Below are 72,089 nucleotides of genomic sequence, written 5' to 3'. Positions count from 1 at the left end.
ATAAAAATAGTTTATATTTTTATCTTTAAAATGACACAAAAACGATTAAAATCGGTTCAGGGGAACCGGAGATATGAATTTTTAAAGAATTATTACTTTTCTAGCGCTTAGAAACAAAAAGCGCCAATCGGGTCATATGGTTGCACCTCGACCGGGGCAAAGTCAAACTTTCAGGCCGACCGCGATGGAGCCCTGCTCGGCTACAGGTCGCGGGAGGCCTCGGTTAAAAAGTTACCTTCTGACTTAGTCTTTATTTTGAAGTTTTTCTTCACCGGGACGAACCTGCCAGTTGAATCCGACCTCCTGGAGCCCTTGTCCGGATACGCGATGTGGGTTTCCTCGGTGGAGACTTTTACCTTCGGACTTAGTCGTTTTTTCGAGATGAAAATCCTTTCGACCGGGGTAAACCTGGATCTTGATCCGACGTCCATGGAGCCCTTCTCGGATACGATGGCTGGGAGGTCCCGGTCAACTTTTTACGTTCGGACTTAGTCTCTTTTTTGGATGTTTTTCTTTACCGGGACGAACCACGAAGTCAGGCCGGGTCGCGGTTGAGGCAAGCCGGCTAGAATTTCCGTGGCGGGTCGGTCCCTCTCTGGAGCTTTTTTCAAAAAATTCTCAAATCTTTTCCAAACTTCTGGGGCTTCACCCAGATGTTCTTTTGGGGTCCACAGCTCACCCCAAGGGTCCAGAAGTTCTGTGATGGTCCTTGGGGGGTGCGGACTTCAACTCCCAGAATGCACCTGGCGCAAACTCCTTTTAGGCCACTGGACAGTGGTCAGCTGGTCGCTTTCTTCAGGAGTTGGTGCAGGGGACTCTGGTTTAGCAATTTTTCACCTGTAGCAAACAGGGAGCCCCTCCTTGAACCAGTTGAAGCCAGGCAAAGTCCTTCTTGTGGTGAAGCCCAAGTGTGCAGCTGGTGCAGTCCTTCTGAGTGCAGGTTCCAGGTGCAGGCCAGGGGTCCAGCAGGGCAGTCCTTCTTCTCCTTAAGTTCTTTTCTTGTTGAATTCTGGAGGGGATCTGAGGTGTGGGTGCAGGTCTGCCAGTTTTATCCTTGCTCCTGGGTGAAAAGCAGGGGGGCCCTGGTTCTCCAATCAGGGACAGGGTCGTCCCCCTGTGATGACCACTTCCTGGGAAGTGTGGCAAAAATCCATCCCAGAAGGCAACAGTCTCTAAAAATCCAACATGGATGAATCTGATTTTTGGAGGTTACATCTGGCTGAGCCCACCCACTGGTGTGGCTAAAAATCATAAACACACCCCTCTCCTGCCCTCTCCTAATCTAATCAAGGGGGCACCTAATTGTCTGGGGTTGCAGGATGTGGGGGTGTTGCTGGGTGCTGCAAATGTCCTTCTCTGCCTTTGAAGACCAGTTTGGCAGCCCTCCCCCTTCCTGCCTCACCATCTGCTGAGGGGAGATTCTCTCCCCCAAGCACATTCCTTTGTGTGAAGTCAGGCCACTTCACACCTCATCAAGGTAGCCTGGCAGAAGCTGCTGCAGGCTGGCCAATCAGAGCACAGCAGCAAAAACAATGCAGAGCTGAAATTGGCAACTTTTTAGGTAAAGTCTAAACTTTTTACCTGAACTAGTTATATTAAATCCAACAACTGGAAGTTGTGGGATTTATTATAACAATCAATTTGATACCAAATTCTTGGTATGTAACATTTAAGGAGACTTTAAAATTTAAAATAAAGTCTGCCCATTCTAGCCTATGAAGGCCATTTACTTCAATGAGGGAAAAACGAATTTGGCTGTTTTTACCTCACCAGGGCTTATAAATCTATTTTTATAAAGTCCCTGCTTATAGTTACATGGCACCCAGCCCTAGGGGCACATAGGGCACACCTTAGGGGTGACTTATATGTAAAAATAAGGTAGTTTAAGACTTTGGAAGTACCTTTAATTCCAAAGTCGAATTTGCATATAACTTTAATTTAAAAGCAGCCAGCAAGGCAGGCCTGCCTTTAAAATGACACTGGGCACCTCAGCAGTGCACCTAGGTGTGCACCACCTATGCTGTGGTCCCTAAACCTACATGCCCTACCATATACTAGGGACTTATAGGTAGGTTAACTTAGCCAATTATAATTAGCCTAATTTGCATATCCATTTTACACAGAGCACAGGCCCTGGGACTGGTTAGCAGTACCCAGGGCACCATCAAAGTCAGGAAAACACCAGCAAAAAGAGGAAAATGGGGGCAAAAAGATATGGGGCCGCTGCAATCAGCCCTGTTTTCTCACACTGTATGGCTGCACGAGTCAGGCATGCAGGCAAGTAAGTGTACTATCTCAGTGGACGTATCCCGATATTGAAATTTCTGCATAACCTGGAGGTCACATCTATCAGTCATGTTTGGGCCCGCAGTGCCTTTTAGCCCTTTAAAATAAATGGGGTAACCCTGACCAAGTAATAATAATACTCTTTATTAAAGCTTCATAGAGTCACCAGTTTGTAGAGGGTGCTGTGTTAAGACTTCACTTCTCAATGTCTTACTTTACTGCCCCCTTCAAAAACTCTGTACTTACCTGTAAAATGAATTACTTGCAGTATTAACATTCCTAGTTACAGGTCTTCTTGCACAAGTCGGGCGTCACCCTGCGACAAGCAATGCACTTGGTCCCGTAAGAAGAAAACGTTCCCCAAAAATATATACATGTTTTTATACATTAACTCAGTGCTTAATTCGTAAATAAAAACGTGCTGGTGCTCAAAGCCCTCCTCTTTAAACACGCCGCTGCTGCTGTTAAACGTGCGAACACGGAATACTGTGAGGCAGCGTAATCCCGAAGCTATCTCGGGCCTCTAAAATCCACTTAAAGCCACTCCCTGCCCCTTCAGCTCACTCTTGCAGCTTTCTACTTTCTTGCTTTGTGACGCTTTTTCGTTTTTCTCTTCCTCCGTCTTTCCCATGTGTGTCTTTTGCTCGCAGTAGATGTTTGAGGCTGAAAAAATAAGCGCCGGCCCTCAAAAATAAGTGCCGGTGCTCCATACCGAAACAACAAGCACAAATTAAGCACTGAATTAACTCATTCCTTTTCTGTTCCCCTGAGACATCACAGGACTCATCAGAGTAGCTTGGCAAGATAATACAACACATTACGTGAAGGCTGGGTGTCTATAACTCGAAGTAATGAAGATGACCAGTAAGTGATTGGGGCAATAGTACCACGTCTGTCTTCCTTGGTATAGTCCTTAATTCTTGAGGATGTACCAAATAGCTCTGGACACCATATCCAAAAACAAAGTGAAACCTGAAGAGGCCACTGCCAAGGATGCAGCAGACAGGAGCATGAGTGCTCACCAGCCACACGCCTATTGGATCAAGGAGACCACCACACAGACCAGTACACTACAGACGCCGAAGGAAGGGGGTGCACCAGAACATGAATTTGAGGATCGGCCTCTATGTAAGGCAAAATAAGAGGCAACTCTCAAGTATAACTCTGGAACGCTGGGACTCCAGCTAGTGCCAATGAAGTTAAAAACCTAGAAATCAAATTACTGGTGGCCCCAGAAACCAGACATTGAAGGACAGAAAGCTATCCCAATGGATCCCCCAGGGACCATCCTCGTAAGAAGGTGAAGGGGATAGAAGACCCGTAATACAGGCTAGATATGACTTACTGGCCTTAGGGGAAGACCCCGACATGGAATGTGGACCTAATATCGGAGTATCCTGAAATAAACAGTAGGTTCAACAGCTCTTGTGCCATGCACAGTGCCCACAGTCAAAGCTTTATCTATAGAGTGGGGTTTTGAAAAAGTGATTTCACAAAGAGTAGGTGGGACCTACGACTCCTGCGTTCACCCTAATTTCAGTTTGCACATTCATTTACAGTATGGTGTTGAAGAGTTGCTGCCATGTTTAGGCAAATAAATACACATAGCTCACATATGGATTTATAGTAGAGAGGTTGACATTTTAACATTTGTGTTTCTTGGTTATGTCTTCCTTCACAGTGAAAGCAACATCAGCGTAAGCAGCCGGACAGCCAACACGTGTTTTGTCCCCTCATGGTGGATAGGCCTGGGTCTTTTCAAGGCTCAAAAGATCGGTAGAGGATGTTATTCCTGGCACCTTTAAGAAGCACCCAGCGCACCACCCATGGATAACATCATCTATGAATGTTTGTGTAGTTGTCTAACAATACTCTTGTGATCTATGTGTTCATGAATGCGGAGTGTTAGGTAAAGATACACAGCATTCTGAGCCGACTATGTCTCCTCCCTTGGCAGCGAGGACAAAGTCAGAGACCATTCTATTTCTGGGTGTTTAGCTGATCAGTTGTGATCAGACCAGAAGAAATGGCCGTGGCATTGACAATTTTCTGTAGTATTTTAGCACGTCGTATTGTTTTACTGATAGCCTGTTATTCGCCATTATTGGGAAACAAAATCGAATCTGTTCATCCCAACACTTCACAGAGTTTCCACAGCCAATGAAGTTGATGCTCAGCAGAGCGTCTGATGGTTGAGACCACATATTCTTCACATATCCTTCACACAAACTTCATTCCCATCTCGGGATAACCAAGGGTAAGTAAACTTTCCACAAATGAAATGAGCGTATAGCTCTCAGAAGCAGTGCTTGTGAAAACATTGCTAGTAGAAAAGCAGGTTCAAAGGAAGTAATGTAGTCACTTACGGTTACCAGGACAGTGTCACACCCACTCTGACAACTTAAGATGCCACAGTTACTTGGCACCACAGAACTGCACCTGCTTTGAATACGTAAGATAAATATTATATGACAGTAAATCGTCTTTATGGTCATAGAAATCTTCCATATCGTGTATATTTTACAAGGTTTTCTTCACACTCAGGTACACCGTATCCATGGTGTAACATGTCAAAGCAAAGCTCGTTTGTGCTGAAGGGCACTCGGATCAAAGGCACACATCCCCAGACGTCAGGGGGCAACTGAGTGCAAAACTGTCAGGAAGAAAGATTTATGGTTTAATGTATTTTTCCAGCAACAGTATATAGTAGTTGTCTTGGTGCACAGATCAACAGCACCATTCAGGGACAGGTGTGGTGCTGTGTGTCCTTCCACCAGTGCTGTCTGGGGTTCTGGCAAGGGCTGGTGGTAGGATAGACAAAGCAGAGAGAATATTAGTAACAGAGCTGCCCAAGATCACACAGGGAGTCATATGATAACAGGGATCCAATGAGGAATCTGTGAAAAAGGGAACAGGAGAATCATGGCAGAGAAGGAGCAGGTACTCAAGAGGCAATTAAGCATTACCTTCCATCCCTCCCTCACCTTCCTTCTTAACCAACGAGGCCCCTTGCCTCCCTTAGACTCCACCCTTCTTAAATAAAACACCTCCGCCCCCTCCGGTTCTTTTTTGTCTCCCAGGAGACCTACCTTCCTTCCTCCTCCACGGCAGGGCCTTGGGGTCTTCTTGGCTGGATCCCTGCTGGGCACGTGGCTCCAAGCGGCGGTCTCTTGGCTTGGCGGCCTTCTCTGTCAGCAGCACGTTTGGTGTTAGGACGGGGCCAGCAGACACCACAATGGAGTCGCCGGTCCTGCTTTAGCTGGAGCGGAGCTTCTGGGTCGGCACATCTGCTTGGCAGGATGTGTTTTCGGCGGCATTGTTCTGTGGTATCAGGGTAGGAATGGGTTTGTGCCCGTTTTTCTTTTCACTTTGGGGGGAAAATGGGGTACTTTGATTGGTTCCTGCTGCAGGTCTGCTGGCATTTCCCCATTGGTTCCACAGGGCTTGGTCGCCCCACTCACTGCTGCCGCTCCTGCCTGCCTTTGCCGCCTCCTGCCTGCAGATTCCTTCGCTCGCTGCTCCTGGGAATCTCCCGCTGCCCGCTGCTTCCTGGTATTTCCCGCCGCTGCCTCCCTGCGGCCCCGCCCCCCTGTGATTCCATTCGCCGCCCCGCTCCCGCCACCCAGCTGCTCCTCCCTCCCGGCTCCTTACTTATGACGCCCCCAGAGCGACCGCGCGCAGCGGGAGCACCGACTGAGCGCCGAAGGTGCGCCAAAGGTAAGCCCGTCTGCGTCCGTCCGCGCCTGGACCGCGCCCAGCACCAGACCCCCTGGTCCTCGCCCTCGCCAGCACACCCTGCACATCTATGATGCCAAAACCCTCCACGCACTCAACGCCGGCCGAAACACCGCCTGCTACCGAGCCACCCTGAGACGCACCCACGGACCCTTCACCTGCCTGACCTGCCGCTTCACCAGCCTCCGACCCAACACTGCACCTACTAAACCGAGCCCCAGCAACAAACACCTGATGTGCATCCTGCTCAACACCCGCTCCGTTCACAGGCATGCCGTCGAACTCTGGAACCTCCTTGACTCGACAGCACCAGACATCGCCTTCCTGACGGAAACCTGGATGAACGCCTCCTCAGCGCCCGACGTCGCCATCGCCGTCCCAGAAGGCTACAAAATCACCAGGAGGGACCGCGTCAACCAGACAGGAGGAGGCATCGCCATCATCCACAAGTACACCATCCGCATCACGACCAACTCCGATGACACCTTCACCTCCGCCGAACACCTCCACTTCCAGATACACACCGACCCCAAGACCACGCTCAGAGGCACCCTCATCTACAGACCACCGGGACCACGCACACAGTTCAGCGAAGACATCACAGACTTCGTCAGCCCCCACGCCATCAATTCCACCGACTACATCCTCCTGGGGGACCTCAACTTCCACCTGGAGGACGACAAGGACCGCAACACCACTGCTCTACTGGACAACCTGGCCAACCTCGGACTCAAGCAACTGGTAACCACCCCCACCCACCACGCCGGCCACACGCTTGACCCAGTCTTCTCATCCAGCAAATACGTCACCTTCAGCCACTCCACCAATCTCCAGTGGACTGACCACAGCTGCGTCCACTTCAGCTTCAGTAAAACGATGACCCACCACCACCCTCAACAAGCCCCCCGCAGGAGCTGGAACAAGATCACCGGCGACCAGCTCACCACCTTCCTCAGCCAGAACCCCCCCACCAGCTCAACGGACCCCAACGAAGCCGCCAACAACCTCACACAGTGGATCACCAACTGCGCAGACGCCCTCGCACCACTGAAGAAGAACCCCCCCAGCAGATGCAGCAGCAAGAAAGCCTCCTGGTTCACCAACGAGCTCATCACCTCCAAGAAGAACTGCCGCTCCCTGGAGAACACCCGGCGCACCAACCAGACCACAGACAACATGACGGCCCTCAAACACGCCACCCGCAAACCCCACCAACTGATCCACGCCACAAAGAAGACAGCCTTCAAGGAACGACTGGACAACAACACCCACAACAGCAAGGAACTCTTCAGCATCGTCAAAGAGCTCTCCAACCCCGACGCCGGAAACAATGACATCACTCCCTCGCAAGACCTCTGCGACTCCCTCGCAGCCTTCTTCCACGACAAGATCGCCAACATTCACAACAGCTTCGGCCCACCAACCACGAACCCCACCACTGAACCGATGCCCCCCACCGCCACCCTCCGCACCTGGACCCCAGTCAGCACCGAAGACACAACACGCACAATGAACACCATCCACTCCGGATCCCCTACGGACCCCTGCCACACCACATCTTCAACACGGCCGACCACATCATCGCACCCCACCTCCGCGACATCGTCAACGCCTCCTTCAACACCGCCACCTTCCCGGAGTGCTGGAAACACGCCGAGATCAGTGCCCTGCTGAAGAAACCAACTGCAGACCCCTCCGACCTCAAGAACTACCGCCCCATCTCGCTCCTCCTGTTTCCTGCCAAAGTCATCGAGAAGACCGTCAACAGACAGCTAGCCGCCTTCCTCGAGACCAACGGATCCCTCGACCACTCGCAATCCGGCTTCCGAGCCAACCACAGCACGGAGACCGCCCTCATCGCAGCCACAGACGACATCAGATCCCTAATGGACAATGGGGAAACTGCGGCCCTCATCCTCCTGGACCTCTCCGCAGCGTTCGACACTGTCTGCCACCGCACCCTGGTACAGCGCCTGAACAACACCGGCATCCAGGAGAAGGCCCTGGAGTGGATCACCTCATTCCTCGCCGGAAGAACCCAGAGAGTCCGCCTCCCCCCGTTCCGGTCAGCGGCCACCGAAGTCATCTGCGGCGTTCCACAAGGGTCATCGCTCAGCCCTACCCTCTTCAACGTCTTCATGAGCTCCCTCGCAACCATCGCACGTCAACACAACCTCAAGATCATCACCTACGCCGACGACACCCAGCTGATCCTCTCCCTCACCAGCGACCCGGACGCCGCCAGAGCCAGCCTACACGAAGGGATGAAAGACGTCGCCGAATGGATGAAGAACAGCCGCCTGAAACTGAACTCAGACAAGACGGAGGTCCTCATCCTGGGATCATCACCCTCCGCCTGGGACAACTCCTGGTGGCCCCCCCCCGCCCTGGGAGCCACCCCAAGCCAATGGACCACGCTCGCAACCTAGGCTTCATCCTGGACTCCTCCCTCTCGATGACCAGACAAGTCAACGCCGTCTCATCTTCATGCTTCAACACCCTGCGCATGCTTCGAAAGATCTTCCGGTGGATCCCCACCGAGACCAGGAAGACGGTCACCCAGGCCCTCGTCACCAGTCGGCTGGACTACGGGAACGCCCTCTACGCCGGCACCGCCGCCAAACTCCAGAAGAAACTCCAACGGATCCAGAACGCCTCAGCACGACTCATCCTGGACATCCCCCGACACAGCCACATCTCCGGACACCTGAGAGACCTGCACTGGCTCCCCGTCAACAAAAGAATCACGTTCCGACTCCTCACCCACGCACACAAGGCCCTCCACGACCTGGGCCCCAAGTTCCTCAACAGCCGCCTGACCTTCCACAAGCCCACCCGCCAGCTCTGCTCCGCCAGCCTCGCTCTCGCCACCGTCCCCCGCATCCGCAGAGCCACCGCCGGAGGAAGATCCTTCTCCTACCTGGCAGCCAAGACATGGAACTCCCTCCCCATCCACCTCCGGACAACGCAAGACTATCTCGCCTTCAGGAAGCAACTCAAGACCTGGCTGTTCGAGCAGTAGCGTTCCCCCCCCCCCCCCCCCCCAGCGCCTTGAGACCCTCCGGGTGAGCAGTGCGCTATACAAATGCCTTTGATTGATTGATTGATTGATTGGTTTGGAGTGGAGATTGTTTGCCTAATTTAAGGTGCCCTGCTGGGTTTGGGGCATTTGTATTTGAACATGAAAGGGAAGAGGGCTAGCAAGCAAAAACATGTGCTGCCAACTACTTCTTCCTCGTAGGAGGTTCCTATCCTTCAGAAGAGGACTCTGGATGCTCAAAGTCCAGGAGGGGGGAGGATGCACCTCTCATGTCTAGGGAAGAGATGCATCTGAGGTGGCTGTGACAAGGGTTCTTCAGGCTTGTCCAGCAAAGCCCAGGAGGACATCCAAGCCTAAGACTTTGGTGGCAGATGATGGTTCTTCTGCCTCTGATTTGGAGGGCTCCTGACAATCACTGTCCCAGTGGGGCATTACCGGTTGGAGGCAGGCAAGGCCGTTTTCTGTCCGTTTGGCAGCAGGGTGTGTTGGACTAATGGGTGCTGAACATTGTGGCAAATGACTTTACAATAGAGTTTAATCATGCTCCTCCAAATACTGTCAGCTCCGGCTCTTGTTGCAGCGAAAAAGGGGTCGGCCCTGCTAGATAGGGTCCAAGAGTTGTTGGAAAAAGGGGCCATCTGCAGGGTTCCTGTGGCAGAGCACGGGAAGGGGGCCTATTCCATCTTGTTTCTGGTTCAGAAAGTGTCTGGGGCTTTTCACCCTGTCCTGGATCTCCAGTGGGTCAATTCTTGGATCAAAGCTGTTCATTTCCAAATGTTGACTTTTCAAGCGATTATTCCTCTGATTTGTCCAGGAGATTTTTTTGGCATCCATGGATCTGGAAGATGCCTACCTCAACATCCCTGTTGCAGTGCCCTCTCAAAAATGTATCCTATATGCAATAGGGGATGAACATTTCCAGTTCTGTATTCTTCCCTTTGGGCTCAAGTCCTCACACTGGGTGTTTAAAAAAGTTCTGGCACCTCTGATGGCTATTCTTCATGCAGAGGGGTGTTTGTGCATCCTTATTTGGACAATATCTTGGTTCAGGCCCCAAGCAATTCCCAATTGGGGGTTCATGCGACAAGAGTATTGCAGGTCTTCCAAGAGCACAGATTTTTGATAAACTGGGTAAAAACAGCTTTGGTTCCATCCCAGACATGATGTTCATTGGGGCACGTTTTCTGACTCTCAGATGGTTGGTGACATTGTCGGAGAGAAGGTTGGCCAGCCTGCAGGATCAGGTTCTGTATTTATTGGCTCAGGCTGGTCCAAGGACTCTATAGTGGTTGTGGGTGCAGGGCCACTTGGTGTTAGCTGTGTTCCTGGTCCCTTGGACCAGATTTCACCTGCACAGCCTGGTCAACTGGATTCTCTCCCATTGGTCTCCTGGGGCTCTCAGTCTCAAGGAGCGTATCCCAATGGTAGCTTCTGTCCCCAGGGAACTGTTGTGGTCGCTGGAGCAGAAGCATATGGTCAAGGGGATTCCCCATGACTCCACTGATTGTTACAACAGACGGCAGTCTCTCCGCGTGGGGGGCTTGGCTGGGGTCGGAGCAGGTTCAGGGGGTTTGGTCTCTTCAGGAGTCTCAGAGGTCCTGGAATTGGAAGGAGTTGAAAAATATTCTTCTGCATCTGGTGTGTTTTCAGGGGCTCCTGAGGGAGAATGCGGTGCTGCTACAAATGGGCAATCTGTTGACAAAGGGTTACATCAACAAGCAGGGGGGTACCAGGTTCAGGACTCTGAATTTGATTGCTCAGGACATTTCCTTGTGGGCACAGGTTTCTGTTCTGTGCTTCCATGCCCTGTACATTCAGGGGTGGACAATGTCCAGGCAGATCTGTTGAGCGGAGAAATTTCATCCTCCAAGGATTTCTCCCTACACCTATTTCTGTTCGATCTACTGGTGCTGAGGTGGGGTCTTCCAGTGATAGATTTGTTTGCTTCACCAGGGGATGCGAAGGTGGGGAAGTCAGTATCCTCTGGCTTGGGCAGTGGACAGGTTGACTTGTCTTTAGCCTCAGGGACTGCTATATGCCTTTCTGCCCTTTCAGTTGGTCAGGGTCCGGAGAGAGGGGGCACAGGTGATTTTGGTGGCTCCACGTTGGCCTCAAGCAAACTGGCTCCCATTTCTGCAGTTGTTGAAGAGCGTGCCACAGTGGATTCTTCTGGTGCAACCGTCTCCACTTGTCTTTTCGAGCCTCCCTCTGAGGTTCTTGAGGAAATTGCATTTTATGGCATGGGGGAGAACGAAGGGGCTTAACTGATCTGGGGGTTCCTGAGCAGCTGGCTGTGACTTCACGGAGATCGTCCACTCTGCATTCTTATGCCAGGCATTGAAAGGTCTTTTCTTCATGGTGTTTGAGGAAACAGGTGGATCCTACTGAGGCCTCTCTATTTTTGATTATGTCCTTTTTACAGGATGGTTCTGGCCTGGGTTTGTCAGTTGCCACATTGAGGTTCAATGGTTGGCAATTCAGGCGTGTTGTGGTCCTTGGCAGAATCTTAAGAATGGTGAGGGGCTGATGCCTCGGTTTTATTGCAGTCTTTTGAACTTGTTTCCTAGGCCGGTTCGTTCTTTCCCTAGTTGGAATCTACAGTTGGTTTTGAATGTCTTGACTGGGCCTCCATTTGAGCCCCTTGAGGGTGTTGATGTGAAGCTTTTGACATTTAAGAGTGCTTTTTGGTGGTAATTACGTCTGCCAGACGAGTGCGGGAGATGGAAGCTGTGACCTGTAAGTTTCCTTTCTGTAAAGGTGTTTCAGGACAGGATTGTTCTTGTTCCAGTTTCCCTCCTTCATCCCTAAGGTCAATTCTGCTTTCCATGTGAGCCAAGATGTGATCCTTTTAGAAAGGAGATTGACTCTCAATGTTGTTACGGCTTTTTGTCCAGTAAAAGGATGTGGAAATAGAGCAGAGGTGTCAGTACCTTGGAAAGGGATTGAAGGAACATGATATTGATGAAATAAGGCAGTGAATGGGCATTTATATGAGAGAAGATTGATGGATTCATTTACAGTGCTGGGTGAAGAAGGATATTGTGATTAGTGTGATTTAAAGGGGCTCTCCTATCTATCGGTCCTGATGAAGACCTGTATGGAGCTGATATTTGGCCCAGGAGCATGAAAGGGTCGAAACGTCGACGATATCGCCTAAGCCCCGATTGGTGTGATCTTTTTTGAGAGAATTGGGAATTGGAGAATATATTTCTACTTTAAAGGAATAATAAGATGATTTAATGTGGTTGAAGGCTTAACCAACAGGCTTTGTTTTTTTTAAAAGATGTATATATTTTTTTATGAATGATTCTTTGGAATGGTTTGAGGAGATATCTATTACTTCTCATTCTTTACTATAAACACGAGCAATTGATATATTTTTTTTTCACTGGTTTCTTTCTTTCTTTTTTATGATATGATGGGGGAGTTATAAACTGTTTATAAAGAAAGACATATGTTTGATAAATGTAATAAATTATGTTTGAAATTAATGAAGGGTAACGTGTGTATATGGAAAGTAGTTTGTATGGGGGGACTTAGTTATGCCTAAGGGTTGTTGTTGTTTCTGGTATTTATACCCAAACCCCGGTGGGGCTTTGTAGAGTTACCCTCTGTGGTTGGTAAATATAGCTATTTGTCCTGAGCCGCCCTCCGATGAGGAGTGCAGACTACACTGTTTGGATGTGAGATGGTCTTTGTTGTGGTACCTGGATGCCGTAAAGTCGTTCTGTAAAGGGGACCCTTTATTTCTGAATTTTGGTTCTGCTACGAAAGGGGAGAAGCCTTCTACTGCCACCTTGAGTAGGTGGTCTCTGGGCCTGTTGTCATATGAATTGAACGGTGTAATTCCTCCTCCGGGGGCTTATGGGGTATGGCGGCAACTGTAGCTGAATTGCAGGGGGTTTCCATGGTGAAATTTTGTAGGGTGGGTCCACTCCCTCATTTTTTGTTCGCCACTGTCGGATTGCTGAGGTGAAATGTTTGGATAATGTCTTGGGTCACAGGGTTTTGTCCTCTATGAGAGAACAGGGGTGTTTCTGTGTATTTTCTGGACATTTCATTAAAGACTGGGAGTTGCAACTCAGTTGTCCATTTCTGTTTTTACTTACTATGTCTCATTGGTTAAGACGGAAGGTGAGGGAGGGACGGGAGGTAAAGCGTCCATTACATACAAATAATTACAGTACTCCTAGTTCTTCTCCCTTGCCTTCCTTCAAGTTCCCTCCAACTGAGTTTCTGGTTGGCTTGTTTATGTACAGGATGGGGAGGGCGCCGGGGCATTTTATTTAGGAAGGGAGGTGTTTAGGGGAGGCAAGGGGCCTCATTGGTTAAGAAGGAAGGTGAAGGAGTAGGACTAGGAGTAATACCATTATCCATAGGTAGTGGACGCATTCAGAGTAACTAACACCCATTTGAGAACCCCTTTCAGAGTGCCATAGGGCACACAGGAGTACTGGGCCCAATCGTAGTGGTTAAGGCCTTATACTCCTGATGTTCTGGGGCCCGACCTATTATGAATCCTGAGCAACTGGGTCAAGTACTCCTTCTGCACTTGGCTCTCAATCGTAGTTGTGGACGAGCAATGTCATTAATGTCAGTAAATCAATGGCCAGTCAAATACTTGTTTTTATATTAAAAAGAGCAATTTCATTTCAAACTATGCATTCACAGAAGTCTTATGACATTTGCAAACAATAACACACTCCCCTTGAGGTTGGGGCTCTAATGTTTATCTGGCAAGCCCCTGTCCCACCCTCTGCTCTTTAATGTGTTAGGGGTTGTTCCCCATTCACTGGTGGCCTCATCCAGGGAATGTTCATTAGTAGGCCTTACTAAGGAGTCCACTCTGACTCTTTAGGAAATAGTCAAAAGTGTTTATGTTGCCGCAGCATCTTTAGCAGCACGTACCCTGGGGCCTGACAGGTCTGTGTCAAGTCTTACCCTTTCCTGCAGCACGAAGCATTCAGCCTTTCAGCGAGTGCCCCAACCACAGACACTTGCAATTCTCCAGTCCTGTTCTGTTGAGATGTTCTGCACCAAGGATACGTTGCAGCACCCAGCACGTGCAGGCTGTCTCATGAGCGGCACGGCCAGCCTCAACAGCAATCCGAGATGCTCCAGGCTTCCGTTGGCGCAGTATGTTCAGCTTTTCCCCACACTGGGGAGGAAGTTGATCTTTGTTTTCACAACTGGGTCCCAGCAACGGAGCAAAGTCCTCTTGACGTCCTCTGGAGTCCAAAGGGCAGGTCAGGGGGCAGGTCTCAAGCTCACTTTTGACCCCAAGGTCACTGCATCAGTTTTTCCCAGGCAATGACACAAATCTTGCAATATTCTGTACCTGCAGCCCTTCCTCGCATACAGAATTTTCCATTTTACCCACTGGCAAGGCATCGACCTCTGAGGTGCAGCCATCTATAACAAAGTGGTTTCCCTGAGTGATGTCTCCTCACCCAGCAGGGAGATTAACAGGCCTTAACCTCCAGCGCTGGTCGCAGGCAGAGGTCTTGCAGCGCTCCCCCTGCTCACACAGCCAGTTTGGCTGCTTGGCAGCTGACAAATTATGGGGTCTCAACCTCCTGCTCTTATAGTCCATTTCCAGACACCAAATGTGATTTCAGATCTGAGTCTTTGACGTTTTATGTTGGGGTTCTTTTGAAGTGTAGACTTTTCTCTCTCTTCTTCCTCTTGATAGGCTGTCTGTCACAGCAGGAGAGAATTTAAAGTTGATAGTTCCACAGCTCAGGTCATGGGCGTGACCAGGGTTCACACCTGGATGTCAGCCACAGTGATATGTGCATCAAAAGATTAATCTCAGGTTCTACTCATTATTATTCCTTTAGCCTCATATCCTTCCTGAGATGTGTCTTTGCCTCTTCCTTATGATCTATCACTGATTCACAGAGCACCCTTTTGAAGTGTGCAGGGGGAGTCTCTGTCTCCCCTCCTCCGGTGTGTCCCACCCAGCTCACAGGAATGCAACAATACACAAATCTGTCTGGGGGATTCCTCTACTCCTCAAGTCTTCACGAATAAGACCTGGGATTCTCAAAATGGAACCTAGGGTCCTCCATGTAATATACCATTACAGGCACATGTACATTCAGACCACACATTAATTCTGTGTGCACTGCTCAGTACTGTAGCTTTTTTTTATTGTGCCATGGTGTGCTATTGCAAACACACACTGCCAGCACACACATTCGCCATACGTGCCCTCACCACAATTCACCCTTCATGTATTATACTTCTCGCAAACATGCATACCCATAGCACATGCTTCTACTGTACATGCCCTGCACCGCATTAAGGTATGCTTCCAACACTGAGTTCATGCTGTTTAACTCTTGGGGAAGACGGTAGCCTTCTACCACTATAAGGATGGTGCTTTGGTTACCCCTCCCAGTCCAACAAGACTGCAATCCGTGAGACAGGCCTTTGTCGTGGCGTGCACGCATGATCAATGTTTCCCTATGACAACACAATCAGCATTAGTGATCCACACAGCAGTACAGTTGGGCACTCAGGGCAGGAGTACACGTCAATTTTCATTCAGAGCACTTTTCCATCCCAACACCCAGCATGTGCAAGACACACAGATAACAAAATTAACAATAGGGGGCATGTGTAGTAAAGCACTCCGGACTTCCACAAGGAAGACACTGAAGCTCCAAAAGTTTCTCACCCACTATTGCAGTTACAGACATGGACTGAAACTATCCAAATATAGGATATGAATGCAAAGTCAGGGTCTGTGGAGCTGAAACGTTTGGATATATATGTAAAAGTAACATAAAGACAACACTTACAATGTGCAAGAAACTCCACATAGGTTGTCAGCTGTGCCCATGAATCATGCAGATCACACCTGAACTCGCATGGCATAACACCAAGGGTGGATAACTAATCACCCAGACACAATAAACAAGGATCAACAGAGAACTAGTGCATGAAGGAAAGAAGGGGAAACAAAGGAAACATGAAACAGAAAATAAGAAAACAAACCACACTAAGAAACTGAAAGCTAAGGCTGTAGGGATATGAAGGTAGTGCACTGGAAAGTGGAGCTAAGGAAGAGGGAAGAATAGGGACTGGGAAAGAGGTGTTAACTACAGAAACTGTGAATGTTCAAGAAAGAAGGCTTCTCTGAATAGTGTTAGCTCAGAAACTAAGAAAACAAAGAAACACTGAAGGGCAGTGCTAGTTCAAGGAAGACAGTCTGGAATCTTCTGGAAACAAGGATTATTAATAGCCCAAGAATCAGAAACTTTGGGAAAAGGGTTAGCAAGCTCAGGAAATGGGAACTTTCCAAAACAGGGGGTCAGTGAAACAGGAACACTGCTACAAAGATCAAAACGGGACTAAAGAAAACTAAAGCCATTTCACTTGTGTCTCAAAAGAGCTTTCTTGTTCTTAAGGGTGCTATTATTGTATTCAGTTTTTCCTGATGTCTTTAGGTTATAGGCACAGTGAAGGTGTTTATTTATCCCTAACGATTCACAAATCTCACTGTGAGGATTTGGTTGTACTATATGATATGACTGGGAGACCTTAACCTGCAGTACACTTGCTAATACCATTTTGTGTCCAGTCAGGTACTTTTACTTAACCTTAGGCTCACCCTGGGCAGCTGTGGCTGTGAGCAGAAAGGCTTAGCAAAGGAACAATGTGTAAAGCATTTAACAGCACCAAACAAATGAATAAGAAAGTCACACAACACAAGAAACAAGACACCAACTTATAAACATAGATTATATTTTTATAGAAACAATAAGCATCAAAATCCACTGGAGGCTTCTATAGATACTGATTAAACAGATAGAAGCAATAAACAACTATTATATCAACTGCAAACAAGTATTGGCCATCAATAAGTTTGGAAACTTTGGAAACGTTTGTAAAGTTAGTTTAGCATTTCCAGCAGGAGTTGGGTGACCAAGTCTGGCAGGACAGTGGTCTGGGGGTTAGAAAGTTACCTGGCCACCAGAGCGTTTTTAAGGCAAGATCCAAACATTACAGGACGACCGCCATAGACGTCAGTGGAGTGGTCCTGGTGCTGAGGGATGCAGGCAAAAAGATGCTTAAGGGATGCTCCTGTTGTGGTGCAGTTGATGGGGGTGCCTTTGTGGTGGTTCCTCAGTCCACCGTTGAAGTTGGTTGAACTTGGTCACAGAGGTCAGGGTCTCGCAAAGTCCTCTACGTTACAGTAGCCGGCCAGTCTATGCTGGGCTATTGGTCAGTCTGCAAAGCGGTTGAGGGAAAATCCATTGGTGGGGGCTAGTGTCCCTTGGGTATGCCAAATACAGTTGTGGATAGCACGCCTGGGGTCAGCAGACATGGGCCCAGGTTTTGGCTATCTCAGATTTGTTCTCTTGAGTGCTCGCAACTGGTAGCAGCAAAACATCTGTGGTGGATACCAACTTTGTGACTTAGGCAACGTCAGCTCTTGTATCCCTGGAGCTGGTTCCAGGAGATAAGCCGACTGATCCTTGGAGTCACTGCTGTTGGATGTCAGGAATCAACTTTCCCTGAGCCAGGAGCTGTAGGCATAGTCCAAGCTTTGCAGCCCAAAGTGCAGCAGGTGCAGTCTTTTTGATTATGCAGCCTCTCCTTGGGTGGGTTTGAGGGGAGCTGGGCAGTTCTTCTTCAGTCCTATCTCTGATTCCAGTATGATCTGAGGGTCAGAGTGCTAAGCGTGCCATATTTATTCCTTGAAAGTGCCACGAGGGGACCATGTGGTCACTAGCCAATGTGCTACTGGGACTCCACCCCTGTCGTCAGTGTGAAGTTCCTGTGATGTGTAGTATCTGGCTATTCCAGAATACCACATTATTGCCCCTTTCAAGATGGCATGACCCTTCCTCGGTCGTGAGGAATTTTGTAGCCCACCATAGACGTGCAGCTACCTGAAGGCTACAAGTCCATGGTAAAACCAGTTAGGGAGCAAGTTTCCCCTTTCTGGCCCTGTCTCCATGCTGTCTATAGGAACAAAAGGCATCCTGCTCACGGGTGTTGGGCTGGGTAGCCCATCAAACAGGGCTTCCCCTTTGAAACTCGCCACTGGGCTAACCCCCAGAGTGGCCACCTTGGTGGAGGAGGTGACATCTCACTGCTGTGGCACTGCCTTTGCTCCTGAGGCTGGGAGTCATTCACACATATCCCCAGGTTGTCAGAAAGCTGTCTGTGTGTGTGTGCCTTTGTGAAGTTACTGGATGAGTAGAGCACAGAGTATCAACTTTCTAAAATTTGCCTACTTTTAATAGTGACATCAATTTCGACCTGGCCATCAGGTCACATTTAATGCCACACTTAATTAGATACCTTTCATGACCCACTTTGATAGTCCCAGTCAAACGTTAGCCTGGTTGGGATGCCAACCAGTAACTCTGTGTTAGCCAATGGGGCTACTAACCTTACCCACAGCAAAACAACAATTTAGAAGTGTTGCTGTTAAGACATATAAAAAAACATATGTCTTACTTAACAAAATACAGCTTCTTGCCATAGGACTCCATAGGCCTTCCTTAGGGACGACAGATATAATTCTAATGGATAGAGTGGTTTTGCCATTGGTTTAAATGGCAAAGTTGAACTGGCAGTGAAAACACTGTCCTTCCAGTCTGCAGTGGCAGGCTGGGAGCCATTTTTTACCATGTCACATGAAGAGTGAAAAAAACAGTGCTGCATCCCGGAGTGGACACTCTGGGGGTCATTCTGACCCTGGCGGGCGGTGATAAAGCGGCAGCCAACCCGCCAACAGGCAGGCGGTCCAAAAAAAGGAATTCTGACCCTGGCGGGAACCGCCAACACAGCCCGCTACTTTAACACTCCGACCGCCACGGCGGGACAGACAAACAGCGCGGCGGTCACCGCCAACAGGCAGGCGGCAGACAATGTACCGCCCACCCTATCACAACTCACCAATCCGCCACCTTTTCCGGGGCGGGAGCCCCGCCGATAAAAACACGGCGAAAACAGACTACGAACGGGAAAACGCTCACCTATGCACACTCCACGAGGAAGGAGGACAGCATGGAACCCGAATTAAACATCCTACCAGCTATTGTCTACCTGCTCATCTACCAGGAGTACGAACGCCGGCGCAGACGACAACGGTGAGTACTGCACCTACGACACAGGGGAGGGGGGAGGAGGAAAGCTTACGGGCACACACATGCGCCATACACCCACCCCCCCACCACAAATACCTACTCCCCAATGCCGAGCAACAAGTCAGAGTGACACCCCCCAAACCCACCGGAATAATGCAAAGACACAATTAAAATGATCTATAAAATATATGTATAAATAGCTCCATTAAAGGTATGGGAAATATGCTATATAAAAGATACAAAAATAAGGAATGAACATAGTCAACAATATATACATAGGCAATAAGTCCTGCACATTCCGTCAAAGTTCCATAGTCCGTGGGCCAATGTGCACAAACACATGGGCAAAGCCCACACAGGAGACCAGATACCATTGGAGAGAACACTGCTGGGGCATCAGATGATAAAACTACAGGCACCTCAGGGGGAAGGGAAGGGGGGGCACCTCAGCCACATGAGTCCTTGACGCCAGATCCACGAGGGGCCTCCATGCCCACTGTCCCATCCTGGGGAGTGCAAAGCCACAGTCTCACAAGTCTCTACAGTGGGTGGGTTGCCCACTGTACCATCCTGGGAAGTGCAAAGCCACAGTCTCTCAAGTCCCTACAGTGGGTGGCTTGCCCACTGTCCCATCCTGGGGAGTGCAAAGCCACAGTCTCTCAAGTCCCTACAGTGGGTGGCTTGCCCACTGTCCCATCCTGGGGAGTGCAAAGCCACAGTCTCACAAGTCTCTACAGTGGGTGGCTTGCCCACTGTTCCATCCTGGGGAGTGCAAAGCCACAGTCTCTCAAGTCTCTACAGTGGGTGGGTTGCCCACTGTTCCATCCTGGGAAGTGCCAAGCCACAGTCCATCAGATGGATTACCGACTCCACTGTTAATGGAGGAGGCATGGTGCCCAGAGTGCTTCCTGAAGCCCTGCTCGACACAGAACCGGCACTGTCAATGGGCCAGCGGTGCTTGAGATGAAGGCCCCAGCGGAGCGGTGCTTGAGATGAAGGGCCCAGCGGAGCGGTGCAGAGACGGCGGGGCCCAGCGGAGCGGTGCTTGAGATGAAGGGCCCAGCGGAGCGGTGCAGGAGATGAAGGGCCCAGTGGAGCGGTGCAGAGACGGCGGGGCCCAGCGGAGCGGTGCTTGAGATGAAGGGCCCAGCGGAGCGGTGCAGAGACGGCGGGGCCCAGCGGAGCGGTGCTTGACAGGAAGGTCCCATCGGAGCGGTGCTTGAGACGGCGGGGCCCAGCGGAGCGGTGCTTGACAGGAATGGCCCAGCGGAGCGGTGCTTGAGATGAAGGGCCCAGCGGAGCGGTTCTTGTCCCGGCGGGCCCCTGTTCAGCGGTTCTTGTCCCGGCGGGCCCCTGTTCAGCGGTTCTTGTCCCGGCGGGCCCCTGTTCAGCGGTTCTTGTCCCGGCGGGCCCCTGTTCAGCGGTGCTCCTCCCGGCGGGCCCCTGTTCAGCGGTGCTCCTCCCGGCGGGCCCCTGTTCAGCGGTGCTCCTCCCGGCGGGCCCCTGTTCAGCGGTGCTCCTCCCGGCGGGCCCCTGTTCAGAGGTGCTCCTCCCGGCAGGCCCCTGTTCAGCGGTTTTTGTCCCGGCGGGGCCCTGTTCAGCGGTGCTTGTCCCGGCGGGCCCCTGTTCAGCGGTGCTCCTCCCGGCGGGCCCTGTTCAGCGGTGCTTGTCCCGGCGGGCCCCTGTTCAGCGGTTCTTGTCCCGGTGGGCCCCTGTTCAGCGGTGCTTGTCCCGGCGGGCCCCTGTTCAGCGGTGCTTGTCCCGGCGGGCCCCTGTTCAGCGGTTCTTGTCCCGGCGGGCCCCTGTTCAGCGGTTCTTGTCCCGGCGGGCCCCTGTTCAGCAGTGCTCCTCCCGGCGGGGCCCTGTTCAGCGGTGCTTGTCCTGTGTGTCTAGGGAGCCAGACCTGGGCAAGACTTCCCGCTCATTCGCCATCCGACCTTGCGGTCGCGGGGCCCTCCTGTGATGGAGTCCTGGGCCTGTGGGTGTCGTCCGTCACAACCGGAATGGGGCTGGTGGGGCCCTCCTGGGCAGCTCGCCTGCTGCCTGACTTCTCCGCCCTGCTGCCCTTGCCCTCCTTCGCTGAAGCTCTGTGGCCCTTGCCTCCCTTGGATGATGTGGCAGGTGACGGGGCAAGGCTACTGTCCTTGGTGGCAGCCGTCTCAGTCTTGTCGCGCCGGGCCTTTTTTTTTTTGTCCTCTTCCCAGGGGGTGGGCTGGCTGTCCCCTTGCTGCTGGCCGATGTTCCTGCCCTAGGAGCTGGTGGACTCCAATAGCCCTGCACTATGGTCACAGAAGATGCAGGGCTGGTGGTGGCTGAGGTGCTTTTTTTACTCTTACCAGATGGAGGGGGTGGGTCAGTGATTGGAACGAGCTCAAGGTTGGAAAGGAAAACGACTTGGGAAGGACAGGGACGGGTAGGTGTAGTGGGTATGGGAGTGGAGGAAGAGGATGTGGTTGTAGGAGAGTCAAGTGTGCTGTCTTTGGGTGCAGGTGCTTGTGACGGAGGCTGTCGTGAGGTGGATGGCTGTTGGGTGGGTGGCTGCCTGCGTTTGTGTGCTTTGGAAGAGGGGGTGACAGACACACTGGGAGAGGACACAGGGGACGTGTAAATGGCAGTGGGGGTGGTGACTGCACGTGTGCGGACTGTAATGGAGGGTGTGCTGGTGATGGAAGTACTGGCTGATGGTGGTGTGCATGCAGGTGTGAGTGGAGACGTCACAGGGAGGGAGGAGGGAGATGAGGAGGTGGGGGACACAGAGGTGGTAGTGACTGTTGGCATGTCTGCATCTGGATGTTGCTTGGGTGAATGCTTGTGGGATCTGTGGTGCTTATGTCTGGATGAGCTGCCCTTGGGTGTAGAGGTGTGTGCAGGCTGGTCTGATGGTGTGGATGGGATAGGCAGAGGAACAGGAGACTGGGACTGGGTGGAGGGAGTCAGAAGAGGGAGGCTGGAGACAGGGACAATGGCTGCCGTCAGTGCTGAGGCCAGAGCGTTGAACGATCGCTGATGGGCAGCCTGACCCGAATCAATGCCCTCCAGGTATGCATTGCTCCGATGCACCTCCCTTTCTACACCCTGGATGGCATTCAAAAGGGTAGACTGCCCAACAATGAGTGTCCTGAGGAGGTCAATGACCTCCTCACTGAGGGCAGCAGGGGTAACTGGGGCAGGGCCTGAGGTGCCTGGGGCGAAGGAGATGCCCGCCTTCCTGGGCGAGCGGGCACGGAGCGAAGGCTGAGGGGCTGCTGGGAGGGCGGGGCTGGTGCGCTGGGTGGCGGCTGTACCTGTTGTGGCAGTGGGCACGGATGTTGCCGCCACCGCTAGGGAGCTCCCTTCCGAGGACGTGTCGGTGTCGCTGACGTCTCCACGGGTCACCGTTGTGGAGCTCCACTCGCCCTCCGTCTCACTGGTGTACTCGGAGTCTGTTGTATGGCCCTCCGGGGCCATGTGAGATGCAGCTCCCTCATGCGCCGATGCCACTTCTCCTCCGCCTGATGATGCTAATGCACACATGAACAGGAAGACAAAGAAAATGGGGGGGGGGGAGAAATGAAGACAGGTTGAGTGCATGCATTGGCAACACCATTGTCGGAGAGGACAGACACAGAAGCCCCCTGAACTAGGCCGCGCAATCGGGGTACACTACTCAGTTATTGTGACTAGGCCTACAGGTCTATGGACGACAAATGCACACATTGGTGAGGCCGGACCATGGATAGCTGTACTTGGCACCCTACAGAGGTGGGTGGCGGTGGCACAGGGCCGTGTCTAACGGAGGGGCCTAGCCTACAGAATGCGCCCTGGCCTGGAGATAGCCACAGACCTCCTCCCCCACCCAGACACCTTCACTGCGCGCAAAGATAGCAGAATGTGCTGATACTCACCCCCTTGTGTCTGCTGTGATGTCCTCACGCGCCCATCCAAATCGGGGTAGGCCACCGCCAGGATCCGGGACATCAGGGGGGTCAATTGGCGGCTGGCACCCCTCCCACGTTGGGAGGCCATCCCCAGCAGAGACTCGGCGGTCTTTCTGGTCCTGCGGCGGATGTCCTCCCAACTCTTTCGGCAGTGGGTGCCCCGTCTGTTGTGGACCCCCAGGGCCCGGACGTCCTTGGCGATGGCACGCCAAATGTCGATCTTCTGATGGGCGCTGACCTATGTGACATGTACAGGGTGGTAAAGGAAATCGCATCAGTTTTCTGCCTGGTCAATGTGAGTGGCCCCCCCCTCCCCAACCTTGCCATGTGGCACATGCTCTCATCTTTCGTGCGTTGCACTCCTCATTCGCTCCCCTCCCCACCATCTGACATACACCCCACTCAACACAGGCATAGCCCATTCATCGTGCACCCTGTGTACTAACCTGTTGGTCTGGAGGACCGTAGAGTAGCGCATACTGGGGGAGGACCCCATCAACAAGTCTCTCCAATTCTTCGGAAGTGAAGGCAGGGGCCCTTTCCCCAGTCGCAGCAGCCATTGTATCTCCCAGACCGAGGTCACAGCAGCACTTGCAGTATAGGTCCTCTCCTGTGGATGATCAGGTCTCGAGTGATTAATCAGATAGAAAATGGCGGTCACGCCAGCGGCGGTGCATACCGCGGCGTGCATACCGCGACCGCCGGCGCACATCGTCATTGGCTCCTGAGACCCATAGGGTTCAATGTTAACCAATGCTGCTTTGCGCCGCAGTCTTCGACCGCATACCGCCACGGTGTGCCACGCCAGCGCAGTGACCTCACATCCCACTGTCACACTTCACAGGTCAGGCAGACGCCATTTCAAGGGCCCACATGGCATGATTTCTACTGCGTCACACAGGCCTAGGCCTTGCATTGCCACTCATACAAGCCTTTCAATGCATAGCGATTCGTGTACTGTGCAAGCTGTGTGAACGAACCTGTGGGTTGCTTGACTCTGTGCTCCATGTTGTCCTTCCTAGGCACCGTCTGCTGGGACTTGCGAGGAGAAGGATGAATCCTCCCGTGTACCGACCGCTGGTGGACCCTTCGACAATGGAAGAACGACATATCATACTTACATACAGGCTTGACAGAGCAACTATACATGAACTATGTGGCCAGCTGGAGCCAGACCTGATGTTCCCCATCCGCCAACCCACAGGGATTCCCCCTCTGGTGCAGGTTCTGTCAGTACTCCATTTTTTGGCAAGTGGGTCTTTTCAGACAACAGTGGCCATATCATCTGGGATGTCTCAGCCTATGTTTTCTAAGGTTTTGTCCAGAGTGTTGTCTGCCCTGATTAAATACATGCGGAGCTACATTATTTTCCCTGAGGTGGGCGAATTGGCTACAGTGAAGGGTGATTTCTATGCCCTTGGACATATGCCATTGATGGGACCCATGTGGCTTTGGTTCCCCCCCAAAGAAAGTGAGCAGGTGTACAGAAACAGAAAAAGTTATCATTCGATGAATGTCCAGGTGGTCTGTTTGGCTGACCAGTACATCTCCCATGTAAATGCCAAGTTCCCTGGGTCAGTGCATGACGCGTATGTCATGCGAAATAGCAGCATCCCTTATGTGATGGAACAGCTACAGAGACACCGTGTGTGGCTAATTGGTGATTCTGGTTACCCCAACCTGTCGTGGCTACTGACCCCAGTGAGGAATCCCCGGACCAGGGCAGAGGAACGGTACAATGAGGCCCATGGGCGAACTAGGAGGATAATAGAAAGGACCTTCGGGGTCCTGAAGGCCAGGTTTAGGTGCCTGCATATGACAGGGGGATCCCTAATGTACTCACCAAAGAAGGTGTGCCAGATCATCGTGGCCTGCTGTATGCTTCACAATCTTGCTTTGCGACACCAGGTGCCTTTTCTGCAGGAGGATGGTCCAGATGGTGGTGTTGTGGCAGCTGTGGAGCCTGTGGAGAGTGAAGAGGAGGAAGACGACGGGGACGACACGGACAACAGGGATACAGTCATACAACAATATTTTCAGTAGCACACAGGTAAGAATCAGCCACGCCATTTTACATTTACTTAAGGCCTCATGCGTCTCCACTGTCTGTGTTTCCCCCCAGTTCCTGTTAACTGATTTGTGACTTTCCCTTCCCTTTTCAGAGCTGTATGACCCACTGCCTGACTTCAGCTTTGTTTGCCCATGGACTAAAGCTTATTGAAATTGGTATGTTGTCATCACAAAGTAACTGGACATTATTGCACCGTTATGTGTAATACATTTGTTAAGAATACAAGAAGACTCCTGTTATTTTAAGTGCAATAAGTGATTTATTTTAAGTGCTACATATAGGTACATGATTGGGAAACGTGATGGGTGGGGGTGGAGTAATGTCCATGGCAGAGTCCAGTTCTCAGTCGCACAGGTGCATTGTCTATATTCCTGGGGAAGGATGGAGCAGGGGCAGTTCAAGGTTGGACAGGGTGACAATGTGGGACAGTGGGATGACATCAGGGGGTATCTTAGGCTGGCGGGGGTCTTGCAATCCTACTCTGTCTTCTTGTGAGATCTCAGGTTCCGCTTGCGGGGTGGTTCTTCTTCTGCAGGAGGTGGGGTTCTGGTGGCCTGTCGTTGTGTGGGGGCCTCCTGTCCACTAGCGCTGGCAGAGGTGGTAGGCTGTTCCTGGCCTGGGCTAGTGACAGGGGCCCTTTGGGGTGCCACATGGTCCCGCAATGTGGTGACGATCTGGGTAAGGGCCACGACGATGGTCCCCATTGCGGAACCGATGTTCCTCAGTTCCTCCCTGAACCCCATGTACCGTTCCTCCTGCAGTTCCTGGATCTCCTGGAACCGGGCCAGTACCGTCGCCATTGTCTCCTGGGAGCGGTGGTATGCTCCCATGATGGAGGAGAGGGCCTCTTGGAGAGTCGGTTCCCCGGGCCTGTCCCCCCCCTGTCGCACAGCAGCCCTCCCAGTTCCCCTGTGTTCCTGGGCCTCTGTCCCCTGGACGGTGTGCCCACTACCACTGCCCCCAGGTCCCTGTTGTTGTTGGGGTGGTGGGTCAACCTGGGTGCCCTGTAGTGGTGGACACACCGCTGATTTACGTGTCCTGGAGACAGAGGCATGGGCCCGCTGGGTGGGAGCTGTGCTGGTGTTCCCAGAGGGGGTTGGGTCTGGTGTAGCCTGTGGCTGTCTGTGGGGAACCGACTGTCCAGAGGTCCCGGATGGGCCGGGCTGGTCATCTGGCTCCAGGGAGACGGAGCTGCTGTCATCGCTGGGGGCCTCTTCTGGGGGTGGGATGGACATCTCTGGACCCTCCGTGGCGGTGTGGTGGTGTTCGGGTCCTGCAGGGGTATAAAGGTATGGTTATTGCTTCTGTGTGTGGCATTTCGTGTGATGGGTGGGTGTCCGTGTACCCAAGTGCAGGCATTTCCTTGTGGGGGCTTTTGTGAGGGTGGCTTGTGGGGGTGATGTGTGTGTGCAGTGGGCATGCTTTGGTGATGGGTGTCCATGCTTTGTGGTCGCATGCAGGGCTTGGTGTTGGGATGGGTGGGTTGTGATGGTGAGCCTTTTGCTAGGTGTTGGTGTGATGGGGGTGAGGGTGGGGGTGGGGGTATGATTTGGCATGCAGGTGGGGTGGGGGTGGGAAGTAGTAGTGAAGATTTGACTTACCAGAGTCCATTCCTCCGCCTACTCCTGCGAGGCCCTCAGGATGCAGGATGTGCAAGACTTCCTCCTCCCATGCGGTAAATTCGGGGGGAGTAGGTGGGGGTCCGCCGCCAGTCTTCTTCACCGCAATGTTGTGCCTTGATACCATGGAACGCACCTTCCCCCGTAGGTCGTTCCATCTCTTCCTGATGTCCTCCCGATTGCGTGGATGCTGTCCCACCGCGTTAACCCTGTCCACTATCCTTTGCCATAGCTCCATCTTCCTGGCAATTGTGGTGTGCTGCACCTGTGCCCCGAAGAGCTGGGGCTCTACACGGACTATTTCCTCCACCATGACCCTGAGTTCGCGTCACTGAACCTGGGGTGTCTTTGGGGTGCCATGGGGTGGTGTGGTTGAGGTGTGGGGTGGCGTTTGTGGTGATGAGTGTGGTGGTGTTTGGTGCGTGGATTCTGTGTGGGTGATGGTGTTGTGTGCCTCTGTGTTGTGGGATTGTCTATTCTGTGCTCTCTCTCTAGCCTTCGTCAATAATTTCGGGCCGTAGGGGCTTGTGGGTGTGTGTTTTATATTGTGTTGGGTGTGTGGGAGTGGTGTTAGTATGTGTATCAGGTGTGTGTATTTCAAACTGACCAATGTGGCTGAGTTTTCTATGTGTGTGTGTATTTTGACCGCGGCGGTGTGTACCGTCAATGGAATACCGCGTTTGAAAGACCGCCGCGTGGATTTGTGGGTCGGAATGGTATGGGCGTATTTCTGTTGGCGTGACGGTGGAGGTTTGTTCATCGCCGTTTTTGCGCTGACCTTTGGTGTGGCGGACTTTTGTGGATGTCGGGTTTTTGGCGGTTTGCCAGTTGCGGGTCAGAATGACCGTGGCGATTTACCGCAGCCGCGGCGGTGTTATGGCGGTCTTCTGACCGGCGGTAAGCGCCTTTTACCGCCGAGGTCAGAATGACCCCCTCTGTCTTAAATGCCCTGGGTACCCAGGGTACCATATACTAGGGACTTATAAGTAAGTTAGGCCTTACAATTGGGTGTATACAATTTGACATGTAATTTTGTATGGGGTTAAAACACTTGTACTGAGTTCTGGTTAGTAGGCCTCAGAGTTGAAAAACCAGCAGCATCAGTCCAAAAAATGTGGTGATGAACATGCAAAAAGAGGCATTTCCTTACACTCTCAAACTACTGCTGAAAATGAAGTGTGGTCCTAGATCACTCAAAGACGGTGTGGAATACCAAATTGTGTGATAAACTTCTTGAGAAGGTGCTTCACCATAGTTATGGCATCTTCTCTTGTACATAGATATGCTTCAATCAACCCTGAAAAATGCAGACACCACAATTGCATAATAATAGGACCTGCATCTTGGCATTTGATTGAAGTTCATCAGCAGATGGACAAAGGGGCCCCATGGGGACAGATAGGTAGCAGGCGTTGACCTGATACCCTTGCCAATATTGTATGACTGGCAGATGACACAAGAATGACACTATTTCTGAGTGATGTAAGGAATAAGGGAGCATACGAGTGGGTTGCTGTGGCACATATCATATTGTTTCTTCCAATTCAGGAAACTTCATGTTATAACAGTGCATGGTTTGGGAGCAATAATCTTGGTGCAACCACACACACTGAGCTGTCTTTCACCCATATTCTAGGCCCCCATTACAATTCTGCTTTGTCCAGTATTGTTTTTCGACTTCCGAGATTTGTTCATATAACAAAGACAAATCCTTTAAAGAGGGAACAGGAAACAAGTCATTTTTACAACATATATAGGGCCGTCATTGTTTAGAGATATAGCAGGCTTCTGTAGAAGTTGACTCAGCAGGGAAACTTCTCTGAGGAACTTTATCATGAAAATTTTGGTCGACAGCACATTTACATAAAGACCATTTTTGATCATGAACCGGGAGAAGATAGAAAACCCTTGTGCATCCAAAGAAGACCAAAGTCATGTGCAACTTCAAATGCGTACTTTGAGTCTGTCAGTAAAGTTTCAGACTTTTCTTAACAAGAAAACAAGCTTACCTTCATTGCTTAGAGGTTTAAATCCATATACAAAATACACCAACTCACAATTTGGAGTAGGAACATCTGCAAGATCAATGCAGGACTTCAACACATTTTCGGTTACTATAAGGCAATCATGGGGTTGTCCCTCCTCTTTGGTGGACATTAGAGATGACTGGTTCAGAGGAGGGGAGTAGACTAGAGCCATATGGGCAGCAGACAACAGCAGTATTATACATCAGTACGCTCATGCAGTAGAAAAGTATTGGGCAGTCACGGTGGAGACATCAGTGATGAGCAGAAGAGCAACAACAAATTGAGGAACGGCCAGAATTGAAGAAGAACTCATTAAAATGTTTTCAGAGGCATCGGCAAGAAATGCAGCAGCAGCTAAAAAACAGAGGCATGGAGTGAGCCCTACAACAAGGAAATCTAAAGAAGTGGAATATTAAGCTATGAGCTTTTTTAATCACCATGATCTTCCACCAAAACCCTGAGGGCCAATCCTCCCTATCTATGACAGTACAGCATAAATGGTTTAATGTAATCAGGGAGTTCCAAGGCACACACAGGCAAGGGCTTGTTTTATTTGTAGAAAGGCATGTTATGCTTTTTTAGACTATTGCAAAGCTTCAGAGGTACCCTTTCACTGTAGTTTTGTGGAGGCCTCACCATAGTGGCATATCCAAGGATCCACTGCCTACATAACCAGTACCTGGAAAACGGTTACTGGATGAGAGGTACCTTATAGATGGTTTCATTCCATTCTGCTGGTAAATGGTACTTTCCTGCAGGGAGCTCATGGCCTAAATATTGTACATGGGGGGACAAGATTGCAGTTTTTCTTTTGAAGCCTTGTGCAGTTTAATAGCCAGTTTAGTGATGAGAGATATGGTGTCTTCTCTACCAGAGAGGACTGGTGCCTAGAGGGAGCTAGGTTTTTGACCCACTATTACCAGCACACACGGATGGAGAGAAGCTGCTCTTTGCTGCACCAGCCTCCAGAAATGTAAAAAGAGAAACTAACAGATTTCATTTATGTGGCCTGTGCTGACGACAACAGAACCTCGCAGGGCAGCAGCACAGGGTAGAGGGCGCATCGGGCGCCATGGATTCAGCATGTGTGAAAGCGCTTATCAGACATGTGCAATCATAGACATGCTGCACATACTCTGTGCAGTGCAGCGTTTCTGAGAATAGGTGCCTTGCACGAGCTGAGAGGCAAAGTCGCCTAAGCCCCATCAGGAGGCAGGATGGAGTGGGGTGAAAAAGGGAAAACCCTCAGATCTATTTTGACTTCTGATAAGGCTGTTGGCAGCAGGTTATTCGGGCTGCAAGAAGAGCCTTCATGGAGCCATCTCTAAAAGTCAGCAGGGAGCAAATCAGCAAATTAACAGGGAGGCCGAGTCATGAGGCAACAAAGATTATGATAGAATGCAAATGTTAGTTTTTAAAAATGAACTTAAAAACATTCCTGCTCCCCTCATGATGACAATGTTAATAGAAAGAATAGGGGGTCATGTCTACCCCATATGTGGGCTACATTATACATGTACCAAAATTATAAACTGTTGAACAAAAGAGAGGATTCTGTACAGCACTCATCCTGAACTCAGTCAGTATTTGAAGGTGCTCTCATAAGTTGGACAAAATGGCGCCTTGGTGAAATATAGTATTTGTCTATTTAATTTGGTCAACAATGAAGCCAGAATTGATCCCACATTTTCAAGTTTCACCTTGGCAATTAAATTACTAGATCAGTACCTCTTTTTGGCATCAAATATTAATTATTTTTTCTGAATTTGAGATTAGAGCATAGGGGACAACAGGGCTGGCCTTCGCTACGGTAGCACCAGGAACGGCTCGCAGGGTTTTGTCGGGGTGGCGCGGAGGTGAGGGACGAGCGCAGAGGGGTGGTCGAATGGAAGCATGAGAAAATTAATAAAAAATGTTTTTAAAAATCACTTACCTGCTTTGCTCCCGTGCCGCTCCCCTCCCGTCAGTGCTGCAGGCACAGGCTCCCAGCCTGCCCTGCGGCCAGTCTTGACGCTGCTCAGAGCAGCGTCAGGATTGGCTGGGAGCACCCAGCCTGGGCGCTCCCAGGGAGACTGGCAGCCTGTGCAGGCTTTCTCTAGCCCAGTAAATGTGTTGCTGGGCTGGAGAGAGCCCTGTGCGCATGTGTGTTTGGCCGGCCCGAGACCAGCGGCCAAACATGCATGCGCTCTGAGGGGAGTGCACAGTGCACTCCCCTCTGCTCGTCACCCTCAATGGCCCGCCCCTTTCACATGGAAAGGATAGTAAACAGTTTATTATCCTTTCCATGCAAAAGGATTTGCAGCGGTTGCTGCTAGCGGGGGAGGGGGTGACGCTCCTCCGCCCACACGGAGGAGCCGTGCCTGGGTAGCACTCCAGGCAAAATCCATTCTGACACCTCCTTTCTCCACCTGACTTTCATTAAAATATATTTGTCCTACCTTCTGCATATTTTGATGGTGATGCAGTCATCCAACTTCCTTACTCCTATATCAGTGGTCTTTAAACTATTTAATGCTGCACCCCCTTGAGAAAAAAAAAATCATCAGGCCCCCCTCAACCTTTTCCACAATTATTTTATTAAACTGGCAATGTTTAAATAGGTCTAGACTTATTTAAACAGTGCAGTTAAGTTATGTTACCAATTTAAAATTTCAATCAAATACATGATTGCCAAACATATTATTCTAGTCATGTAGACTTTACTAACATGTAAAAGTATTGACAGTGTGATTATTAGAAATGGGGATGAGGGGTTTGAACAATATTTGAGGTCCCTTCCCTTTGGACACCTTCTCCCAGTCAGGATATAAATGAGAAAAGATGTTAGTGATGGCCCAGTACAGAGCGGCTTACTGCTGTTCACTGAAGCAAAAGCACGCTGTCAGTATAATGCTTCTTTTGGCCAGAGCCTGGCGCCCCCCTGGGATCACTTGAGGTCCCCCACAGGGGGACCAGCCCCCCGGTTTGAAAACCCCTGTCCTAGAAGCTTTAGTAGAGAGCTGCTAAATGAACATGTTTTGGCAGAAAGGATGCACATTTTCCTTTTGTCTGGTTTACATTGCGCAGTACGTGCCCAATGACATAAGAGCACTTCAAAACAGTCAGAGATTTCTTCTAAACATTCTGTTTTTGACACCTGGAGATTTGCGGGGAGCCACAGGATGCTGAGTTGTGACCATGATTCAAACCTGGTTCCACATGTTACATTTTTGAGCTACAAGTTTCAGAAGGACCTCGAGTAGTTATTAAACAAAAGCTTTTTCCATTCTGGTTTGGTGCAGCCAAAAATGCCTCAGTTAGGAAAGTGCAAAATCGTCACAGAACCATAACCAGAAAGGACCACGCTGCAAGTGGCAGAATTAAAAGCTAGTTAGTTAAGCAGCATAGAGAGGTGGGTTGTATAGGGAAAGAATTACAAGGAGACAAAAGCAGCGAACAGAGAAGACAAAGATTCTTCAGAGTAGAAAGATAGGAGAGAGAGGCAGTAGATAGGAAGGGTGTGGAAAGCAGAGCAGCACTGAGTTACATACTGTAATGGAATGCTAGCACAGGATAGACGGCGAAGAGCAATGATAACATAGAAGAGACTGAGGCACTGCAGAGGGAAGAAAATAGCGAAGGAGGCATTAAATAGAGACAATATTCTTCAGACAAAAAGAGAAGAGGGATAAAAGAGTAAGTCCTTGAGATAGGCGGGAAGGAGCTTTGCTGATGAGCGACGTGGAGACAGACTGCTGAAAGGAAGGATTAAAAATTAGAGACAGACTGCAGAATGAGAGTATAGCAGAGGAGAGATGGAGCAAAACTGCAGTGAAGCTTAATGGCAGAGGAGACGTCGATGAAGTCAAACTGCAGAAAGGAGTGATGTCAGGGAGACAAAGCAGGAACATGCCAAGCTTATATTGTGAGTTACATATGGAAATAATAATTATATTGTTCCTAAACCTCTACACTCATATGAAACTTCATAGGCGTGTTCATCTCCATCCTCTCTGAAGGCTGCATCATGTGACAAGGGTGTAAATTTGAACATTACATTATTAAACAACAGAATAAACATGGCATGAAATGGTTTCCTTCAGTGGCGGCTGGTGGCCTTTAAAAGTGGTGGGTCTTAATCCTTGGCTCGAATTCCAATGAGCTTCTTCTTGAAGGGTTCTCTCACACTTTCTTGCACTAAGGGCTTCATTTACAAAGATTTGGCGTGGGGCAGCTCCCCAAGTCTTTTTGCAGCACTGCCCTATGCCAAATTGAAAGGGCAGGAATGCACTGTATCTAGGAGATATAGTGCATTCCTGCCCTTTCAGCCAGCACTGGTGCATAATTTGGTGCCTAGCGCCAACGAAGGCACCCTTGTATCATGGTGTAAGGGAGTCTGCGTTGTTAGCAGGATTGTTTTGTGCAGGAAAGGGCACCTTCCTTCACAAAACAATCCATTGAGGCGTTTTCCTCATTCTATGTGTGCTGCAGAATGCAGCACACATAGAACGAGGAAAAATCGAGGAGAAATGAAAACATTTCTTCTCATTATGCCTGTTGTGGGAGGCATAAGGTTTTAGTGCTGCCCCAGGTTTACGTGACTGTGTAAACTTGGAGCAGCGTCAAAATCCATGGGTGTTACATGTGAGCACCAACCACAACACCAATGGAATGCTTCCTTGATGCAGAGTAAGGCAACTCATCGCTTTGTGCTGCCTTACTTCATATCTATGAGGCCATGCAAAGCCATGCAGGGTGGCTTTGAGTCATCTCATAGATATGATTGAGAGACCTCTGCCACTGGAGCATCTAAAAATGTGATGCTTCGGTGGTGAAAGCCTCTTGTATATAACCCCCTAAGTTTACTGTCTCACTCAGTCTCATTCTGTCTCAGTAATTCACACAGTCTCACTCATTCTACTTTGACCCACTCTGTCCCACTCAGTCCCACACATTCTCACTCATTCTGAATTACTCAGTCCTACTGTGTCTCACACACAGAAACACTCAATTACACTGACTGTCATTTTCCCTCACTCACTCACATCCATTTTCACGTATACTCGTCCTTACTGTCACTCATTTTCACTCACTCTGACTCACGCCTTCACTGACTCTCTCTCACTTTAACCCACACACAGTCACACAGACATGCTCACAGTGCTGGGATGTCACCAGCTCTTAACAGTAGCTCTGATAGCTGGTGCAGGCACCTTCATGCACCTGTGTCAGCAATCGGACAATGTCACTAGCTGCCTCCGTTTGTTTCTGGACCGGAAGCACCAAAAGTGCTGGTGCAGGCACCTTCATGCACCTGTGTCAGCAATCAGACAATGGCACTAGCTGCCTCAGTTTGTTTCTGGACCGGAAGCACCAAAAGTGAATAATTATTCACTCTTGATAAAATAAAAATGGACCACAAAACAAGGATGGTGTAGTGTAGATGTGGATGATGAAAAGGAGAGACACTAATTCTCTCCATCTATCCATTCATTCACTTCATCCATCCTTCATCCTCCCTTTGGCTCATGAATCTATCCACCCTTTCGCTCAACCATCCATTCCTACACCCATCCACCCACCATCCTTCCTCATCCATCTATCCATCCATCCACTCATACATCCCTCGTTTTTACCCTTTTACTCAGCCACCCATCCTTGCACTCACTCATTCATCTATTCATCAATCCATCCATCAATTCACCTTTTCACAACTCCATCCATCCTTTCATCCAAACATCATCTACTCTGCCTTTCACTCATCCATCCATTGTTTTACTCATCCATCTTTAAATACATCCTTTTACTTATCCATCCTTTTGCTCATCCATATTTTCACTCCATTCATTCATCCACTCATCCATCACTTTACACTTCCACTCATCCATCTAGCCTTTTACTCATTCTTCCATCCATTCTTTCATCATCCATCAATATATCTTTTCACTCTTCCATCCATTCACCCTTTCACTTATCCATCCATCCATCCACCCTCCCTTTCACTCTTACACCCTCTCTCTGTTTCACTCTTCCATTCTTACATCCACCTTTTCACTCATTCATCCATGCATCTATCCACCCACAATTTCATCCATCCATCCACCCACCCATCCTTCCTTTCACTCACTCATCTTTCCAAGTTATTTATGAGCCTTTGTCTGCCGATCTGCAGACAGAAGAGGCCCATCAAGAACCCCACCCTGCCTGTAGCTGCTAAAGCAAGGAGGGAGGTAGGATGGAGTTGGGGTGGGTGGGTGGGTAGTTGTGACGATGTCCCTGATGCAGAAGCTTAACTGCACACTTACCCCTTAGTCCACTAGTGCAATTGTTCCCCGCAGCTGGTTCCTTCCTTCTCTTGGGCCTGTATGAGTTGAGATAAGGAGCACTCTGTCATGCTCAGCTCCATGATAGTGAAACCAAATGCAGTACTAAACACTAAACAAGTTTTACTGCCAGGAGGGTAGCCTCCTGCACCCCTCCTACAGCCTGCCCCTCTGTGATGATCAACAAATTGTTGACACCCACCCCCTCCTTGCCCTCATCGACCAGCCCCACCCGCAGTCATTAAAGTAAGTTTTGCTACCTCCTCCTAAGGCCTCTGTTTACGCACCCCAAAAGCAACTGGCTCACTTGCTTTCTAATTCAGCAGTCCCTCTCCGATGTTGTTACCGCTGTAGCTTGTGCCTACAATTCAAAGAATGCCTCGCCCAGCTGGCATTTGCACAGTAGGACATCTGCAAAGTTCACTAGAGTTCACCCAGGAGATTCAGCACACTGTCTCGAAGCAGTGGTTTCTTTTCAGCTGCTCTGTGTTTCTTTCCTGTTCTTGCAACTCCCCAGAGGGTCACAGGACAACGCCCCTTGTGCCCATGAACACCAGTCACCACTGGCTTCATCTATGTTCACTGGTGGCAGAAACAATTCACAGTGTCATTAAACAGTTTGCAATTTCTTAATTAAAAATGCATTGACCAACAGGTACGTTTTAGGGTTCTATGTTTGGTTCTGCTAGTGAGGATAAAATGAAGTAACCAAATAGATACACCAAGGCAGATCACTTTTAACCTGGGTGTTACCTGCACTGTGAAACCTGTCAGCCTTAGGATGGTCTTCACCCAAACCTTTTGCCTCCACCCCTCTTAATTTTGACGATCTTGTTATTGTTGACCATAGGACTCTGCGCACTCTACCACTCTACCACTGCTACCCAATGCTAAAGTGCTTGTATTATCTCTCCCAAACATGGAATAATTGTCTTATACCCAATTGGCACCTTTAATTTACTTGTAAGTCCCTAGTAAAGTTGTACCCATGTACCGAGGGCATGTAAATTAAATGCTACTAGTGCGCCTGCAGCACTTATTGTGCCACCCACTTAAGTAGGCCTGTTAATATGTCTCAGGTCTGCCACTGCAGCCTGTATGTCCTGTTTTTAAACTGCCATTTCAACCTAGGACATACATTTTTTGCCAGGTGCAAAGCTTCCTTTTTAACCCCTTCGCTGCCAGGCCGTTTCCCCTCCTGTGCTGAGCCTTTTTTTGGCTATTTGGGGCAGTTTGCGCTTAGGACCTCATACCTTTTTGTCCACATAAGCTACCCAAGCCAAATTTGCGTCCTTTTTTTCCAACATCCTAGGGATTCTAGAGGTACCCAGAGTTTGTGAGTTCCCCTGGAGGAGACTAAGAAATTAGCCAAAATACAGCAAAGATTTAGTTTTTTTTTTTTTAAATGGAAACAAAGGGCTGCAGAAGAAGGCTTGTGGTTTTTCCCTGAAAATTGCAGTGCTAAAATCACCATCTTCCCAGCTTTCAGGAACAGGCAGACGTGAATCAGAAAACCACTTTTTTCAACACAACTTTGGCATTTTACTGGGACATACCCCATTTATACTATTTTTTGTGCTTTGAGCCTCCTTCCAGTTAGTTACAGAAATGGGTGTGAAACCAATGCTGGATCCCAGAAAGCTCAACATTTCAGAAAATTAGACAAAATTGTGAATTCAGCAAGGGGTGATTTGTGTAGAAAATAAGAGCTAAAATAAAAAAATATTAAAATTGAGGTGAAAAAAACAGCCATTTTTCCCCACGTTTTACTCTGTAACTTTTTCCTGCAATATCATATTTTCAAAAGCAATATACCATTATGTCTGCTAGACTCTTCTGATTGTGGGGATATATAGGGCTTGTAGGTTCATCAAGAACTCTAGGTACCCAGAGCCAATAAATGAGATGCACCTTGCAACGAGGTTTCATTGTACACCGGGCATACAGCAATTAATTTGGTGAAATATAAAAAGTGAGAAATAGGTATCAAGAAAACCTTTGTATTTCCGAAATGGGCACAAGATAAGGTGTTGAGAAGCAGTGGTTATTTGCACATCTCTGAATTCTGGGGTGCCCATACTAGCATGTGAATTTCAAGGCACTTCTCAAATAGATGTCTTTTTTACTCACTGTCTTACATTTGGAAGGAAAAAATATAGAGAAAGACAAGTGGCAATAACACTTGTTCTGCTTTTCTGTGTTACCCTAAGTCTCCTGGTAAAAATGGTACATCACTTGTGTGGATAGTCCTAATGCTCGCGACAGGAAACACAACATGGACATATCACATTTTTAAATTGAAATCTGACATGTTTTTTGCAAAGTGCCTAGCTGTAGATTTTGGACTCTAGCTCAGCCAGCACACAGGAAAACCTAGCAAGCCTTCGCATTTTTGAAAACTAGACAGCTAAGGGAATCCAAGATGGGGTGACTTGTTGGACTCTCACCAGGTTCTGCTACCCAGAATCCTTTGCAAACCTCAAACTTTGGCTAAAAAAAACACTTTTTCCTCACATTTCGGTCACAGAAAGTTCTGGAATCTGAGAGGAGCCACAAATTTCCTTCCGCCCAGCGTTCCCCCAAGTCTCCCGATAAAAATGGTACCTCACTTTTGTGGGTAGGCCTACTGCCCGCAAAAGGAAATGCCCCAAAACACTATCTGGACACATCAAAATTATCAAATACAAAACTACCTGTTTTTGCGGGGGGTACCTGCGTTTTTGGTCTTGGGCTCCGCAGCCATCTAGGGAAACCTACCAAACCGAGACATTTCTGAAAACTAGACACCCGAGGGAGTCCAGGGAAGTGTAACTTGCGTGGATCCCCCAATGTTTTCTTACCCAGAATCCTCAGCAAACTTCAAATTTAGCTAAAAATTAAATTTTTCCCACATTTCTCCGTGGGATCACCACACCGAGGAAAATTTCATACCACTCAACATTCCCTTCAGTCTCTCGGTAAAAATGATACCTCACTTGTGTAGGTGGGCCAAGTGCTTGTGACAGGGAAGAGCCAAAAACATGTTGAAATTGAGGGGGAACCAAAGTGGGTCCAAAAGGGAAGTTTGACATTTTTAGGCTCACAAGTGCAGCAGAATTGTTATCGGTATAGACGAGACAATGCTGGGTGGCATGAATTTTGTGGATTCCTGCAGATTCCGGAAGGTTCCATCACAAAAATGTGGGAAAAATGTGTGATTTCCATCAAAGTTGGAGGTTTACAGGGCATTGTGGGTAAGAAAATGGTGCGGGGTGCATGTGAAACACACCACCCTGGAATCACCCAGATGTTTAGTTTTCAGATGGGTCTAGGTCTTGTGGATTTTTCTTCATGGCAGCGTCCAAAGTCCATAAAGTGCAGCCCTCACCATTCCAAGTGGGACGATTTTGAGAGTTAGCCAAGCTCTCATGGCCCAAATGTAAAACTAAAACCCAAAATAATCAAATGTCCACTTGCTTGAAGTGGGATAAGATGTTTTAGTGTGTGGGGGAGAGCTGAAAGACTGTTAACCCCTTTAGTTGGGGTGGGAGCAGAACCAGGCCCATACTGGTTGGTAGCTACCACCCCACTATTTTTTTTAATTCCTTTGCATCTAGTAGACTTTCTGCCCCCCCGGGGTGTGGATCAGGGGTAATTGTCCCATCTGCCCACTGGTGGGAAGAACAACTTTGGCCCCATTTATTTGGGGTGGGGGTATGGCCATACCCCCACCCTCTTATATTGAAAGAAAAAACCTTCCCTGGTCTTTGGTCTTTCTGCCCCCCTTGGGGGCAGATTGGCCTTCCAAAAATAAGCCAATTTGCCCCCAAGAGTGGCAGATATGGCCAACAGTAATGTGCCCCCATGGGGACCGACCCTTACCCAAGGGGCAGTCCCCCCCAAAGAAAACACACATACACACACACCAATCCCTGGTGCCTAAGTGGTTTCTGCCCCCCCTGGGAGCAGATCGGCCTAATAGAAATGGGCCGATCAGCCCCCAAGGGGAGCAGAAATGGGCTAAAATAAATTTGCCCCCCCCAGGGAGCGACACTTGCCTAAGGGGTCGCTCTCTTTGCGTGAAATTGGCACCAAAAAAAATAATCCCTGGTGTCTAGTGGTTTCGGCCTAATAAAAATAGGCCGATCTAAATGGCCTAAATACAATTTGCCCCCCAGGGGAGCTCCCCACCTCCAAAAAACAAAACAAAAAAAAAGATCCCTGGCGCCTAGAGGTTTCTACCCACCCCCCGGGGCAGATCGGCCTAATAACAATAGGCCAATCTGCCCAGAAAAGGCCTTTAAAAAAATTGCCCCCCTGGGGAGCGACTCTTGCCCAAGGGGTCGCTCCCCTGATGGCAATTTCCTTTTTGGAAAAAAACCCTGTTGTCTAGTGGGCATTTCAGCAGCCAGATCGCTTCACGATCTGGCTGCTAAAATACACAAACCTGAAAATGTGTTGGTATGACTGAGGGATGAGGAATGAGGAGTAGGGATGGTGGATGAGGAGTAGGGATGATGGCTGAGGCATGAGAAGTAGGAATAATGGATGAGAAGTAGGCATGAGAAGCAGGGATGATGGATGAGAAGCAGGGATGATGGATGAGAAGTAGGGATGATGTATGATGGATGAGAAGCAGGGATGATGGATGAGAAGTGGGGATGATGGAAGAGAAGTAGGGATGATGTATTATGGATGAGACGCAGGGATGGATGATGGATGAGAAGAAGGGATGATGGAAGAGAAGCAGGGATGATGGATAAGAAGTAGGGATGATGGATGAGAAGTAGGGATGATATATTATGTATGAGAAGCAGGGATAATGGAAGAGAAGCAGGGATGATGGATGAGAAGTACGGATGATGTATGATGGATGAGACGCAGGGATGATGGATGAGAAGAAGGGATGATGGAAGAGAAGCAGGGATGATGGATAAGACGTAGGGATGATGGATGAGAAGTAGGGATGATGTATGATGGATGAGAAGTAGGGATGATGGAAGAGAAGCAGGGATGATGGAAGTGAAGCAGGTATGATGGATGAGAAGTAGGGCTGATGTATGATGGATGAGAAGCAGGAATGATGGAGGAAAAGTAGGGATGATGTATGATGGATGAGAAGTAGGGATGATGGATGAGACGCAGGGATGAGATGTAGGGATGATGGATGAGATGCAAGGATGAGAAGTAGGGATGATGGAAGAGAAGTAGGGATGATGGATGAGAAGTAGGGATGATGGATGAGAAGTAGGGGTGATGAATGAGAATTAGGGATGATATATGATGAATAAGAAGTAGGGATGATGGATGAGAAGAGGGATGATAGAAGAGAAGCAGGGACGATGGATGAGAAGTAGGGATGATGTTTGATGGATGATAAGTAGGGATGAGAAGTAGGAATGAGGAGTGAGGAATGAGGATGTCCTAAAATGGATGCTGTACATAACTGACTCCATCTTGTTTCAGATCATGTGCTCATAATAGCTGCAGTAGGGGAGCACAAAGTACAGAAGTGTAGATCTATTCATTCCTTTCTTATAAGAATGTTAGGGAGTATAGGCTATGTTGCTTGTTTCCAGTCACACGTCTGTGTTTTAAGATTGAGCTCATGGTGAGAAGATTTATTTACTTGTTAGCCTTGTCAACTGAATGAGGTTGAACTATCACGTTATTAATGAATGTCTTGTTGTTTCTCTGTATTTACTATCTGGAAAATTCCATTACTTGACGAAAGGTATACCTGCCAGTGAACAACTGGACATGCAGAGGCCTGGCTTAAATTATGGTATATTATTAGCTTAAATGATTGCTTCGCTCTCAAAGACTATCGTGCTACAGAGTATTTATTTGGGTTGAGCTTTGAGAGTTTGACTCTTGCTTGAGTCAATGATGGAGCACGTGTTGCTGGTATTGATGGATCATCATATACCACACCTTTCTCAATTGATAACTACATTTGAGTGTAGTATGCTTGATGTAATCTTATCAGTCAAATCAATTTACTCACATTGAAAATTACTATTGGTGGTAATTCTAATGGGATATCCAAGCAAATTGTTTCAAAATAGTTTGTGCATGAAAAAGAAGGTCTCACTCAGGAAGCTTGAAACTTGCAAAATGAAAATTGTCCAATTTACTCTTATCTCTTTCAGTAATTCTCCTCCGAGAACACTGTTGTTCTGTCAGCTAACGGACATTTCCATTCACTTTGGTATTCATGCTGACTATTTCTTCACTAGAAGAAAAATGAGAATTGTATAACCAACTATCAACAGAGTAGTTGAAAATCCCTCGGACCTGAAAAAGTAAAATGAAAAATGAAGAAATAAGTTCATATTGTTATAAAACCAGTTAATAGGCCAGTCCAATGCTTTTAAAAACTTGAGTTATATCTGTTGTGTTTGACGAATGAAAGATGATGTCAAATGGCTTGGACATTGATTTGCATTAGTCATTGAATTTCAGATGCAAGCCAGGCTGTTTGCAAGGCAAAGATTTCTGCTGAAGAGGTTAAAGACACCTCTTTCTGTGTTAATATCACAACAAGCGTATTTAGCTTGTCAAGATGCATATTTACCACATCTTTTTTTGCCATTGAACACTTTCAAGCAATTCCCTTGAAATAGATACCGAGTAACACGATAATTTACTTTTTTTGAACAGTTAACTATAAGGTGAAACTGGGAGTAGTTCCACAGCAGCTCTATGTTGTTGTCATTCGATAATAACCATTCCCTAGGAGTGCGTGATATGAAGGAATTAGTGAAGGTGGTGCAACAAGTAATTTACAAGCAAGGCTGGATTTAAAGGGTTACATGGCCCTGTTCATTGTGACAGAGTTGCAGAGGTGGGAGTGAATTTCCTAGCTGATTAGTGCATGCAAATGTGCATATGTGTGCTGGATTGTCCTTCGTCAAGCAATGAAATTCAAATGGAAATTTTCACTCTTTGAAATGGAAGACATTATGCATTTTTTTGTACAAACTCAGGGAGATACTTTTCGGACAATCACATCATAAAAATGAAAGGCATTGATTGGCAAGGAAGTGTTACTTCATCTCTGAGCCACATAATATGTGGGTGTTTTGCCACAGAAAATGGAGTGCTGTCTATCTCCTCTATAAAGAAGAGAGTGTACAAAGCTTCTTTTTAGTCATCGTTATATGCATTGAGCTCAAATTGTAAGGGGCAAACACAGCACTTTTATTTATCAGCTGTCAGGGCACCTTATTAGCTTTATGAGTTTGTAATGCCCAATTTATCTGTGTTGTAACTCTCATCTGTGCCTGTCCTTCATTTAAAAAACTTAAATCTTCTTTCAGAAGTTTAAGGGCTGAGAAATAGTGGTCAAAATTAGGTATACTCATTTTGAGAGTGTCTGAAAGCCGTAGCCTATGATCACTATTTAATTGTTGCTCTAATTCTTTCTGCAACTTCCCTCTCTGAGTATGCATGCTCTTCTTTTATAAAGGCATATATCACGGTGAATAAGCACAGTTTATTTTTTACATGAAGTAGACCCAGGAGGGAATCCTTAAAAACTATGCCCTCACAAGACAGGTGTCTTTTCGCAGCACTCAAACTGGAATGAGTTAGCCAAAGTCGACACAACTTACTAACTCTATATTTGGTGACTGTAATGAGGGTATATTTGATGTTTTGGATGGGGATCTGGTCTGTTTGCTAACGAACCAGCATCTTCTGAAAGAAATTTGTTCATTCATACATCAGTATCTATTGGCCATAATGCAATTCCTTCTGAATAAATGCAGTGATAAGATATGTCTCATTTTGCACCATATTGTTGAGCTCAGCATCAATAATATTTTCATTCCATTGCCAAACTGGGAATTGCATTGAATCATCTTTTGCAATGGTTGCTGTTTTTAGCTCTGCAATATACCCAACCCTAGGCATGTCATTTTCTGAATTGTTTTGTTCAAAAATATATTTCTCTGTAAATCATGCACACTCTAAATAGAGTTTCTGTACCTTTACCCGTGACCTGCAAGGGAATCCATAAACTGTGCAGAATAATTTAATCTGTGATTGGTGATCAGAATCTTTCTAAGTCTTTCTGGTTTTGGGGAATAATAAAAGATGGGTCTGGCCTGTCATTAGTATTAAAATAAGGGAACCTTTTCTAGAAGCCTCTGAGACAATTTATGGATAGGCCCTACAATGTACCCAGAGAATATATACTTCTCGAGAACAATTTGTTCTATAACTGTAGTGGTGTCTATAATGATGAAACAAAACAGTTCTTTGTGTTTTTTCAATATTTAAATAGAAATCTTAATTTTTGAAACTGGCATCAGATAGTAAACCATACATCAGTTGTTTAACAGTACAAATGTTCCATGAACTTACAGAGGGGCCAGGAACTATAATAGGGGGTCATTCCAACCCTGGCGGTCGGTGACAAAGCGGCGGCCAACCCGCCAACAGGCAGGCGGTCAAAAAAATGGAATTCTGACCCTGGCGGGAACCGCCAGCACAGCCCGCCACTTTAACACTCCGACCGCCACGGCGGGACAGACAAACAGCGCAGCGGTCACCGCCAACAGGCAGGCGGCAGACAATGTACCGCCCACCCTATCACAACTCACCAATCCGCCACCTTTTCCGGGGCGGGAGCCCCGCCGATAAAAACACGGCGGAAATAGACTACGAACGGGAAAACGCTCACCTCTACACACTCCACGAGGAAGGAGGACAGCATGGAACCCGAATTAAACATCCTACCAGCTATTGTCTACCTGCTCATCTACCACGAGTACGAACGCCGGCGCAGACGACAACGGTGAGTACTGCACCTACGACACAGGGGAGGGGGGAGGAGGAAAGCTTACGGGCACACACATACGCCATACACCCACCCCCCCACCCCAAATACCTACACCCCAATGCAGAGCAACAAGTCAGAGTGACACCCCCCAAACCCACCGGAATAATGCAAAGACACAATTAAAATGATCTATAAAATATATGTATAAATAGCTCCATTGAAGTCATGGGAAATATGCAATATGAAAGATACAAAATAAGGAATGAACATAGTTGAAAATATATACATAGGCAATAAGTCCTGCCCATTCTGTCAAAGTTCCATAGTCCGTGGGCCAATGTGCACAAACACATGGGCAAAGCCCACACAGGAGACCAGATATCATTGGAGAGAACACTGCTGGGGCATCAGATGATAAAACTACAGGCACCTCAGGGGGAAGGGAAAGGGGGGCACCTCAGCCACATGAGTCCACGACGCCAGATCCACGAGGGGCCTCCATGCCCACTGTCCCATCCTGGGGAGTGCAAAGCCACAGTCTCACAAGTCTCTACAGTGGGTGGCTTGCCCACTGTGCCATCCTGGGGAGTGCAAAGCCACAGTCTCTCCAGTGTCTACAGTGGGTGGCTTGCCCACTGTTACATCCTGGGAAGTGCCAAGCCACAGTCCATCAGATGGATTACCGACTCCACTGTTAATGGAGAAGGCATGGTGCCCAGAGTGCTTTGTGAAGCCTTGCTCGACACAGAACCGGCACTGTCAATGGGCCAGCGGTGCTTGAGACGGCGGTGCCCAGCGGAGCGGTGCTTGAGATGAAGGGCCCAGCGGAGCGGTGCTTGACAGGAAGGGCCCAGCGGAGCGGTGCTTGAGACGGCGGTGCCCAGCGGAGCGGTGCTTGACAGGAAGGGCCCAGCGGAGCGGTGCTTGAGATGGCAGTGCCCAGCGGAGCGGTGCTTGACAGGAAGGGCCCAGCGGAGCGGTGCTTGAGACGGCGGTGCCCAGCGGAGCGGTGCTTGAGATGAAGGGCCCAGCAGAGCGGTGCTTGAGATGAAGGGCCCAGCGGAGCGGTGCTTGAGATGAAGGGCCCAGCAGAGCGGTGCTTGAGATGAAGGGCCCAGCGGAGCGGTGCTTGACAGGAAGGGCCCAGCGGAGCGGTGCTTGAGACGGCGGTGCCCAGCGGAGCGGTTCTTGTCATGGCGGGCCCCTGTTCAGCGGTTCTTCTCACGGCGGGCCCCTGTTCAGCGGTTCTTCTCACGACGGGCCCCTGTTCAGCGGTTCTTCTCACGGCGGGCCCCTGTTCAGCGGTTCTTCTCACGGCGGGCCCCCGTTCAGTGGTTCTTGTCACGGCGGGCCCCTGTTCAGCGGTGCTTCTCACGGCGGGCCCCTGTTCAGCGGTGCTTCTCACGGCGGGCCCCTGTTCAGCGGTGCTTCTCACGGCGGGGTCCTGTTCAGCGGTTCTTCTCACGGCGGGGTCCTGTTCAGCGGTTCTTCTCACGGCGGGCCCCTGTTCAGCGGTTCTTCTGATGGCGGGCCCCTGTTCAGCGGTTCTTCTCACGGCGGGCCCCTGTTCAGCGGTGCTTCTCACGGCGGGCCCCTGTTCAGCGGTGCTTCTCACGGCGGGCCCCTGTTCAGCGGTTCTTCTCACGGCGGGGTCCTGTTCAGCGGTTCTTCTCACGGCGGGGTCCTGTTCAGCGGTTCTTCTCACGGCGGGGTCCTGTTCAGCGGTTCTTCTCACGGCGGGGTCCTGTTCAGCGGTTCTTCTGACGGCGGGCCCCTGTTCAGCGGTTCTTCTGACGGCGGGCCCCTGTTCAGCGGTTCTTCTGACGGCGGGCCCCTGTTCAGCGGTTCTTCTCACGGCGGGGTCCTGTTCAGCGGTTCTTCTCACGGCGGGGTCCTGTTCAGCGGTTCTTCTCTCAGTGGGCCCCTGTTCAGCGGTTCTTCTCACGGCGGGGTCCTGTTCAGCGGTTCTTCTCACGGCGGCCCCTGTTCAGCGGTTCTTCTCACGGCGTGCCCCTTTTCAGCGGTTCTTCTCACGGCGGGGCCCTGTTCAGCGGTTCTTCTCACGGCGGGGCCCTGTTCAGCGGTGCTTGTCCTGTGTTTCTAGGGAGCCAGACCTGACCAAGACTTCCCGCTCAGTCGCCATCCGACCTTGCGGTCGCGGGCCTTCCTGTGATGGAGTCCTGGGCCCGTGGGTGTCGTCCATCACAACCGGAATGGGGCTGGTGGGGCCCTCCTGGGCAGCTCGCCTGCTGCCTGACTTCTCTGCCCTGTTGCCCTTGCCCTCCTTCGCTGAAGCTCTGTGGCCCTTGCCTCCTTTTGATGATGTGGCAGGTGACGGGGCAAGGCTACTGTCCTTGGTGGCAGCCGTCTCAGGCTTGTCGCGCCGGCCCTTTTTTTTTTTTGTCCTCTTCCCAGGGGGTGGGCTGGCTGTCCCCTTGCTGCTGGCCGATGTTCCTGCCCTAGGAGCTGGTGGACTCCAATAGCCCTGCACTATGGTCACAGTAGATGCAGGGCTGGTGGTGGCTGAGGTGCTTTTTTTACTCTTACCAGATGGAGGGGGTGGGTCAGTGATTGGATCGAGCTCAAGGTTGGAAAGGAAAAGCACTTGGGAAGGACAGGGACGGGTAGGTGTAGTGGGTATGGGATTGGAGGAAGAGGATGTGGTTGTAGGAGAGTCAAGTGTGCTGTCTTTGGGTGCAGGTGTTTGTGACGGAGGCTGTCGTGAGGTGGATGGCTGTTGTGTGGGTGGCTGCCTGCGTTTGTGTGGTTTGGAAGAGGGGGTGACAGACACACTGGGAGAGGACACAGGGGACGTGTAAATGGGAGTGGGGGTGGTGACTGCACGTGTGCGGACTGTAATGGAGGGTGTGCTGGTGATGGAAGTACTGGCTGATGGTGGTGTGCATGCAGGTGTGAGTGGAGACGTCACAGGGAGGGAGGAGGGAGATGAGGAGGTGGGGGACACAGAGGTGGTGGTGACTGTTGGCATGTCTGCATCTGGATGTTGCTTGGGTGACTGCTTGTGGGATCTGTGGTGCTTATGTCTGGATGAGCTGCCCTTGGGTGTAGAGGTGTGTGCAGGCTGGTCTGATGGTGTGGATGGGATAGGCAGAGGAACAGGAGACTGGGACTGGGTGGAGGGAGTCAGAAGAGGGAGGCTGGAGACAGGGACAATGGCTGCCGTCAGTGCTGAGGCCAGAGCGTTGAACGATCGCTGATGGGCAGCCTGACCCGAATGAATGCCCTCCAGGTATGCATTGCTCCGATGCACCTCCCTTTCTACACCCTAGATGGCATTCAAAAGGGTAGACTGCCCAACAATGAGCGTCCGCAGGAGGTCAATGACCTCCTCACTGAGGGCAGCAGGGGTAACTGGGGCAGGGCCTGAGGTGCCTGGGGCGAAGGAGATGCCCGGCTTCCTGGCCGAGCGGGCACGGGGCGAAGGCTGAGGGGCTGCTGGGAGGGCGGGGCTGGTGCGCTGGGTGGCGGCTGTACCTGTTGTGGCGGTGGGCACGGATGTTGCCGCCACCGCAAGGGAGCTCCCTTCCGAGGACGTGTCGGTGTCGCTGATGTCTCCACGGGTCCCCGTTGTGGAGCTCCACTCGCCCTCCGTCTCACTGGTGTACTCGGAGTCTGTTGCATGGCCCTCCGGGGCCATGTGAGATGCAGCTCCCTCGTGCGCCGATGCCACTTCTCCTCCGCCTGATGATGCTATTGCACACATGAACAGGAAGACAAAGAAAAAGGGTGGGGGGGAGAAATTAAGACAGGTTGAGTGCATGCATTGGCAACACCGTTGTCGGAGAGGACAGACACAGAAGCCCCCTGCACTAGGCCGCGCAATCGGGGTACACTACTCAGTTATTGTGACTAGGCCTACAGGTCTATGGACGACAAATGCACACATGGGTGACCCAGGGCCATGGATAGCTGTACTTGGCACCCTACAGAGGTGTGTGGCAGGGGCACAGGCCATGCCTAACGGAGGGGCCTAGCTTACAGAATGCGCCCTGGCCTAGAGATAGCCACAGCCCTCCTCCCAGACACCTTTACTGCGCGCAAAGATAGCAGAATGTGCTGATACTCACCCCCTTGTGTCTGCTGTGATGTCCTCACGCGCCCATCCAAATCGGGGTAGGCCACCGCCAGGATCCGGGACATCAGGGGGGTCAATTGGCGGCTGGCACCCCTCCTACGTTGGGAGGCCATCCCCAGCAGAGACTCGGCGGTCTTTCTGGTCCCGCGGCGGATGTCCTCCCACCTCTTTCGGCAGTGGGTGCCCCGTCTGTTGTGGACCCCCAGGGCCCGGACGTCCTTGGCGATGGCACGCCAAATGTCGATCTTCTGATGGGCGCTGACCTTTGTGACATGTACAGGGTGGTAAGTGGAAATCTCATTACTTTTCTGCCTGGTCAATGTGAGTGGCCCCCCCCTCCCCGACATTGCTCTCATCTTTCGTGCGTTGCACTCCTCATTCGCTCCCCTCCCCACCATCTTACATACACCCCACTCAACACAGGCATAGCCCATTCAACGTGCACCCTGTGTACTAACCTGTTGGTCTGGAGGACCGTAGAGTAGCGCATACTGGGGGAGGACCCCATCAACAAGTTTCTCCAATTCGTCAGAAGTGAAGGCAGGGGCCCTTTCCCCAGTCGCAGCAGCCATTGTATCTCCCAGACCGAGGTCTCAGCAGCACTTGCAGTATCGGTCCTCTCCTGTGGATGATCAGGTCTCGAGTGATTAATCAGATAGAAAATGGCGGTCACGCCCGCGGCGGTGCGTACCGCGGCGGTGCGTACCGCCGCGGTGCGTACCGCGACCGCAGGCGCACATCCTCATTGGCTACTGAAGCCCATAGGGTGCAATGTTAACCAATGCGGCTTAGCACCGCGGTCTTCGACCGCCTACCGCCACGGTGTGCCACGCCAGCGCATTGACCTCACATCCCACTGTCACACTTCACAGGTCAGGCAGACGCCATTTCAAGGGCCCACATGGCTGAATTTCTCCTGCGTCACACAGGCCTAGGCCTTGCATTGCCACTCATACAAGCCTTTCAATGCATAGCGATTCGTGTACTGTGCAAGCTGTGTGAATGAACCTGTGGGTTGCTTGACTCTGTGCTCCATGTTGTCCTTCCTAGGCACCGTCCGCTGGGACTTGCGAGGAGAAGGGTGAATCCTCCCGTGTACCGACCGCTGGTGGACCTGTCGACAATGGAAGAACGACATATCATACTTACATACAGGCTTGACAGAGCAACTATACATGAACTATGTGCCCAGCTGGAGCCAGACCTGATGTCCCCCATCCGCCAACCCACAGGGATTCCCCCTCTGGTGCAGGTTCTGTCAGTACTCCATTTTTTGGCAAGTGGGTCTTTTCAGACAACAGTGGCCATATCATCTGGGATGTCTCAGCATATGTTTTCTAAGGTTTTGTCCAGAGTGTTGTCTGCCCTGATGAAATACATGCGGAGCTACATTATTTTCCCTGAGGTGGGCGATTTGGCTACAGTGAAGGGTGATTTCTATGCCCTTGGACATATCCCCAACATCATTGGTGCCATTGATGGGACCCATGTGGCTTTGGTTCCCCACAAAGAAAGTGAGCAGGTGTACAGAAACAGAAAAAGTTATCATTCGATGAATGTCCAGGTGGTCTGCTTGGCTGACCAGTACATCTCCCATGTAAATGCCAAGTTCCCTGGGTCAGTGCATGACGCGTATGTCATGCGAAATAGCAGCATCCCTTATGTGATGGAACAGCTACAGAGACACCGTGTGTGGCTAATTGGTGACTCTGGTTACCCCAACCTGTCGTGGCTTCTGACCCCAGTGAGGAATCCCCGGACAAGGGCTGAGGAACGGTACAATGAGGCCCATAGGCAAACTAGGAGGATCATAGAAAGGACCTTCGGGGTCCTGAAGGCCAGGTTTAGGTGCCTGCATATGACAGTGGGATCCCTAATGTACTCACCAAAGAAGGTGTGCCATATCATCGTGGCCAGCTGTATGCTTCACAATCTTGCTTTGCGACGCCAGGTGCCTTTTCTGCAGGAGGATGGTCCAGATGGTGGTGGTGTAGCAGCTGTGGAGCCTGTGGAGAGTGAAGAGGAGGAAGACGACGGGGACGACACGGACAACAGGGATACAGTCATACAACAATATTTTCAGTAGCACACAGGTAAGAATCAGCCACGCCATTTTACATTTACTTAAGGCCTCATGCGTCTCCACTGTCTGTGTTTCCCCCCAGTTCCTGTTAACTGATTTGTGACTTTCCCTTCCCTTTTCAGAGCTGTATGACCCATTGCGTGACTTCTGCTTTGTTTGCCCATGGACTAAAGCTTATTGAAATTGGTATGTTGTCATCACAAAGTAACTGGACATTATTGCACCGTTATGTGTAATACATTTGTTAAGAATACAAGCAGACTCCTGTTATTTTAAGTGCAATAAGTGATTTATTTTAAGTGCTGCACATAGGTACATGATTGTAAAACGGTGATGGGTGGGGGTGGAGTAATGTCCATGGCAGAGTCCAGTTCTCAGTCGCACAGGTGCATTGTCCATATGCCTGTGGAAGGATGGAGCAGGGGCAGTTGAAGGTTGGACAGGGTGACAATGTGGGACAGTGGGATGACATTAGGGGGTATCTTAGGCTAGCGGGGGTCTTGCAATCCTACTCTGTCTTCTTGTGAGATCTCAGGTTCCGCTTGCGGGGTGGTTCTTCTTCTGCAGGAGGTGGGGTTCTGGTGGCCTGTTGTTGTGTGGGGGCCTCCTGTCCACTAGCGCCGGCGGAGGTGGTAGGCTGTTCCTGGCCTGGGCTAGTGACAGGGGCCCTTTGGGGTGCCACATGGTCCCGCAATGTGGTGACTATCTGGTTAAGGGCCACGACGATGGTCCCCATTGCGGAACCGATGTTCCTCAGTTCCTCTCTGAACCCCATGTACTGTTCCTCCTGCAGTGCCTGGATCTCCTGGAACCTGGCCAGTACCGTCGCCATCGTCTCCTGGGAGTGGTGGTAAGCTCCCATGATGGAGGAGAGGGCCTCTTGGAGAGTTGGTTCCCTGGGCCAGTCCCCCCCCTGTCGCACAGCAGCCCTCCCAGTTCCCCTGTGTTCCTGGGCCTCTGTCCCCTGGACGGTGTGCCCACTACCACTGCCCCCAGGTCCCTGTTGTTGTTGGGGTGGTGGGTCAACCTGGGTGCCCTGTAGTGGTGGACACACCGCTGATCGACGTGTCCTGGAGACAGAGGCATGGGCCCGCTGGGTGGGAGCTGTGCTGGTGTTCCCAGAGGGGGTTGGGTCTGGTGTAGCCTGTGGCTGTCTGTGGGGAACCGACTGTCCAGAGGTTCCCGATGGGCCGGGCTGGTCATCTGGGCCCAGGGAGACAGAGCTGCTGTCATCGCTGGGGGCCTCTTCTGGGGGTGGGATGGACATCTCTGTACCCTCTGTGGCGGTGTGGTGGCGTTCGGGTCCTGCAGGGGTATAAAGGTATGGTTATTGCTTCTGTGTGTGCCATTTCGTGTGATGGGTGGGTGTCCGTGTACCCAAGTGCAGGCATTCCCTTGTGGGGGCTTTTGTGAGGGTGGCTTGTGGGGGTGATGTGTGTGTGCAGTGGGCATGCTTTGGTGATGGGTGTCCATGCTTTGTGGTCGCATGCAGGGCTTGGTGTTGGGATGGGTGGGTTGTGATGGTGAGCCATTTGCAAGGAGTTGGTGTGATGAGGGTGGGGGTATGATTTGGCATGCAGGTGGGGTGGGGGTGGGAAGCAGTAGTGAAGATTTGACTTACCAGAGTCCATTCCTCCGCCTACTCCTGCAAGGCCCTCAGGATGCAGGATGTGCAAGACTTCCTCCTCCCATGCTATAAATTCTGAGGGAGTAGGTGGGGGTCCGCCGCCAGTCTTCTGCACCTCAATGTTGTGCCTTGATACCATGGAACGCACCTTCCCCCGTAGGTCGTTCCAGCGCTTCCTTATGTCATCCCGATTGCGTGGATGCTGTCCCACTGCGTTGACCCTGTCCACTATCCTTTGCCATAGCTCCATCTTCCTGGCAATTGTGGTGTGCTGCACCTGTGCCCCGAAGAGCTGGGGCTCTACACTGACTATTTCCTCCACCATGACCCTGAGTTCTGCGTCAGTGAACCTGGGGTGTCTTTGGGGTGCCATGGGGTGGTGTGGATGAGGTGTGGGGTGGCGTTTATGGTGATGAGTGTGGTGCGTGTGGTGGTGTGTGGTGTTTGGTGCGTGGATTCTGTGTGGGTGATGGTGTTGTGTGCCTCTGTGTTGTGGGATTGTCTATTCTGTGCTCTCTCTCTAGCCTTCGTCAATAATTTCGGGTCGTAGGGGTTTGTGGGTGATGTGGGTGTGTGTTTTATATTGTGTTGGGTGTGTGGGAGTGGTGTTAGTATGTGTATCAGGTGTGTGTGTTTCAAACTGACCAATGTGGCTGAGTTTTCTATGTGTGTGTGTATTTTTGCCACGGCGGTGTGTACCGCCAATGGAATACCGCGTTTGAAAGACCGCTGCGGGGATTCGTGGGTCGGAATGGAATGGGCGTATTTCTGTTGGCGTGACGGTGGAGGTTTGGTCATCGCCATTTTTTCGCTGACCTTTGGTGTGGCGGACTTTTGTGGATTTCGGGTTTTTGGTGGTTTGTAAGTTGCGGGTCAGAATGACCGTGGCGGTTTACCGCGGCCACAGCGGTGTTCTGGTGGTCTTCTGACCGGCGGTAAGCGCCTTTTACCACCGAGGTCAGAATGACCCCCATAGTGTCTAGGTATGGACATAAGGAATTTGAATCGGTCTGACCCATTATTGGCCCTTTTCCCAAATAACACTATCCAGCACAGGTTATTCAGTGATGTTCACAGCATGATGACCCCAATGTGCTTTGTGAGAAGAAGAATGCATCTGCAATTCCCAAACCAAAGGAAAGGGCAGTGCCTTATCACAAATACAATATTCCTGTAAAAGAAACAAATTATAATGAATATTTTAATGCACATTAAAAGAGGAAAACTCCAGTAGCAATCCAGATGTACGACCATGCTGGAGAAAGATATTTATAACTAAACCATAACCAAGCAAGAAGAGATCGGTAGCATTGAGTATCTAGAGAAAGCTCAATTATTTCTCTTCTTTCAAAATCTGCAGCAAAATCATTTGCACACACTACTGTTTCTTGGAACCAAATCATATCCTTTGATGTTGACTCTGTTGGTGGCTCAGAATAAACTAAAAACAATTCATTTCAAAGATCAGAATCATTGAAATCACAGCAGCAGGCCACTCAGTGAAACTGGTACTTGGTGTAAAGCTGGAGCCACATCAGGCTTCTCATTGTCCGAAATGGGCCTCAGGACTTCTGTGTGGCTGTGCTCTTGGGATAGCTTTAGGTAGTAGGGAGGGGATGGTTTGATCTACTCCATTGGTGTCAGGAGGGGTCTTCTTAATAGAATCAGCCACTTAGTGCTCCTTGATGTGATCGATTCACATGCCCGGTTTCTCTTTGAACAAAGCAATGGCTGCAAGATAAATGTTCAAGTGCTCAGAAACTAAAGTATATAGTATGCCTAAATAACGTACATTGTTGAGTACATGGCACCTGCCCAATTAGAAAATAGGGAAAAGTGTGTAGGAGACTACAAGGCACCTGCTCAACCAGTAAATAGTGAAAAATGCATAGCAAATAACATGGTACCTTCCCAACTAGAAAACAGTGAAAACTGCATAGCAGAGTAAATGGCACTTGTCCAATTCTAAAACAGTGACAGCAAACAACACAGGCAGACAGAAGTATGGCATTTGGGAGGGGGGGCATAGGCAATCAACATGAAGATTGAAGTGAAGGGGAGTGAAAGGGGTAGCAGCACACAGGAAATCAGCAAAAAACACAGGCATTCCTGTGACCTGCTTAAAGTAAAATACAAATGTAGTTCAGTGACTGCAAGCACCGTCAGCAGTAGAAGGATACAAACCAACGAATTAGAACAATTTGAGACCAAAATGCTACTGGCAGGAAGGCCATATGACTATGGAGGAAAGGTATTGAATCAGGAAAAGGGAAGTGAGACAAATATTTAAGCCATCCACACATGAGCATGGGGCTTACCAAAGCCCACCTCAGGCCCTCATTACAAGTTGTAAATACTATTACCCCAGAGTGAAGTATTTGGCACATGTAGTAAATACCTCTTATTCCAACTGCTTAACTTGCAAAGGAGACATAGCATTCAGAATCGATATTTAAGACACCATGTTTGCCTTTTTTAAGGTTCTTTTCCCTCTAATAAATTTTAGCATGTTTGATATGCCAGGATTCATCAAGGAAAAACTGTAAGAGTGTGCCACGTGTATGCAAAGGGTTCGGAATGTAGCCCAAGACTTGTAATCAGGGCCTATCCAAGTTGTTAAAAAAGGTCTGGCCAACACACGGCTAAAGCTTTTCTGTCACTGAGACTTAAACAGGATAAAGAAAGGAAAGAAAAAAATACTGGCAAAGTATCGCCAACCACCCTTGGCACTGAGCATGCATCCTTTTAGGCAGATGTGCGTACGTGATCAGGAATAAAAGTGTATTAACTCAGTGAATGAAAGCCAGTGGATGTCAGAAGCGGGCAGATCCAGTGCCCCATGCTCTATATGGTGGTGGACGGAAGGAAAATATGAATGCCACTTTAACAGACCAAGGGATGGAGAGGTCTGAACCGAAATCCCCTCCCTGCCTGTACATGCCTGTGCATTTTGATAGACGTGCAATTACGCAATACTTACTTTAAAACCGGCACCACAGAGCGTCCAAACACAAACATTAGGAATTAAGATTGTGACAAATTGTAAACAGTGTGTGTGCTTGGATTGAATCTATCGCTATGCAAATTCATGCGCGCATTAAGCCAATTACGTTTAAACGAATTCTGCACATAAATCATCATTATTGAACCGGAATGGAATTTAAATGATTGCACTGAGCTTGCATTTGGTGATCAAGGTTTGTGTGTGTCTGGGAGGGGGGTGTGTGTGTTTTGGAGTAAGCGAGGTGAGAGCACCTGACAGTCACCAATTACCCAGAATTGCCAGGTTTGGATACAACAATCCGTGTGCTGATTGCACCTATTATTTCAGGCACGGCTTTGAATCCAGAGCAGGAAACGGGATCCGCCCGCCGACTTGAGCTGCTATGAATGAACAGTGTATTCTAAAAACAAAATTACAGTCGCTAATAATACACATTCAGCCAGCAGCGAAACACAAAAGCGGCAGCATCAACAAACAAGCGAGGGCGAAATACGCATACTGGGGATGGATACTCGGGTGCCATTTTTGTCCAAGTACAATAGGTAAATAGTACCTATACTTGACGCATGTGCTCCTGTACAATACTTGCATCAGCCCTTCTTAAGAAATACAAATGTGATGTAGCTTTAAATACTATCGTGTTATGTAAAATATTCCCCTGAGATTTGTGGGGCTCAGAGACGAGCTGGACTAAGATTGAACAAATTAAGAACTACTAAAAGGGTGACATGCTGCTGTCCAAGGCGAAATAATGGGAGCAGGTGTCTCCTTCACCAACCACATTGTCCCTTTTTTACCCTGAAATGTGTACTAGTGAAAGTTGTTCGGAAAGAAAATTCTATAATATCAGGAGGATGCCTTGTTAGGTAAACTAGCAAGGGCAAGCAAATATAGGGGTGAGGACATCAGGGTAACACAAAGCAAGCTAATTCACTCTTGAGCTGTCAGGGCAGCAACCTACCAAGCGCCTTCTTGCTCACCCTCATGTGTGCAGTGTGCCCCGCTACCTGGGGCCTGAGCTGTGACCCACAGCTTGCCCAACTGGTGCTCCTCTGCCTTGGAGAGCCTGAAGGAGGACTTGGTGCATGGACCCCTTGCTTAAAGTTTTGGCTTTCTTCAGCCTAGGAGGAGTAGGTGGAATCCGGGCCTTTTAACGTGTGTGCGGTTTCTGCTCAGGTTGCCAGCCTTGGATGCTCTTCCATATCCTCCTTACATGGGTGATATTTGTCTGCAGTAGAAAGTGTCCTTGCTTGTAAAAATATATAAATAAAATGATGCATGACTATTGCTTTGGTCACTAATTCCCCTTTTGCACTTTTGGTATCCTTTTGCAGCCTTTCTGCCTCGCACATGTGGCTGTATGCGTTACTGGGCCTTCTCAAGTTGTGCCCCTTTTTATAAGCACACAGCACCCCGCTGCCCCGTGACTAAGCTGGCTAGTCCTTAATATATTTATCATTTGCTTTTGCAACTCACATATACCCTCACTCATCACACCACAAGGCGCTGCTTCCCATAACATGCTAGCCACACCCAGGTGGTCATTGAGCATAACATGAAAATACTCCTCATGTACGGTCAAAAGAAAATCAACAGCTTCCATCCACACACCTCACTCAGTGTAGCTTATTCTCCATGTGGGTAAGAGCTTCAGCACCCCACGCAGGCGAAGTAGGCACCATACAAATACTGAAGTACAATATAATGTATCAATCCCTGCAGAATGAAGACGTCCAAGTCGGACCATGCTATGCTCTGGTGCTTTAACCCACTGAGCTATCTTTAATTAATCAGTAGACAGAAAACACAAGCGGTGTAAATAGGCAGTGACTGAAGTACTGACTGTGGATCTGTGACGTACTATTCCCTCTTCATGCACCTTTTCGGGAGTGCGCCATAATCTGTGTCAGAATGTATTTTTTATTACATCACTCCTCCTCGCCACGGGTTTGATATTTTTTCTGTAAAAAATAGTGGGTTATAAAAACAGAAGGGAAACATGATCTCTAATGCACTTGACCTAATGTACAAAATTTAATCTCAGACTTACGTGTGATATCTACTATGGTAGCATGCAGAAACTACCTTCTGATTATTAGTTTCATAAAAATAACGTGTAGAAAATGATCATTTTATGGCCTTTGATTCTGATCTGTCATCTGATTTCGCATGCTGCATTAGACATGCCTTCCATACAGAGTTTCCTGCTTTACCCATGCTTTCTCTCCACCCTCCCCGTGGCCCTCCTAGACTCCTACGCCACTTCATGTGTTTGCTTGGATCAGTGGCTACGCATTCAGGCCAGTGCTTTAAATGGAAAAATAGAAGTGCAGGTACTCTCTATCAGAGTACCTGCTTGTTTCTGAGAAGTGCCGGTACTCTCCAATTAAAAGTATTACGTTTTTCTTGATATGCCGGTACTCTGCCTCTCAAAATAAAAAAGTGCCGGTACTCAGTACCGGAGAGTACCGGCCCATTTAAAGCACTGAACAGGCTAACCGCACCAGCAGACTATATAGGACCTCATTCCAATGCTCTCAGTCAGTCTTGAATAGTTAATATTGTTATTTCACTAGTATGTTATTCCAATTCATTTACTATATTTTTGTGCAAATATTATTTTTGATGTTACTCCTGCGATTCCCCCTTTAGTCTTATGCCAGGTCCTTCATTTCTAGGCATATTCTTCCAGGCATCGATAACTGTTTAATTCATTAGTAGTTTCTGTCGCGGCTCGCAATAATTAGAAGGGGTGGGGCGGCGTGCACGGGGGGGGGGGGAAGAAGCATTAAATAAAATAAAAAATAACTTTAAAAAAAACTCCTCCATTCCTGCGCCATGCCGCTCCTCTGCCTCCTCTGTCTCGCTGCAGGCAGGCACAGGCTCCCAGCCTGCCCTACGCTAATCCTAGTGCTGCTTAGAGCAGCATTAATATTGGCTGGGAGCGCCCAGCCAGGGAGCTCCCAGGCAGACTGGGAGCCTGTGCAGGCTCTCTCCAGCCCAGCAACTTTGCTGGGCTGGAGAGAGCGCTGTGCGCATGTGTGTTTGGCCGGCCCTAGACGGCCGGGCAAACACACATCAGCTCTGAGGGAGAGTGCTGTGCACTCCCTCTCTTTGCTCGTCACCCCGTGACCCCACCCTTTTCCCCAAAAAAACGATCATAAACACAGTTTATGTTCGTTTTTTGGGAAAAGGTTTGCAGCTGCTGCTGCTGATGGGGGGCAACGCTCCTCTGCCCTCATGGAAGAGCCACCCCTGAGTGGTTTACACGTTTTTCCTCTAGTCTCCCATCTTCATACAGGTTGGCCATGTTCACAATGAAGGACGGAAACATAAGAGAGTAGAAATAGGTATAGACTACTTCTATTTTTTTTTCTTTTTGACTTTGAGTATTCTTAATATAACTTAATGTACCTATGGAAAACTCCATCTTGTAGGTTCTGAGGTGCAAGTCTTCTGTGGACAGCTCAAGAACTGCTAAAATGAATGTATTGTAAACGTCTTCGGAATTCCACAGCACTTTACAAGATGTGTCTTGCATGCTGCTCGTCTTTTGCTTCATTCCTTTCATCCAGACTGGGATATTCTTCTCATGGTAAGTAATTTTGATACTGGTTTTGCATCCTCAGGTTGATGCACGCAATCTCAAAATGTCTCCTTTGTATTCCCATGCTAATTGACCTTGACATAAATGCATCTCTTGTACTTCCAAATGAACCTCATCTTACCTCCATGCTCTGCATACCCCCTCTCTCTGAGCACAGCCTTCTCCAAGTAACATGCATGTTTGCCTTAATCCTTATTATTGTATTTCTGAAAACTACCCACAATTCATTTCAAAGATCACAACCAATCCTTTAAAGGTCCTACTCCTGCAACCTACAATACTTAATCCCCTGTTGCTCATCTACTGATAGTGCCAACCATTTGTGTGAATTCACTTACGTCACACCACCCTCCCACTAAAGACCATGCCTGACTGCCACTAGTTCAATCTACCACATAGAAGCAGGAGTAAATGCAAGGAGTGGTTTCTTAAGAGCACAAGACTAATGCCTATAACGTCCTTATAACTAACAATAGCCACTGAAAAAAACACCAACCTTGGAGCTTGCTGCCTGACCTAAAGCACCAGAACTCTTTCTGAGAGGTAGGTAGGGCTATATAAATGCAAATACAAATCAATACAATACATACCCTCCAAACGCACACTAATATGATAACACTGTGATCAGACAGTTGATTGTAGTTCATGTAGGTCCAAAAAAATACCCTTAGGCTGCTTGACACACTTACACTCATATAAGATAATACTGCTATGGGCCCTGCACAACATCTGGGACTGTCCACAACACTAAATCATCTTTCACCAGTTGAACAGGCATGGAATAACTGAAGAGATCTGCCACATACTGCTGGCCAATGGAGGACTCTAAAATAGTCCAAAACTACAGGTCCCAAGAAGCTACATACAACAATGGCTTCTTGACATTCCACACTGACAGTAAGATATGGGGCCATCCCAGCAGATCTCTCAATCATTTTCCCCTCTAACCTATGCGTGCTCAAAATCATAAACTTGAAACTAAATATCACAGAATGGACAACCCAGTGCAGTATCCAGCTAAGTGGATTATGATCACACGAAACAATATGATAGGACCTGCTATGCAAACGGCTGCAATGCCATGATAGGGCCTGCTGTACTTTGCTATGTAGCGTTTATAGCTTACTGAAAACTAGAAACTGTGTTTCTCTCTCCCACACTCCTTCATTTATCACACTGCTAAGCTCTGCATCCCATAACAGGAGAACCTCACCTCAATGATCATCAGGCACAATGTGGAAAGAATTCTTATATATATTGGGGACAGTATAGTAGCTCAGAAAAACCTACTCAAGTACTGGTAGATAAAGGATGAAAAGGCCTCATCCACCCTTATGGGCATGCTTCATTACCGGGCCTCTCCTGGCACCAGTTTTAGCAATCCGGTATGAGCTACTACCTTTCTGTAGGGGAGCTCATGAATTTCTTTTCATAGCTGGTAGCAGGTGGATGATGTATAATGAGCACCTGTGTGTATTAGATGATGGGATGTACTGCAGAGGGCACTGGGTATAGGTTAAAGCTACCCATTGGTGGATAACGTTTTATTATATCCCAAATTGCAGGTTTCAAAAAGGTGGGGATTAATTTGACCAACATAGACAGGTCAACATGTTTCAGCACAGCAAGCACCCCCTAATCATGGTATATAGGCATTTGTGAGGACTGTATAGCCCTCTCTCCTATCAAGGTGCATCAAAATATGGCTAAGAAAAAAGTGAACCTCATAAAAATAATGAATTTACAACCAGTGGTCTAGGGTAAAGCCTGTAGATCCACATGATGGGGGACCTGTGCTGGGAAACAGAGTGTGAGAGGTTATCATAGGTCATAACTTACACTATGTACAATACATGGTGTGAGCCTCTTGTGATAAAATAAGCAGTGCAAGTGAATACTGGAGCACCGCATAAAATACACAGTGCAAGGGAATATTTGAGCACTGCAAACCAATCCCAACTCTAGTAAAACACTATTTCTTATTTTATTGGAGTCTAACATCTCACCTCTATGGAGGGATCAGGTGTCCGGTTCACTACAGAGAAGGATAAATGTAGTGCATAGATGAATAACTTTTAGTGAAGTACATTGTACATTGCAGTAAGATGTATTCATAAACTGTCTCAGTTGAAATCTTAGTTTAGTATTGCGCATATATATTCCTGCCTACATGCCTAACTTCGAGATTTACAGCATGTTTGTAATCCCAAAGTGAATCGGAATCTAGATATAGGTACGTTATCCTCCATGATGTTGTGGCAAATACAGTCAGATCCAAGGTTTGTCTGGCATCGGAAAATTACCATTATCACATTACCCCCCTTGAAAGGGGTTGCACATTCATTTACAGTAGACAAATACTTCTGATACCTGTGTCCCCACATGATGTACATCCGTTCAATAGAGGAGACACTAATGAAGATATATGGTGGGCATTAAGTAGAAAGTAGTCAGCGTATAGCACCATTTCGTTCCTGTGCCACCAAATGTGATGATGTCATGGTGCAACACAATCATGTGAGCCCCAGGAAAGTTGGGACTAATAATCATTGGGCATAAGGTGTTAACCAACTAAATGTACAAGGCAGTGAATGTTATTCTGTGGTATGGGAGTTTAACCATCATGAGGATGTGATTCCTAAACATAGGGCGTGTGTGTATTAGCATTTCCACCAGGGTCTATGATTGAACACAAACAAAAGTTTCACCAAACAAAATGAGCCAATGTTAAGAATGTGCCAGTGTTTTAACATCAGTTTCTTCGGAGTGTTTGAAAATCTTGAAAATGTGTTGACACTCATTTATCTCTCTTTGGAATGTTTGGGATGAGTCTCACGAAGGGCTCTTTTCTTAGTCCGCATTATCAATTGCACAGATAGGATCGTTGTTGTAAGTGGTTATTAAGAATGTCTGCATGTTTCATAAAACTGTGTTAAACCAATTAGTTTGTATGCAAGTGTGGAAATTGTCCTATAGAAAGGCTGCCTTTTAGTATTCTGGGGTGATAGCTGTCATATTGTAGTCGGGTGTTCCTGGCTATGAGTTTCTTGTAAACCTCTATGGCGAGGTAGCCAACAGTCAGATGATTATGTCTAGAAAAGGGAGGCTCTTGGTGCTATGTTGTCCCGTAAAACAGTGGTGTGGATTCCAATCATTCAACTAGATCATCCCCCTATCAGGATATCATCAATATAGTGTTTCCAAAATGTAATTTGCCTGTGGAGATGTGGGTGATTTCAAAATTGTGCATATAAAGATACAACATTCTTGGGGCACAAGTACTGCTCATAGAGGTTCCCTCATAGTTGAAGAGCTTCTCTGATAAAGCCAGACTGGCACATGCCATGATGAAATTGGTCGAAGTCATGAATTCTGTATTAGAGGCTTGCAAGAGATATTTAAAAGTCCTTGTAGAAAATCCCACTTTTCTATGTAGCCGCCCCCAATTTTTCACCTATTGCTGGATCCTATATTTTTGTTGATTTAGAACTCTGTGCACTATTGAGAGAGCCTTATTTAGTGTTGATTAATTGTGTGATTAATTAATTACACTAATGTATGTTTAAACAGTGCACAAATGAAATAGCATGAGCACGCGTTTAAAATGTGTCCTACACTTTACTGATAAATGCACAATGATACATAAATGTATTTCTGGAATAAAGACACTATGACATGTATTTCACATTTTACTAACTCTGCACAATGATTAACTAATGATTTATGAAACGAAACTGTTTTAGTTTAGAGCTTGTGAAATGTTCACACTGCACATTTTAAATGCGTGTTTTCTTTCAGCTGAAACCCACCTTGGGTTAGTTAACTCAACATGTAGAGAAAGTTTTAAAATGTATGATATGAAGGGAAGAAGCTATATCATTCTTTCCCAGAGCATGGTGCAGCACATGAGAAATATTCCTTAGCTGCAACATATTTGTAACTCTTTTAGCTGATAGTGTGCCTGTGGAGAACAATGGCATACAGTTTGCACACTGTGAACCCTGTGAGAAGCAGTTAATGAAAACCTCCGCGTGAGAACAGGAGCCTGAGAGGATGCCACTGAAGAAAGCTGTTACAACATGAAACTTATTTGATTTTTATTGGTCCTTTCCTAGTCACCTTAGTAATTGTCCAATGACAGACAATTTAGATATTTTCTGAGACTATAATAAAAAACCTCGAGTGATGAGGAGGCAAGTTAGTCAGTCAGTGTCTCTCACTCTGTCTCTTGCTCAGTCTTAGTCTCTCTAGCTCCTGCAAAAAATTTTGTTCAGCTGCTTTTCAGTTATTTCAGTTGTCTTTCTATCTTTCAAACCTTGCAGTTGCTTACTGTTGTCTTTCAGCCTTTTTAATGTTCAGTGGCTTTTCTTTCCTTGACTGCGTTTAAATCTTTTTCTTCCTACTTTACCTGATGTTTATTCTTTGGCTTACTGCCAGTGATGGTTCAGGTACTTTAAGCCCACTTTTTACTGAACCATTTCCCTTATGTCACTGCCCATCTGAAGCTGACCGTGAAGATGCACTGCTAAAAAAAATCCTCGCTGCCTGCTGAACCTAATCAAGGATAGGTATAAAATTGTGTATCTGTTTTTCTTGCAGGTTTTTATTTTTTCCTATCTAGAAGCAAACCACTGATTTTGTTAGCGCCATATAAGTAGATGTTTTCCAAATTATATTTTGGCCTGATTTTTCCTTTGGCATGAAGCTCAAACATGTGCAATCCGATTAGGGTAATAGTTTAGGGCACCACATACCCCAATTTTGCTGTTGTTTGAAACTGATTGTTATTGATTCATCTGTCATAACTTAATGTATTCTATTTCAATTATTCATTTGATATTGCTACTATTCTGTATGATTATTCTTGAGTGTTTAACAATATTAGTTTTGCAGAAGCTGAATTTCTTTAGATTTGGACAGCCAGTGTTATTTGTGTATCTTTATCATTTTCTTCTGAGCTTGATTTACGTGATCTTAGCATTGTTAATCTAGGGAAATAAATGTTTCAACTTTACTGAACTGGTGTGGTGATTCGTGGCCACATAGGCCATGGTGTGTTCAAATTATTCACTCCCTATCTAAATTTGTGATGTTATTGATTGAAATGTTTATTGATGAGTTGTTTTGAGACCATACCCTTTCTCACTGTCAAAGTCCAAAGGTCCTTGCGACCTCCCCCAACGTGTCCCCTCTAAAAAAAGATATCAATAGAAATATAAGGTGTAAAGGACGTGGCTGCACTGTACAACTACTAACCAGTAGTAAAGTGCCTGTGCTCCACCATGAAATAAGGTCAAATTGGTATAGTCCTAATTGGTATATTTAACTTACCTATAAATCCATGGTATATCATACAATATATACCCAGGGCCTGGACATTAGTGGACTGTAGCACCTATTTTGCCATCCACTACAGTAGCAGTGCACATTGACTTCAGGCCTATCAGTGTAACCTGATTGTAGCAGTGTAAAAACTGTGATTCGACCATTCAAACCTTTTTGATGAGTCAAAACCTCCCATTTAAATATTACTAAGGCACTGCATTGTAGACCATGGATCCCACAAAGGAGGGTGCATAGTGTTTAAAGTGGCATATGTAGAAATGCAATGTTAACATGTCCTTGCAGTGACTAGCACCTGAAAGCTATTTTCCACTGCAGCAAGCTTAGCTTTTCTATGTAGAAAACCAGAGTACAGTTTAAAATCCTAATACTCTCTGTTTGGAATGAGACTAGCTATAAAAAAAATAAAAAATAAACTTTCTTTTCTAATAAGTACTAAAAATCCAACTTGATTGTGAAGTCATATTTTTAATAGATATTAGGGAAAATAAGCTTTTAGAAAGTTACCTTTGCCCTCCTTGAAGTTCCTGGAGACTAATTTGCATTCACTCTCTACCTTCTTCCAGTCAGACATTAGCATTTGAATAGTTGTGAATGAGGTGTGAAATCCTTCCCAGGAGCTACACAATGGGTCACTGTAAATGACAGATCGACCTCAATGGGCAGCGATTATTCCTTTGAGCTGAGTAGAAGGGTTGGGGCTGTGGGCACCTGCTGAAGTGTCAAATCCTGGTTGACAGGCCTGCTGGGCTTACACATATTCTGGGGACATACTTAAAGGGAAGGACACAGTATGCAAAGACACTTCTGGTATATCCACTGTCTGGTTGCTGGAAAACTCTGCTTTTTCTCTACCAGATTTCTGCCTGTGTCTTTCGTGGGGATACAGTGGCTGCTTCACACTGGAATTTGATGTTAGATGTGGGAAGACACTAGGATTACCAAAGCAAACACCCCCACACACACACCCAGTCCTCAGAGCCCAAGTTTATTGTGGCTGTAGATTTTCACCATCTTGAAAATGCCCAAACTGAATAGGGTTGGCACCGGTACTTTTACCCGATTGTTTAGGGCATGCCCAGGAGCCATTCCCACCAACTAGCTCGTGGCATGCATAAGTGTAGCATCTCCAGGCACCCACTTCAGAACATTTTATGGATCTGCAGAAAGTCAGGACAAGACTGGACCTGCTGCTATGACCTGAGAGGAACCTTGAAGGACTGGGCCTGCTCCCTCTTGAGCACACAGCTCTGTGATTGTGGCCCTATCTAGTCTATAGATTAGTATTATGTGCCTGTCCTCCAGTGTAGCCAAGTTCGCAAGGAGTCTGTACATGGGGGCTTGCCTCCTCCTCCTATTCCTCCACAGTGGTAGGTACCTAAGGGACACAAGAGTGAGAAGGGAGTGTCAAACTGAACAATGGAGCCACCACTTCAGTGTACATTGACCATGTATGTCTGTGCAAATAGCAATGTATGTACAATTGACAGTAATGACACAGTTTTCAATTTAAGAATGTCGACCTGCACCATAAAATGGCGACCGCCTGTCCTGTAAGTAGGGACAGGTGGAAGTGATGTACTCCGCCGGCGTTGGGCGTCATGGTAGAAGGCGGTCTTGCACCGCCATGCTATTCCTCATTGGCTTACATGGGGTTCTATGGAGTACGGTGTCCAATGAAGATCACGGGCGGCAGTGACAGTGTGCAGCGCCGTGGACGAGACAGACATTTTCTGACTCTAACCTCACTTGATTCCTGACTTTCCACAGGACAACACCTCCACTGCCTGTGCTGCTGTGACCTGAGTCTGGATCCTGCCATGGCCCTGGTGACAGGGGAAAGGGCCTCTGCCTTCACTTCAGAGGAGTTGGAGCACCTGGTGGAAGGGGTCCTACCCCTGTATGGACAGCTGTATGGGCCTCCAGACCAACAAGTGAGTACACCATGGTGACGATGTATGAGACAAGGTGGAATGGAGATGTGTGTATGCTGGCAGTGTCTTTTGGGTGGGGGGTATGGCTGGTGTAAATGCAGGGCTCTGGGTGATGTGTGTGCCATTTGAGGGGAAGTGGTATTTGTGGGCCATATGTGTGACAGGCTAGTGTTAGACCATCATTGGCATGGTCTCTCCTAACTTTTTGCCTCTACTTCCCAGGTTGTTTCTGTGTGCTGGACTCTGTTTTGCTGTTTTGTTTGCTCTGGACACTTTACCACTGCTGACCAGTGCTAAAGTGTAAGTGTTCCCTGTATAAATTGTATGTGTACATTGGCTATCCATGATTGGCATATTTGATTTACCAGTATGTCCCCAGTAAAGTGTACTAGAGGTGCCCATGGTAAATCAAATGTTACTAGTGGGCCTGCAGCACTGATTGTACCACCCACACTAGTAGCCCTGTAAACATGGCTCAGACCTGCCACTGCAGTGTCTGTGAGTGCAGTTTTAAACTGCCAATTCGACTTGGCAAGTGTATCTACTTGCCAGGCCTAACCTTTCCCTTTTTATACATGTAAAGCACCCCTAAATTAGGCCCTAGGTAGCCCCATGGGCAGGGTGCAGTGTATGTTAAAGGTGTGACATGTACTTATGTGTTTTACAGTGAAATACTGCCACATTTGTTTTTCACTGTTGCAAGGCCTATCTCTCTCATAGGTTAACATGGGGGCTGCCTTTAAACATTATTAAAATGCAGATTCCCTTTGGGAGCAGATAGACATGTGGAGTTTGGGGTCTCTGAACTCCAAATTTAAAAATACATCTTTAGTGAAGTTGGTTTTTAGATTGTGGGCCTGATTCTAACTTTGGAGGACGGTGTTAAACCGTCCCAAAAGTGGCGGATATACCACCTACCGTATTACGAGTTCCATAGGATATAATGGACTCGTAATACGGTAGGTGGTATATCCGCCACTTTTGGGACGGTTTAACACCGTCCTCCAAAGTTAGAATCAGGCCCTGTGTGTTTGAAAATGCCACTTTTAGAAAGTAGGCATTTTCTTGTTTAAACTATTTTTCTGTGACTCTGCTTGTTCATGGATTCCCTATCTGGGGAAGTATGATAGTTGGGCTGTTTGCACCTCTCCTCTAGACAGTGACAGAAAGGGAGCTGGGGTATAGCCTGCATATCCTGATGGGCCATCTGGGCTGAGGGGAGGGGAGGAGTGGTCACTTACACCTGAAATGGCTGTGCCTGCCATCACACAATGTAGTCTCCAACCCCCCTGGTGGGTGTCTGGGGCCTGGCCTGGGCAAGGCAGGATCTTGAAAACAACAGAGACTTTCCTTTGAGGTAGGCCTAAGAGGAGCACCCAAAATCCATGAAAATCGTATTACTTCTGAAACCACGAGGAACCTCTGCCAAGGAGAAGAGCTGGAGAAGCTGGAGGAGGAGTACTGCCCCATTGCCTGTGACTGTGCTTTGCTAGGGTTGGCCTGAGGTAGCTGCTTCTACCTGAGAGAGGTCAAAGACTGACTTCTGTATGACTTCCCACTGGTGAAGAATCTCCAAGGGCTTGAAATTGAGCTTGCTTCCTGTTGTTGAAGTCTCAGGGACAGCAAAGACTTCTCTCTGCCAGCACTTGGGATTTCTGCTGAGAGTCCTGCCTGCCAAGTGGTGCCCTATCTTGCCTCTGGGCCCTTGGAAGGTGCAGCTGGTGGAAGAGGACAGAAATCCTCGCAAAGACCGCTGTGCAGGGAAAATGTTGACGCACCACCCGCTCTGCAGCTGAAAAACGACGGGCCACCAGCCTCACGGCTAAAATCAACGCTCCACCTGCATCGCAGCTGGGAGATCAACGCAACGTGGCTGGAGAAACGACATGCAACGCCTGCAGCAGCTGCTGTTAACGAGGCAAGCCCCACTGCAGCGTGGTTTCTTGACACCATGCGACCGGATTTCGACGCAACATCGCTGGGCATGCAAAATCTACAGAAAGTCTGCCCAGCCCTGAGGTGCCCATCCAGTTGGACTCTCTTGCTGGAGAGAAGAAACGACGCACACCGACCGGAGGAGGAATGATGCACACTCTCGCTTGCGAGTGAGAAATCAATACATTGCTGGCCTTTTTCGACGCACGCTCGCCCGTGCAGCTTTATTTTGACGTTACCCAGGTACTTTTGTACGCTAACCACATTCTCACTGTTTTCTATAGGATTTAAGACTCTTTTGCTTTTTAAATTCATAACTTGACATGAGTATGTTGGATTTTTGTCGTTTTGATTTTGTTTTGTTTAGATAAATATCATCTATTTTTCTAAACCTGTGTTGTGTCATTTTGTAGTGTTTTCACTGAGTTACTGTGTGTGTTGGTAAAAATACTTTACACCTTGCTTCTGAAGTTAAGCATGCCTGCTCGTGCCAAGCTACCAAGGGGGTGAGCGTGGGTTAACTGAGAGTGATTCTCCTTTACCCTGACTAGAGTGAGGGTCCTTGCTTGGACGGGGGTAACTTGACTGCCAACTAAAGACCCCATTTCTAACAGCTGGATTGTATGGTTAATGGAGCCGTCCTGTCTGTGTTTCCTCTGCAGGTCAGCACCCATCAGAAGAAGGGATTGTGGTGTGCCATCGCCAAGGATGTGCAGACTCTGGGGGTCTATAGCAGGCAGAGCACCCACTGCAGGAAACAGTTGGAGGACCTTAGACGCTGGGCCCGGAAGACCACTGAGGACCAGCTAGTGATGGCCTCCCAATGAGGGAGGGGTGCACGTCGGAACCTGACCCCCCCTGAAGGCCCGCATAATGGCGGTGGCCTACCCAGAGCTAGATGGGCACTTGAGGGCAGCACAGCAGCCACAAGGGGGTGAGTACAGTGTGTGTAACACCCATCTTTGTTGCCTGGCATACGATGCTGGTGGTAGGTTTCAGTAAGTGGGTGCCCCTTCATGCCAGCTTGTACATTGCTGCGTGGTCCAGCTCAGGATAAATGGGTGAGAGGCAAAATCTTGTTAGCTAGCTAGGTGGCATTCCATGTCAGATAGGGCTTAGTAGGTCCTAGGAGGGGTGCAGATGGTGGTTGGCACTCATCTTGCTGTGGTACCTAGCCAATGGAATGCCAGTGCAGTGCATGGTGCTCAATCTTTATCCCTGTGTGTGATGGTAATGTGTATGCCATCTGTGGTGTTGGTGCTGTAATTGACCCAGTGCTCCCTTTCTCCCCCCCCCCCATTTTCTTCTGTCATCTTGTCTATGTGTGCATTAGCATCATCTGGCGGAGGAGCAGTGGCACCGGTGAGTGAAGGAGCTGCAGTCCGTGGGTCCCAGGAGGCAGAGTCCACCGACGCCGAGAGGACCAGTGGGACGGAGGGCGAGGAGGAGCACCACGGCAGGGACAGGAGGTGACACACTGACTTTGATTCCTCCTCCGATGGGAGCTTCCTGGTGGTGGCAGACAGCTCCAGTTCCACCCCAGCAACAGGTACAGCAGCCACCCCTGTACCAGCATCGCCCTCCCAGTAGCCCCCCACTGAGTTGCCCATGCCGGATCACCCAGGAGGGTGGGCGTCTCCTTCACCCCAGGCACCTCAGGCTCTGCCCCAGTGAGCTCTGCTTCCCTCAGTGAGGAGGCTATTTACCGCCTCAGATCCATCTCTGTAGGGCAGTCACCCATAGTGAATGCCATCCAGGGGCTGGCATCCCAGATGCAGCAATGCAATGCCTACCTGGAGGGCATCTATGGTGGGTTGGCAGCCCTACAGAGATCGTTTCAGGCTCTGGCCTCCTCTCTGATGGCAGCCAGTGTCACTGGTCCTAACGTCCCCCCTCCAACTACCAGTTCCCAGTCCCGGTCTCGTCAACCCCAACCCATCTCATGCACACATACAGACAAGCATGCACACAAAACATCACACAAGAGTGGCACAGACAAACACAGACAGCAAACTTCAACCCACAAGCACTCACACAAACAACAGACAGTTGCACACACAACAACATCCACTGCCTCCACTGTCTCCCCCACCTCCTCTTCCTCCTCCCTCAAAGTCACATCCGCAGTCACACCTGCATGCACTGCATCAACAGCCACCACCACCATCACCACATCATGCAGCACACCCACCTCTCTTGCAGACACCGCCACAACATACATCCACACGTCCTGTTTATTCTCTCCCACCCTGTCTGCCCCCCTCCTAAGAGACACAAACACTCGCACTAAGACACCCAACAGCCATCCACGTGACACAGTTCATGCACCTGCACTCAAGTCCAGCAGACATACACCTCTTACAACTACTCCCACTACCTCCACTCCCTTCCCTCCTCCCACATGCTACCCCAACGTCCCTAAGACGTTCTTCCTTGCCCAACTTGACCCCTTCCCTCCCCCTGCAACCCCCAATCCTGCCCGTAAGAGCAGGGTCCCAACGACCCAGCACCTCAGCCAAACTGTCTGCCACTGCTCCCACCAAAAAATCAGCTGCTGGCACAAAGGGGCTCCTAAGTGTGATGGCAGCCATTCCTAGTAAGTCCACACCTCCACCTCAGAAAGGGAGGACTAGGGTGGCGAAACCTAAGGGACAGAGGACTGGGTCAGTGGAGGCACCTCCTAGACCTGGAGGCAAGGACACAAGTCACATGACAAAGACGAAGGGGGCAGTCACAAGAGGGAACACAAGAATCCTCCTCCACCACCAAAGAAGGCCAAGGATACCCCTCCACCACCAAAGAAGCCCAAAGATACCACTACACCACCAAAGAAGGCCAAGGATACCCCTCCACCACCAAAGAAAGCCAAGGAGCCCCCTCCGCCAGCAGTGGAACCCAAAGAACCCCCTCCACCAGCTGAGGGCAAGGAGCCCCCACAACCAGCAGTGGAACCCAAAGAATGCCCTACACCAGCTGGAGGCATGTAGTCCACCCTCCAGAAGCTGGTGGGCAAGGAGCCCCCTCCAGAGCCAGTGGACATGTTATCTACTCCAAAGACTCTGGCCTTTCACTCCCCTCCAGTGACAATTGGGCAAGGAGCCCCCTCCAGAACCAGTTGGCATGTTACCCACTCCAGAGACAGTGGGCTTTCACTCCCCCTCCAGTGCAAATTGGGCAAGGAGTCCCCTCCAGAACCAGTGGGCATGTTACCCACTTCAGAGACTGTGGCCTTTCACTCCCCTCCAAAGACTGTTGGGAAAAGAGCCCACACCGGAACCAGTGGGCATGTTACCCACTCAGCGAGGACCCCCCGCACCCCTGTCCCCCTGAGGTGTCTGCCCATTTCCAACATGATGCTCCTGAACAGTGAAGTCTGGACGTTGTCATGAGTCAAGTTGGGACTTGGACTATGCCATGTGGCCCTTTGGAATTTTGGACTGGCTGCATTTTCATTTCCTTTTTCTTTAAGGTGGCTGTTGGCAGCAACTTACAGTGTTCTTACTTTAGAATTGTAGTCCTTGCATTATTTGCTTGTGGGTCCTGTGACAGTCATTTTACTCTGCAGCTGGTTCTGTGTATGGTGTGTGTGTGAATGGTGTGTGTTGTGCGTGTGTGTGTGTCACTCTCCTTTTCCTCCCTCCCTCCCTTGTGTGCTAGGCGGCTGTATTCACCGTCGTCGTCTTCGTCAGTGTTGGTGCTCCAGGATGACTATGGCGTGGTAGAACATCGGGAAGACTTGGAGTTCTGGTTCCATGGCGGTCACGGAATCCTCTGTGTCCCTGATGGTGAGTCTTGTTTTCTGTGAAGTGTTTCCACCAGGCTTTTGATGGCGTTGGTACCACCCTGGAAATCCTGGTGGTTTTCTATGTCATAATATGGTGGGTGGTACCTTGACTTCTGCCTGGCTGTAGGTGGCTACCGCCATGCTCAGTGATGTTAACGCCCTGGCGGTTGGTGTGGTACATTGGCTGTCTATGGGAGGAATCACCACAATGGTCATAGTTTGGCGGTACTTACCGCCAGGCTGTTGGCGGTTGTGATGCTATTAATTGTGTTTGACCAATGACTTTGTGTTTCACCACTGCGCATATCAGTTGCTCAATGTTCACAAGTAGCACATTACATGTTGTGTTCAGTTTAGCTGCCTATTGGCTTTGACATGGCATTAGACATTACATTCTATATTCAGTTTAGCTGCCTATTGGCTTTGACATGGCATTAGACATTATGGGGGTCATTCTGACCTCGGCGGTAAAAGGCTCTTACCGCCAGTCAGAAGACCGCCATCATACCGCCGCGGCCGCGGTAAACCGCCACGGTCATTCTGACCCACAACTGCCAAACCGCCAAAAACCTGACATCCATTGAAGCCCGCCTCATCAGCGGTCAGCGATAAACTGGAGATGACCAAACCTCCACCGTCACGCCAACACAAACACGCCCATGCCATTACGACCCACGAATCCACGCGGCGGTCTTTCAACCGCGGTATTCCATTGGCGGTACACACCGCCGCGCTCAAAATACACACACCTTTACAAAACACAGCCACATTGGACAATTCGAAATACACACACTTGATACACA

Source organism: Pleurodeles waltl, chromosome 6 (genome assembly GCF_031143425.1).
Source record: "Pleurodeles waltl isolate 20211129_DDA chromosome 6, aPleWal1.hap1.20221129, whole genome shotgun sequence".
NCBI lineage: Eukaryota > Metazoa > Chordata > Amphibia > Caudata > Salamandridae > Pleurodeles > Pleurodeles waltl.
This window is presented reverse-complemented; position numbering follows the sequence as displayed.